At 48.9% G+C, this 72,089-nt stretch overlaps 1 protein-coding gene across 1 annotated transcript; it reads left to right on the top strand.

Annotated features, from left to right (window-relative positions):
- The first annotated feature begins 66,872 nt into the window (after positions 1 to 66,872).
- Positions 66,873 to 71,042, top strand: LOC147666150 (uncharacterized). The gene has a single exon (XM_086949267.1). It carries the CDS (start codon positions 66,975 to 66,977, stop codon positions 68,541 to 68,543), a length of 1,569 nt encoding a protein of 522 aa, XP_086805393.1. The 5' UTR covers positions 66,873 to 66,974; the 3' UTR covers positions 68,544 to 71,042.
- The last annotated feature ends 1,047 nt before the right edge of the window (positions 71,043 to 72,089 follow it).

Here is a 72,089-nt window from a genome sequence, read left to right as displayed (position 1 = left end):
GCTTCTTACACTTCCCAAGTCCAGACTCTGCATCAGGCAGAAGAAGCCAGCTCATACGCCAGGCACCAAAGATGGCTTCTGATGGAGGGTGGTGGTACCAGGCCCATTGCCTACGTGTACTCTGTATCCCAGGGAGGCTGCCATGAGTTCATCTGTTTCTTACACTTCACAAGTCCAGACTCTGTATCCCAGGGAGGCTGCCATGAGTTCATCTGCTTCTTACACTTCACAAGTCCAGACTCTGCATCAGGCAGAAGAAGCCAGCTCATACACCAGGCACCAAGGATGGCTTCTGATGGAGGGTGGTGGTACCAGGCCCATTGCCTACGTGTACTCTGTATCCCAGGGAGGCTGCCATGAGTTCATCTGCTTCCTACACTTCCCAAGTCCAGACTCTGCATCAGGCAGAAGAAGCCAGCTCATACACCAGGCACCAAAGATGGCTTCTGATGGAGGGTGGTGGTACCAGGCCCATTGCCTACGTGTACTCTGTATCCCAGGGAGGCTGCCATGAGTTCATCTGCTTCTTACACTTCCCAAGTCCAGACTCTGCATCAGGCAGAAGAAGCCAGCTCATACACCAGGCACCAAAGATGGCTTCTGATGGAGGGTGGTGGTACCAGGCCCATTGCCTACGTGTACTCTGTATCCCAGGGAGGCTGCCATGAGTTCATCTGCTTCCTACACTTCCCAAGTCCAGACTCTGCATCAGGCAGAAGAAGCCAGCTCATACGCCAGGCACCAAAGATGGCTTCTGATGGAGGGTGGTGGTACCAGGCCCATTGCCTACGTGTACTCTGTATCCCAGGGAGGCTGCCATGAGTTCATCTGCTTCTTACACTTCACAAGTCCAGACTCTGCATCATGCAGAAGAAGCCAGCTCATACGCCAGGCACCAAAGATGGCTTCTGATGGAGGGTGGTGGTACCAGGCCCATTGCCTACGTGTACTCTGTATCCCAGGGAGGCTGCCATGAGTTCATCTGCTTCTTACACTTCCCGAGTCCAGACTCTGCATCAAGCAGAAGAAGCCAGCTCATACGCCAGGCACCAAAGATGGCTTCTGATGGAGGGTGGTGGTACCAGGCCCATTGCCTACGTGTACTCTGTATCCCAGGGAGGCTGCCATGAGTTCATCTGCTTCTTACACTTCCCAAGTCCAGACTCTGCATCAGGCAGAAGAAGCCAGCTCATACGCCAGGCACCAAAGATGGCTTCTGATGGAGGGTGGTGGTACCAGGCCCATTGCCTACGTGTACTCTGTATCCCAGGGAGGCTGCCATGAGTTCATCTGCTTCTTACACTTCCCAAGTCCAGACTCTGCATCAAGCAGAAGAAGCCAGCTCATACGCCAGGCACCAAAGATGGCTTCTGATGGAGGGTGGTGGTACCAGGCCCATTGCCTACGTGTACTCTGTATCCCAGGGAGGCTGCCATGAGTTCATCTGCTTCTTACACTTCCCAAGTCCAGACTCTGCATCAAGCAGAAGAAGCCAGCTCATACGCCAGGCACCAAAGATGGCTTCTGATGGAGGGTGGTGGTACCAGGCCCATTGCCTACGTGTACTCTGTATCCCAGGGAGGCTGCCATGAGTTCATCTGCTTCTTACACTTCCCAAGTCCAGACTCTGCATCAGGCAGAAGAAGCCAGCTCATACGCCAGGCACCAAAGATGGCTTCTGATGGAGGGTGGTGGTACCAGGCCCATTGCCTACGTGTACTCTGTATCCCAGGGAGGCTGCCATGAGTTCATCTGCTTCTTACACTTCCCAAGTCCAGACTCTGCATCAAGCAGAAGAAGCCAGCTCATACGCCAGGCACCAAAGATGGCTTCTGATGGAGGGTGGTGGTACCAGGCCCATTGCCTACGTGTACTCTGTATCCCAGGGAGGCTGCCATGAGTTCATCTGCTTCTTACACTTCACAAGTCCAGACTCTGCATCAGGCAGAAGAAGCCAGCTCACACACCAGGCACCAAAGATGGCTTCTGATGGAGGGTGGTGGTACCAGGCCCATTGCCTACGTGTACTCTGTATCCCAGGGAGGCTGCCATGAGTTCATCTGCTTCCTACACTTCCCAAGTCCAGACTCTGCATCAGGCAGAAGAAGCCAGCGCATACGCCAGGCACCAAAGATGGCTTCTGATGGAGGGTGGTGGTACCAGGCCCATTGCCTACGTGTACTCTGTATCCCAGGGAGGCTGCCATGAGTTCATCTGCTTCTTACACTTCCCAAGTCCAGACTCTGCATCAAGCAGAAGAAGCCAGCTCATACGCCAGGCACCAAAGATGGCTTCTGATGGAGGGTGGTGGTACCAGGCCCATTGCCTACGTGTACTCTGTATCCCAGGGAGGCTGCCATGAGTTCATCTGCTTCTTACACTTCCCAAGTCCAGACTCTGCATCAGGCAGAAGAAGCTAGCTCATACACCAGGCACTAAAGATGGCTTCTGATGGAGGGTGGTGGTACCAGGCCCATTGCCTACGTGTACTCTGTATCCCAGGGAGGCTGCCATGAGTTCATCTGCTTCTTACACTTCCCAAGTCCAGACTCTGCATCAGGCAGAAGAAGCTAGCTCATACACCAGGCACCAAAGATGGCTTCTGATGGAGGGTGGTGGTACCAGGCCCATTGCCTACGTGTACTCTGTATCCCAGGGAGGCTGCCATGAGTTCATCTGCTTCTTACACTTCCCAAGTCCAGACTCTGCATCAGGCAGAAGAAGCCAGCTCATACGCCAGGCACCAAAGATGGCTTCCTATGGAGGGTGGTGGTACCAGGCCCATTGCCTACGTGTACCCTGTATCCCAGGGAGGCTGCCATGAGTTCATCTGCTTCTTACACTTCCCAAGTCCAGACTCTGCATCAGGCAGAAGAAGCCAGCTCATACACCAGGCACCAAAGATGGCTTCTGATGGAGGGTGGTGGTACCAGGCCCATTGCCTACGTGTACTCTGTATCCCAGGGAGGCTGCCATGAGTTCATCTGCTTCTTACACTTCCCAAGTCCAGACTCTGCATCAAGCAGAAGAAGCCAGCTCATACACCAGGCACCAAGGATGGCTTCTGATGGAGGGTGGTGGTACCAAGCCCATTGCCTACGTGTACTCTGTATCCCAGGGAGGCTGCCATGAGTTCATCTGTTTCTTACACTTCCCAAGTCCAGTCTCTGCATCAGGCAGAAGAAGCCAGCTCATACACCAGGCACCAAGGATGGCTTCCGATGGAGGGTGGTGGTACCAGGCCCATTGCCTACGTGTACTCTGTATCCCAGGGAGGCTGCCATGAGTTCATCTGCTTCTTACACTTCCCAAGTCCAGACTCTGCATCAGGCAGAAGAAGCCAGCTCATACACCAGGCACCAAAGATGGCTTCTGATGGAGGGTGGTGGTACCAGGCCCATTGCCTACGTGTACTCTGTATCCCAGGGAGGCTGCCATGAGTTCATCTGTTCTTACACTTCCCAAGTCCAGACTCTGCATCAAGCTGAAGAAGCCAGCTCATACACCAGGCACCAAAGATGGCTTCTGATGGAGGGTGGTGGCACCAGGCCCATTGCCTACGTGTACTCTGTATCCCAGGGAGGCTGCCATGAGTTCATCTGTTTCTTACACTTCCCAAGTCCAGTCTCTGCATCAGGCAGAAGAAGCCAGCTCATACACCAGGCACCAAGGATGGCTTCCGATGGAGGGTGGTGGTACCAGGCCCATTGCCTACGTGTACTCTGTATCCCAGGGAGGCTGCCATGAGTTCATCTGCTTCTTACACTTCCCAAGTCCAGACTCTGCATCAGGCAGAAGAAGCCAGCTCATACGCCAGGCACCAAAGATGGCTTCTGATGGAGGGTGGTGGTACCAGGCCCATTGCCTACGTGTACTCTGTATCCCAGGGAGGCTGCCATGAGTTCATCTGCTTCTTACACTTCACAAGTCCAGACTCTGCATCAGGCAGAAGAAGCCAGCGCATACGCCAGGCACCAAAGATGGCTTCTGATGGAGGGTGGTGGTACCAGGCCCATTGCCTACGTGTACTCTGTATCCCAGGGAGGCTGCCATGAGTTCATCTGCTTCTTACACTTCCCAAGTCCAGACTCTGCATCAAGCAGAAGAAGCCAGCGCATACGCCAGGCACCAAAGATGGCTTCTGATGGAGGGTGGTGGTACCAGGCCCATTGCCTACGTGTACTCTGTATCCCAGGGAGGCTGCCATGAGTTCATCTGTTTCTTACACTTCCCAAGTCCAGACTCTGCATCAGGCAGAAGAAGCCAGCTCATACACCAGGCACCAAAGATGGCTTCTGATGGAGGGTGGTGGTACCAAGCCCATTGCCTACGTGTACTCTGTATCCCACGGAGGCTGCCATGAGTTCATCTGCTTCTTACACTTCCCAAGTCCAGACTCTGCATCAAGCAGAAGAAGCCAGCTCATACACCAGGCACCAAAGATGGCTTCTGATGGAGGGTGGTGGTACCAGGCCCATTGCCTACGTGTACTCTGTATCCCAGGGAGGCTGGCATGAGTTCATCTGCTTCTTACACTTCACAAGTCCAGACTCTGCATCAAGCAGAAGAAGCCAGCTCATACACCAGGCACCAAAGATGGCTTCTGATGGAGGGTGGTGGTACCAGGCCCATTGCCTACGTGTACTCTGTATCCAAGGGAGGCTGCCATGAGTTCATCTGCTTCTTACACTTCCCAAGTCCAGACTCTGCATCAAGCAGAAGAAGCCAGCTCATACACCAGGCACCAAAGATGGCTTCTGATGGAGGGTGGTGGTACCAGGCCCATTGCCTACGTGTACTCTGTATCCCAGGGAGGCTGCCATGAGTTCATCTGTTTCTTACACTTCCCAAGTCCAGACTCTGCATCAAGCAGAAGAAGCCAGCTCATACACCAGGCACCAAAGATGGCTTCTGATGGAGGGTGGTGGTACCAGGCCCATTGCCTACGTGTACTCTGTATCCCAGGGAGGCTGCCATGAGTTCATCTGCTTCTTACACTTCCCAAGTCCAGACTATGCATCAAGCAGAAGAAGCAGCTCATACACCAGGCACCAAAGATGGCTTCTGATGGAGGGTGGTGGTACCAGGCCCATTGCCTACGTGTACCCTGTATCCCAGGGAGGCTGCCATGAGTTAATCTGCTTCTTATACTTCACAAGCCCAGACTCTGCATGCCAGGTACTTGTAAAACTTTGAAAATGTTTCTACTGACAACTGCTAAGCTGCTGTGGTATTACTGCGTCCGAGGTGCGACCAATGGTCTCATAGCTTCTTGGCAGCTGAGCACTGTAAATCATACTTGAAAAATTGTGTCCCGACCAGGGAGAACCTTTGACAGAAATCCTGCGAAATGCATCCTCTGACAGTGAAATATTTCACAGCTTCACCTGTAGAAAAAACACACAGACCAGAACCGTCATTAGTAAGGCTGTGACATACATGTTTTCTCCATTTAGGAAAGAATTGATTAATGGAGAAAAGTCACCAAAATCGCAGATTAGCAACTAATAGAGACTCTGCTAATTGTTAAAGGCAACCTGGACAAGATTCTAGGGCCTGGGTTTCTATCGGCCTGACACATAAGTTATAATTTCAACTTTACACTGCCAGAAATGAATGCCAATCACCCACATTAGTTTATGGAGATTATCTAAGGAGTCTTTTCATTTTTTCACTGTTTTTTTTTAGAATACCTGTTTAACCTTTTCTTTTACAATAAAGGTGGAACACTTTACATGTTTATGCTACTGATTTACAATGCCCAGAAATGCTCAGTTGTTTTTCTGCAAATGTTGTAATCATCTGTACCGTACCACATTTATACAGAAAATTGTGTATCTCTATAAGCTACCTTTCCTGGTGTGCCTGAATAATGGGGCATAATCCTTAAAATACCACTTCACCTTGGTGATGAGACCATCAGTGTGAGTTCACCCAGAGAATCCATCCTTGTGCCTCCAGTGTTGTGAAGTGGGAATCATATGATCCATCTTCCTTCCTGCAGGGGATACAGCAGCAACAGTGCACTCCTGTGGTTCCAAGAAGGAATATGGGGGAGACTGACTGGACTATGCCACCCTAGACAACTTCCAGAGTGTGCCCTATATTTATGGAATTATCTGGAAGATCCTCAACAATAGCTGGGACACACACACACATGTCCACTATGCAGGTATTGCTTCTTTTCTTGTTGCTGTTGCCGCTGTCACCACTGGTGAATTATAGACCCTGCCATGGTGAGTATGCAGCTCGTTGTGCTCGCATCGAACTCAGGACATGACAAGCGTGAACCGCTGTAGTTAGGAACTCTGGATCATAACCACCCTGATCACCTGCCTTTTACTAAATTCCACGGCACCTCAATATCTCAGAGGGTGTTATTCTTGTGTGATGGGTTCCCTTAGGATACATTGTATGATGGACATTTAATCTCACCCAAAAGGTAAGAATTGAAGGGACTGAGGCCCACATGCATCAAGCATTTTTGTAGTCGCAAACGGTGCGATTCCTTAAAATCGGCCGTTTGCGAATGCAAAAGTGCTTTTTGGGATGCATGAAGCAATTTTAGAAATCGTAACATTTTTGCGAGTTCTAAAATTGCGGGTGCTTTTAAGAAGTCGCAGATGTGCGATTTCTTAAAAGCAATGCATCATTACTTTTAGAAGTGCAAATTCGCAATTAGGGTGCCAAATTTACCGAGTGGTTGAACCACTCGGTAAATTTGGAAAAAGTGTTTAAAATGCTGAAAATGTTTTTTTTTCAGAATTCGTGTTTCACACACACATGTCCTTAGGACATGTGTGTGTGAAACATGATGCGAAAAATACATTTCAGGGGTGCATGGGGTGGTCCTTTGGACCCCCCCCTGCACCCATGAAATGTTCTAAGTGCCACTCGCAATTTGCTGATGCCTTCCCATTCACTCCTATGGGCCTTTTGGCCCATAGGAATCAATGGGAATTGCGAAAATTAACTTAGGAATTCGGTATTCATTTGGGATTCGGTAAAAATTGCGATTTTTACCGAAAAACAAATGAATACCGAAAATAATGATGCATCGCATTTTGCACTTCTTAATTTGCGATTCCTTATTTTTCGCAAATTAGGAAGTGCAAAATGTAACAATGATGCATGTGGGCCTATAAGTGTTACATTGTTTGTCTTCTACTTTAGCAAATTCTCACCTCTTCCACCATTAGGCAGGACGATTACAAATAGTATGAACAGCAATCCTCTGAATTAACATTAATTAGGTGGGACGGAGTTTTGCTGCTGACCTAGATGGCCCTACTCTGTATGGATCCGGATAACTCTGGCAACAGCAGGGCCTTTCCTCCTGTACCCAGCCATGAGGCCTGGCAGACATTTGGGCAAGCTGTGAGTCACATCACTGGCGCCCATGCCCTCCTCAGCCAATGTGGCCCTCAGACCTTGAAGCTCTGGAGCTCACTAGTGCCCCTTCCCTGCACTCAGCTCTGGATGGAGCCTGCTGCCAGTGGGGCATCTGCATCTGCATCTGCTGCCAGTGGGGCATCTGCATCTGCTGCCAGTGGGGCATCTGCATCTGCATCTGCTGCCAGTGGGGCATCTGCATCTGCTGCCAGTGGGGCATATGCATCTGCATCTGCTGCCAGTGGGGCATCTGCATCTGCATCTGCTGCCAGTGGGGCATCTGCATCTGCATCTGCTGCCAGTAGGGCATCTGCATCTGCTGCCAGTGGGGCATCTGCATCTGCATCTGCTGCCAGTGGGGCATCTGCATCTGCTGCCAGTGGGGCATCTGCATCTGCATCTGCTGCCAGTGGGGCATCTGCATCTGCTGCCAGTGGGGCATCTGCATCTGCTGCCAGTGGGGCATCTGCATCTGCATCTGCTGCCAGTGGGGCATCTGCATCTGCTGCCAGTGGGGCATCTGCATCTGCTGCCAGTGGGGCATCTGCATCTGCTGCCCGTGGGGCATCTGCATCTGCTGCCAGTGGGGCATCTGCATCTGCATCTGCTGCCAGTGGGGCATCTGCATCTGCTGCCAGTGGGGCATCTGCATCTGCATCTGCTGCCGGTGGGGCATCTGCATCTGCTGCCAGTGGGGCATCTGCATCTGCATCTGCTGCCAGTGGGGCATCTGCATCTGCATCTGCTGCCAGTGGGGCATCTGCATCTGCATCTGCTGCCGGTGGGGCATCTGCATCTGCATCTGCTGCCGGTGGGGCATCTGCATCTGCTGCCAGTGGGGCATCTGCATCTGCATCTGCTGCCAGTGGGGCATCTGCATCTGCATCTGCTGCCAGTGGGGCATCTGCATCTGCTGCCAGTGGGGCATCTGCATCTGCTGCCAGTGGGGCATCTGCATCTGCATCTGCTGCCAGTGGGGCATCTGCATCTGCATCTGCTGCCAGTGGGGCATCTGCATCTGCATCTGCTGCCAGTGGGGCATCTGCATCTGCATCTGCTGCCAGTGCCTCCAGCTCCTGCCCCCGCGGCTCGCAAAGGATGCCCGGTGGAGGTCTGCGAGTTACGCGCTGAGGGTCTGGGCCTTTTGGCTCCAGCACTGTCTACTACAGGTGAGCTATAGAATGCCATTCAATTCATAAACTTTATTCAGCTGGTACAATAACAGCCATAAGAGTGCATAAAGCATATGATAAACACTGTATAAAAATGGGTCCAAGTAACAGACATGATAATGTTTTAACATCTCTAATACAAGTCAAGGGATTTGCTAATACATAACAATTATCCTCAAACTAATGACCTTCAGGATTAAAAGAGCAACAGTAAACCACACAGAAGGGTCACTTAATGCTTCATAGGGACATTTAATGTTCTTGGCAACAATTTTGGGTTTCAGATAAAAATGCCTATAGCTTAGAAAAAATAGCAAAACAGCAAAAACTGCAACATGCTCTGTTTACTCGACTATCACACGGGCAAAAGATCATATCTCAGGGACAGGACTTCACATCAGGAAAAACCAGCAAGGGATGCCCTGCACCGGACCTGAGTCTGGTCAGAAGTGGGCGGGGCATAGCTTGCAGATTTCTGTTACTCGGAACTGCAAAGTAGCAAAAAACGTTATTCGTTTATGCCGGTTGAAATGATTTTTAGCACCTGGTGCATAATGCACAGCTCAAGAGGACACTGCTCTTTCTGCTGCTCGAGGAGAGTTTCTCCTCGAATGGCAGCTTCCTCGAAGCGGAATGTTTCTGAACGCGAGCAGCCGTGAGCATCTTCGGCTGCCTGCAGCGCTCTAGCGTCGGACGTTACTTGCTTGCCAACTTTGCAGTTTTTCACAACTCTGTGTGATGAGAGGCACCCCCCCGCGCCTAGAGGAGGGGGGCCTTTAGTGGGAATTCCGGGCCTGGAGGAGAGGTTTCGTTTCCCAAGGTCTAGTCATGGGGAGGGTCGCAAGTAACGTGAGGCGCCAGGGAGGGGGTCTGCGATCCCTCCCTCTAAATTGTTAAAAGTGCGGCTCCCGAGGGAGTAGCCCTCTTTGTCTCTCGCCTCTGGGGGTTGCCGAAAGGCTCAGCCGGAGCAACAGTTGGATAGGCCCGGCAGTGCTGGCGATTCGCAAGGTGAGAGGCCGCGTAGCGTTGCAGGGGTCATAAGGCCTAGCCTCCTCATTGGTGGGTGAATGAATGTATCTTATTTTGTTTAATTGAGGCAGCACTGCACCGAACATTAATGGCTTGTTATTCTCTTCCCTTATATGATCGTGGGAGGAGCACCACGCACACATGGCGGCAACATGCTCTCAAGATGGCACCTAGCGGGAACTTTTGGATGGCCGAGACATTGGTAGCAGCAGACATGGGAAGGATTCCTTCTCCCGTGGGGTATCTGGTTCGTATGGTATAGGAAATTGGGATAAAAAATAAATAAATAAAACAGGGCTAGTTATAGCCTGGCCTGTGCTGAGCCATGCAGTCCCTCTACGTGCACACCAATGAGGCGGAAACACAAAAGCGTTCTTTCTAGTACATCGAAGTTCCGGCCCCCATGGGCAAAAATAGGACTGGGGTGGTTGGTCTGCCACTTTAAGTAACACCATCAGACAATGCTGGGGAGGTAGATCCAGCGGAGTCTTGTTTACAGTTGTATTATGGCTTGCAGGGCTGAGTGCCCCGGCGGTAATAAGATCAGCCGTTGGTCACTGACGTTTTCAGTTATTCGGTCCTAATGCTGCTGCCAGTGGCAATGGTGGCTAAATTGCTACAGGGTAAGTAGGTCCCGCCAGTGTCGTATGGGTCAGTTCGGTACCAGCCTACATACCTATGCTTACGTCTAACATTGGCTGCACCAATGACTACTATTTTAGTGGGTACATGATAAGGCTAATCATCAGGTAAAAAATAATAATAATAATTTCTACAACTACTGCTTGCCTGGGACAAAGGCAGCACAATGTTTTTATTGCTGGGCACTTGGGTTCAATAAAAGTAATAAGCTTAAGAGACTGGATAAGTGTCACCAGTCCAATGTAATACACTGGTATTAGCAGGCAGAGGGAAGTATCCAGCGAAACCTATGCAGAGCCACTTACCTGGGGACAAAGTAGCAGGAGGTGGTGTGTCAGTTGGATTAGACAACTGGTCAGCCTCTCTAGAGGCGGCTTGGTAGGGGTGCCGATAAGGTACCGTATTCATAGGCTTCATCTCTGGTGCGGAGTAATTACACATCAAGCGGTATATTATCATGAGTAAGCCAGCCTGGGATACCATAGAGTGACCATCTTGCCATTTGGCCTTAACTGTGTATAGACAAGCACCGGCTCCCCATAGGGAGCAGCCTCCATCAGCAGGAGGAAGCTGTACATCAAAGGAAATATCTTCAATTCACGCAGAACATTAAATGGCAGGGCGTGAGTGAGGAATCCCTGCAGAAGCGACACCTTAGAGCTTGTTGGGCTCTGGGTGTGCGAGTGAGGCGCTCACCTGCTGTTGGCTCTGGACTTTCTGTCCTCACTTGTGATGCTCGGTGGATGTTCTTCGGGTGTTATGCTGGGCTCTGGCCACACTGGCTAGTTCAGATGTGCTGGTGATTCACTCGGGCGGAAAGCATGATCCCGTGGGGCAGAAGGGGAGTGAAGGAGGCCTTATTCTCTCTACTTACATAGATCAGGAGAGTATTACCCGATGCTACCATAAGTTGGTCGGAGGTGCTCACTCGGAGAGTCTGGGGTGGTGACATTCCATCAGCCGCAGAGTGAACACGTCGGTAAAAAAGATGATTAGGGAGGTAGGGAACTTGTTGAGGGGGTCACAGATAAGTGTTATCAGGCATAGCCTGCTGCAGCCAGTGAATTCGAATGAGCACCGGGCAGGAGGGATGCATCTGTCCAGGGCAGGGTTGGAAGTGTTTTTGTGCAAACTATCCTGATGGCCATTGCTGTACACCTGGGAAGATTAGCAGGGCCTTAGCGAGGAAGGAGCTATTGGAAGGGGGGAGGGCAAGAGCGCCAGTGGGGCTTCTTGCCCTGTGGCGGGGTCCCAGATAAGAGAAAAGGCCGGGGGACTCCTTTTGGGTGAAAAATGGATGACTCTGCAGCAGGGAGGCAGTCATGGCGGCTCTGGGCTGGCGGGAGAGGGGGCCGTCCTGCTGGTGGTCCTAGACTCTCTGGCCCTACCCTAGTAGCCGTTGCTGCTGGTACAACATGCCTCCAGAGATGCTGAATTGTAGATACATGGTAACCTGTGGCGCATATGTATGTAGCGCATCATTTATGTGTGAATTAAATAAAATGGTCAATGTTGGAACTTTTAACAACAATAAAAAGGGTGTTTTGGTCAAATAATAAAGCTAAGCAGTGGACACCATTCATTTGTAAGTGTCTTTCTGGAGGAAGGGTGATCAAAGGGTGAAAGTGAATGGCACGTGATATCCCCACTATTAACAAAGCTCGGAATGCAGAAACGTCTACAAACTTGACGAACAGAGGGCAGTTCGCCGCCCAGGCCTAGCCCAAAGAAAATGGTACTGTATGTCGGGAACACAGGATAAACATACTTTGCAACCCTCTACTAAATCAAGTGACATACAAACAACAACCATAGATTTCATAATTTGAGGGCCCATTCCCCATCCCTGTCTATGCCGACAAAAGGTTCCTTCAATAGTCGTCTTAATAAGTGACAGGACTTTGGCGGGGTCTGGCCATATGGGCAAGTTAAACGACAAACCAAAAGAAGAATTCATCCATGCTAGCCGAGGGATATGCGAACAACAAACCAAGAGAAGAATTCATCTATGCTAGCCGAGGGATATGCGAACAACAAACCAAGAGAAGAATTCATCCATGCTAGCCGAGGGATATGCGAACAACAAACCAAGAGAAGAATTCATCCATGCTAGCCGAGGAATATGCGAACAACAAACCAAAAGAAGGATTCATCCATGCTAGCCGAGGGATATGCGAACAACAAACCAAGAGAAGAGTTCATCCATGCTAGCCGAGGGATATGCGAACAACAAACCAAGAGAAGAGTTCATCTATGCTAGCCGAGGGATATGCGAACAACAAACCAAGAGAAGAATTCATCTATGCTAGCCGAGGGATATGCGAACAACAAACCAAGAGAAGAATTCATCTATGCTAGCCGAGGAATATGCGAACAACAAACCAAAAGAAGGATTCATCCATGCTAGCCGAGGGATATGCGAACAACAAACCAAGAGAAGAGTTCATCTATGCTAGCCGAGGGATATGCGAACAACAAACCAAGAGAAGAGTTCATCTATGCTAGCCGAGGGATATGCGAACAACAAACCAAGAGAAGAATTCATCCATGCTAGCCGAGGGATATGCGAACAACAAACCAAAAGAAGCATTCATCCATGCTAGCCGAGGGATATGCGAACAACAAACCAAGAGAAGCATTCATCCATGCTAGCCGAGGGTTATGCGAACAACAAACAAAGAGAAGAATTCATCCATGCTAGCCGAGGGATATGCGAACAACAAACCAAGAGAAGAATTCATCCATGCTAGCCGAGGGATATGCGAACAACAAACCAAGAGAAGAATTCATCCATGCTAGCCGAGGGATATGCGAACAACAAACCAAGAGAAGCATTCATCCATGCTAGCCGAGGGATATGCGAACAACAAACAAAGAGAAGAATTCATCCATGCTAGCCGAGGGATATGCGAACAACAAACCAAGAGAAGAATTCATCCATGCTAGCCGAGGGATATGTGATACATGATCCTGATTTAAGCAGTCAAGGATAATAGATTTGGAAACACTGGTTTCTTCTTTTGCCCATATAGAAAACCATAATACCGAAGGCCTTGACAAGAGTATGTCCTCCAAGTACTGCAGACCGACCTCCTGATAATCATTTTAAACAAACTATTTCCTCGGTTACAGTGGTGTACTAAAAGCAACGCCTTAGGCCAGTCCCCTAGGAAGCAAAAGCCATCCCTCTAGCATGATATATCCCCATCATTTCTCTAATGTGTCGGCTCCCTAGCTTAGATGAGAACCTAAAATGCTATTAGAGTTTCTGGTAATTATGTCTTTGGCATTTAATATCTGTTGTGCCCAAGAGCCATTACCAGTAAATAGAACCTCCAACTAGCAAAAATGATGTAAGTTAACAATCGGGTATTATCAATAAAAATAATCTACTTTGTCTGGGTTTTGGCCCACAGATTACTGTAAAAGTTCCAGATTTGTTGATCACCATATTTTTAGAAGATATAAACCCTCCAAAGGCTCTCATCAATTTCTGTAGACCAACGGAGTCCTGGACAGCAAGGCAGCGTCATCAGCATATAACAACACTGGTGTAGGACGCCCAGCCACATAAGGAACATCAGCTTGCAATGACTGCAAAGACTTACCCCCCCCCTGATAAAAAGAGTGAACAGTAAAGAGGCCAAAACACAGCTGTGACTAATGCCCCGCCCCACTTGGAAAGTAGGCGAGCAGTCACCCTGTGAACAAAACTGAACTTTTCTGGATACATTCATGTAAAAACTCGTAAGGAAACCTATGTTTGGCTTGGAAGCCCCAAGGGAGATCGACCATTACCAAAGGATGGTACGGTTAATGAAATCAAATGTACTACTTGGCTCTGCAGAACAAAGATACAAGATAATCAGCTTTGGGATATTTCCGTATCAACAGGTCCAGATTGACGTGTTGCCCGATGGTTCCTAGGCCTTTTCTGAAGCAAAGCTGGGCTGGGATAACATAGAATATTCCTGTGAGCATTCCTGCAACCTCTTCAGTAGGATCCTGCTCAACATGTTCACCAAAGTGTCCAGGAGCCAAATAGGACAATAGTTTTTGGGGCCTTTTTTATGACCATTGGTACGATAATAGAAGTACCCCAGGAGGGCGGTAATATCTTGACAGGAGCTACAATAAATTTTCTTGGAAGAATAGGCCCATGTAATTTAGCTGGAGATTTAAAAGCATCTATTGTCCCACAGCACTAGCAGCCAGGCCAAAAGGACCTTGATCCAATATATGTATAACCTCTCGACCTTCTAAATCAGTGTCCAGATTACTCTGTTTACAAATTCCAGAAAGATGTGCAACCCTGGCCTCACAAGAAACCAAAGAACAGAACTCAGGAATAATATATATATATTTTTAAACAGAGCATTGAACGTATCCCAAAATATTGTATTATTATTAGTTTCTGAAGCTAAGCTCAGTTTTAACCACGCCTGGTCCTGGAGTATTTTGTTCTTTTTGGAAAGAGTGTCGTTGTACTGTCTGCAAAAAGACTTAAATAACCATAATATCCGGGGTCAGCTTCTTAGGGCTTGTTCACAGACACCGGGAAGCCAGGGTCCAAGCATGACAGAACAATCCCCTACTACTCCCCCATTACCAAATGGTGAACAGGTCAGAAGTAACTTAAGAGAACGGCTTATATGATTAAAACTATCCTCAGACATGAGGGATAGTAGGCAATTCTGGGAGGTAATAAATCGCCCCTTCCTCAATAGTGAGGAAAAAGGCAACATGGTTACTCACATAATGGGGGGAACCTGGGAAGTCCATTATGCAAAACTTTTCAACCCAAAAGGTGTTTGTTTGATAATTAATGGCGAGGGGTATAGTGATCCTTACTCTGAATCAGCTTCATTATTTAGTCTTTCACTTTCTCTTTCTGAAGTCGAGGAGGCCTTAAGGAAAGGTATTTCGTTAAAGGCCCCAGGTCCAGATGCAGTTCCACTAGACTTTTTTAAATATAATGTTGAGGTGTGGGCACCATTGTTACTTAATGTTTTTGGAGCGGTTGTGGTAGGGCGCATCCCTATATCTTGGAAAGAGGCGGTAGTCGTACCGATTTTTAAAAAGGGTGATAAAAGTGACCCGGTCTGTTATAGGCCAATCTCATTAATAGATGCATCCTGTAAGCTTATGGGAAGGGTAATATTGGCGCTCCTGGAAACATGGGCCGAATCATCTGGTATTATTGTAGGCTCACAGTATGGGTTTAGGAGAGGTAAGGGGACTACAGAGCAGTGTCTAAATTTGGCTCTAATAATGGGTAAGTACATGAAGGTGAGGGGTGCCTCTGTTCACCTGGCCTTCATGGACTTATCCAGTGCCTTTGACTCTGTATGTAGGGACAAGTTATGGCGGATGATGGAGGCCATGGGGTTTGAGGAGCCTCTGGTTACTCTGCTCCGTAGGTTGCATGCTGCTACCACTGTGACGATTAGATTTGGCCCGGGGGGTGAGAAGACAAAATCCATCCCCTCAACTGAAGGGGTTCGCCAGGGCTGTAGGTGGAGGCTCTGGAGGTTGAGGTATGGGTATTGCCCCTCTCAATGTCCAGACATGAAGGTGGAGGCTCTGTAGGGCGAGCGCGGTTCCCGCCCTCTTGATCTCCAGACATTAAGGTGGTGGCTCTGTGGGGCAAGCGTGGGTCCTGCCCCATCACTCTGCAGACATGAAGTTGGAGGCTCTGCAGGTCAAGCTTGGGTCTTGCCCCTCTCGATCTCCAGACCGGAAGGTGGAGGATCTGCAGAGTGGGGTGCGGTTCCTGTCCCTCAATTCTCGGTACATAAAGGTGGAGGCTCTGGAGGGTGAGGCATGTGTCCCGCCCCCTCAATCTCTGGACATGAAGGTGGAGGCTCTGCAGGGTGAGGTGCGGGTCCCGCCCCTCAATCTGCAGACATGAAGGTGGAGGCTCTGCAGGGCGAGCGCGGGTCATGCCCTTCTCAATTGCCACACATGAGGATCTGGAGGTCGAGGTATGGGTATTTCCCCTCTTGATGTCCAGACATGAAGGTGGAGGCTCTGCAGGGCGAGCACGGGTCCTGCCCTTTCAATCTACAGACATGAAGGTGGAGGCTCTGCAGGGTGAGGTGTGAGTGCCACTCCCTCTTGATCGACCAGACATGAAGGTGGAGGCTCTGCAGGGTGGGGTGCGGGTCCTGACCCTCCATTCTCCATATATGAAGGTTGAGGCTCTGGAGGGTGAGCTGTGGGTCGTGTCTCTCTCAATCTCCGGAGATGAAGGTGGAGGCTCTGCAGGGTGAGGAGTGGGTCCCACCCCCTCAATCTCCGGATATGAAGGAGAAGTGTGGCTCACTGGTTAGAGCAGGCAGACCCTGAAGCAGAGGTCAGACCCGGGACCAGGGTTCAATTCCCGACGCGGCAGGGTCTTGAGCTCAAATGTCCACGGACTCGATAATTCTCACTTCGGTGCCTGACCTAATCATGGGTTCACACTCTGCAACTCTGGGCATTAAGCTTGCTTAATCTCCACAATGGCCCCCCGCGGCCGGATGCCTGGCTTTCACCTTGGGGATGCCCTGTAGGAGCTATCTCACAGGGAAAAGCCAGGACGGGTTCCCAAGGCAAGCGCTTAGAGACCCCTGGGTGATAAGCGCTATATAAATCCAATATACAATACAATACAATACAATATACAATACAATGAAGGTGGAGGATTTGGAGGGGTGGTGCGGTCTCTGCCCCTAAATCTGCAGACATGAAGGTGGAGGTTCTGCAGGGGGAGGCCCGGGTCATGCCATTCTCAATTGCCAGACATGAAGGTGGAGGCTCTGGAGGTTGAGGTACGGCTTTAGCCCCTCTCGATGTCCAGACATGAAGGTGGAGGCTCTGCAGTGTGGGGTGCGGGTCCTGACGCTCCATTCTTCGGATATGAAGGTGGAGGCTCTGGAGGCCGAGAGAAGGTCCTGCCCCTCTCAAACTCCAGACATGAAGGAGGAGGCTCTGCAGGGCCAGGTGTGGGTCCTGACACTCCATTCTCTGGATATGAAGGTGGAGGCTCTGGAGGGTGAGCTGCAGGTCCGGCCACTCTCAATCTCCAGATATGAAGGATGAGGCTCTAGAGGGTGAAGCGTGATTCCCAGCCCTCTCAATCACCGGACATAAGGGTGGAGGCTCTGGAGGGTGAGGCACTTGTCCCACCCGCTCAATCTCTGGAGATGAAGGTGGAGGCTCTGCAGGGTGAGGTGTGGATCCCGCCACCTCAATCTGCAGACATCAACGAGGAGGCACTGCAGGGCGAGCACGGGTCCTGCACCTCTCGATTTCCAGACATTAATGTAGAGGCTCTGCAGGGCGAGCACAGGTCCTGCCCCTCTCAATCTTCAGGCATAAATGTGGAGGCTCTGGAGAGCGAGATACGTTTCCTGCCCCTCTCGATCTCCAGTCCTTCCAATTGGGAAAGAATGTTCCCCCTGAGAGGCAGATGAAGGGGGTGGCACAAGGAGAGGCGCAGACGGTCCCTGTACCACACCCTTCTGACTAGTCATGGGTAGTAAGAATGGCTTCAGACCAATCATGGTGAATATTCCTGAGAACTGGAGGAATTAATGATATGGGAAGAAAGGTGTAGTGCAGCGTAAAATTCCACCTCAACCGAAATGTGTCCCCCAACATTTCCCATAGTGTAAACTGGAGGGCACAGAATTGTGGGCAATGGGCGTTATCACACGTTGCAAATTTGTCAACCTGAGGAGGACCCACAGGGCTAACACGTTCTGCACCAGAATCCAAAAGGAGATGGCGCTCGTGGTCGGCAAGATGATGCCAAGTCAGGCTGAGAGCTGACCAGATGGTTGGCACCTAGCCAGGTCCCAAGCTGGTGCACGTAGAAGCCAGAGACTGGCACGTTTGCGCCGCTGGAACTTCCCTTTTTTGATGATCCAGTGGCGCAATGTGTCACTGCATATTTATAAGGCCACGTAAAGCCACTTTACTTGACTTTTCATGGCCTTATAAATATGTGCTCCTTTCACGCAGAACACTACATGAAACGGGCGTTCCATGGGTGTTGCTGAGGGTGTTCCCACACTACACTCATGGAACCTGACGCATTCCCAGATTTACGAGAGATTGTGAACCTGGGAATACATCAGAATCTAACGCCAACCCAGGGGTGGCCTCAGGGAGGTGCAACAAGGAGAATTTCAGCTCGTGCTTTCCTTTTCTATTTGAGCTGCATTCTGCAGCACACATAGAAAAAGGAAATCGCCTCTTGTGATTTACTTTGTGCAGGAAGGTCTCCCTTCCTGCTCAAAATCAATCAGCCCCGCAACGCAGGCACCCTTGCATTGCACCATGGCGAAAGGCTGCCTGTATTAGCGCACGGCAGCCCATTGTGCGCCTGCACTGGGGAAAAGGACAGGAATGCGCTGTACTACATAGATAAGGCACATTCCTGCCCTTTTGTTCTGACGTCGAGCAGTGCAGCAAGATTCCTTGTGGTGCGGCCCTACCCAAAACTTTATAAATGAGGCCCAGAGACTGTGGGCTTCTCGACTGAGGAGGAGAGACCTCCAGCAGTAAGGCGTTCGATTGACTGAATCCAGTCAAGCGTGAACTAGAAAAAGAAGAGTTCACATTCTTTGGCCACATTTACACCGACACTAGATGTTTGGAAGAAAGAGCCAGACAACCTGTAGGATCATGAGACCACCATGCGCCAGACCAGATTACCCCCCCACCCGTAGGATCATGAGACCACCATAGCGTTTGAGCAAGAAGCAACAGCTAAGACGCAGACATTAGCTGTATCAGAAGTCCAAGGAGATGGGTCGAGGAGATGTAGTCATGGAGTGACTACATCTCTTCTCTTCTAACATTCTCTTTTTTGCGTTTTCTTTCCTTTAATTCTTCTCTTTCCTGTCTGTTTTCTTCGTTCTCCACCCCGCCCGGTTGCCCTAAATTCTTTCATCTATCAACCAAGGGGTAAGTTGTTGATTTGAGCTTAATTTCAGCCGGTGGTCGCATGTGGGGCTCATCAGCACTCTCTTTTTGAGGGCCGGCACTTATTTTTCTTCATCAGACTTTGACACATAACAAGGGTGTGAAAAACACACAAGGGTAAGAACGAGGAAGAGAAAGATGAAAACAAGTGACAAAGGGGAAAAGCAGGGACCTACAGAAGTGAGATAAAGGAGCCAAGGGCGTCGGGGTGGATTAAAGAGCCATGAGGTGGAATCAAGAGTGAGATAAAGGAGCCGAGAGTGGCTGGGGGTGCTTAAAGAGCCATGAGGTGGAATCAAGAGTGATATAAAGGAACAGAGAGTGTCTGGGGGTGGAATCAAAAGTGAGATAAAGGAGCCAAGAGTGTCTGGGAGTGGATTAAAGAGCCACGAGGTGGAATCAAGAGTGAGATAAAGTAGCCAAGAGTGTCTGGAGGCGGATTGAAGAGCCACAAGGTGGAATCAAGAGTGAGATAAAGGAGCCGAGAGTGTCTGGGGGTGGATTAAAGAGCCACAAGGTGGAATCAAGAGTGAGATAAAGGAGCCGTGAGTGTCTGGGGTGGACGGGAGAGCCACGAGGTGGAATCACGAATGAGATAAAGGAGCCGAGAGTGTCTGGGGTGGATTAAAGAGCCATGAGGTGGAATCAACATGAGATAAAGGAGCCGAGAGTGGCTGGTGGTGGATTAAAGAGCCATAAATCAAGAGTGAGATAAAGGAGCGACCCTTGACCCTGATCCAGGCAGGTAACTCCCCACGCCGCACAGCTCTACCTGTCTGTGCCCATGTCCCTGATCTCACTGCTGCCGCGAGTTTAAGGTCCTCCTCCACCCGCAGGCTCACACCTGCGCCTCATCCCTGGTGGCCCAGTGGTGAGCCGTAAGTATCTGTGTGCTCGCTCTGTTCCTTTTTGCCTGTTATTTGTCTGCTGTTGTGTTACTTTTTGTGGTATCTGTTACTCACTGTTATAATACTTTTTTGTATTCTGCTGCTGTATTATTTTGTGCCCACTGTTGTATTACTTTTTGTGGTATCTGTTACTCACTGTTATATTACTTTTTTGTATTCTGCTGCTGTATTATTTTGTGCCCACTGTTGTATTCTTTTTCTTTGTTTTCTTTGCTTCCGCCCATTTTTCGCTCTGTAGCCCTCCAGCATTCCAGCCTTCCTCTCCCCTTCCTGCTGCTGCCTCCCCTGTGGCCCCTACCCCCACTTGCCCATTTTTCCCGTTCCCGTTTCCCAGCTGCCCACCCTCCCACCTCCCCTTCTAATGAATGGCCGCCGTGCCAAAAGCGCGCCAAATGCAAACATGCCTGCGCTCGTCTGCGCCTGGACCTCGCCCAGCGCCAGACCCTCTGGCCCCCCCAAATGCCACGATGCCTGCCGCCACTACCACACCAGCACCCTCCCCGCACTCAACGCTGGTCGATCATACACCTGCTTCCTGGCCACCCAGAAGCGCACCCGAGTACCCTTCTCCTGATGGAGCTGCAGCTTCACCAGCCTCCAAGCCGCCACCTCGCCCACCGAGGTAGGACGCCACCACCTCAGATGCATACTACCCAACACCCGCTCTGCCCACAAGCACGCCATCGAACTCTGGGACCTACCCGACTCATCCTTCCCGGACGACGACTTCCTGATGGAGACCTAATTTTCTATTCAACACCTTCCCTCGTGTCCATGGGGACTGGAGTTTGAATAGAAAATTAAACTTTTCACTATCCAGCACCTCTAAGCGCTATGCGTTGTAATGGATTGCGTTGTAAAAACCACGCTGTAAAGGCATGCATGGTAAAAGCATGCGTTGTAACGTCATACATACGTGGCTAGGGAGTCGCAGAGGTGTTGCGATGGCAGGATGTCGTTTGAGTTGGGGTTGGAGAGTTCCTTCATGATGTTGTAGAGTTCTTTGCTATTGGGGTCAATGTGGAAGTGCTGGTGTTCGGCGGCGCTGAGAGTGTCGTCGGTGCTGGTCAAGATTCTGAGGGTGTTCCTGTGGACGATGGTGGATGTATGACGTTACAACGCATGCTTTTACCACGCATGCCTTTACAAAGCGGTTTTTACATCGCAATCTATTACAACGCATAGCGCTTAGAGGTGCTGGATAGTGAAAAGTTTAATTTTCTATTCCAACTCCAGTCCCCGTGGACACTAAGGAAGGTGTTGAATAGAAAATTAAACTTATTCCCTATCCTAGAGCGCCCACAGCGCAATGCGTTGTAATGGATTGCGGTGTAAAAACCACGTTGTAAAGGCATGCGTGGTAAAAGCATGCGTTGTAACGTCATACATCCGTGGCTAGGGAGTCGCAGAGGTGTTGCGATGGCAGGATGTCATTTGAGTTGGGGTTGGAGAGTTCCTTCATGATGTTGTAGAGTTCTTTGCTATTGGGGTCGATGTGGAAGTGCTGGTGTTCGGCGGCGCTGAGAGTGTCGTTGGTGCTGGTCAAGATTCTGAGGGTGTTCCTGTGGACGATGGTGGATGTATGACGTTACAACGCATGCTTTTACCATGCATGCCTTTACAACGCCGTTTTTACATCGCAATCCATTACAACGCATAGCGCTTAGAGGTGCTGGATAGTAAAAAGTTAAATTTTCTATTCCAACTCCAGTCCCCGTGGACACTAGGGAAGGTGTTGGATAGAAAATTAAACGTATTCCCTATCCTAGAGCGCCCCCCAGCGCAATGCGTTGTAATGGTTTGCGTTGTAATGGTAATGCGTTGTAAAAGTTTCGTTGTAAAGGGTGTATACCTTAGCCACCTTCTTCCACTGTAAGATCGCAGACATCCATGACAGCTTGAACAACCAGGCCCCCCCGACAGCCACCGACACCTCAGACTCACCGCCCCCAGCCACACCAACCCCCTGCTCTCCTGTACCCATGTCAATGACAACACCATCAAAATAATGAACACCAACCACTCCGGCATACCATCAGACCCCTGCCGGCACCACATCTTCAACAAAGCAAGCTCCACCATCGCACCCCATCTCCGCAAGATCATAAACAATTCTTTTGAGACCGCCACTTTCCCGGAGAGCTGGAAGGCCGCAGAGACCAACGCCCTTCTCAAGAAACCCAAGGCGAACCCTAAGGACCTCAAATACTTCCGGCCCATCTCCCTACTCCTGTACTGGCGAAAGTCATCGTGAAGATTGTCAACAGGCAACTGACCCTTTTCCTCGAGGAGAACAACATCCCAATCCGGATTCCACCGCAAACACAGCACCAACACTGCCCTCATTGCTGCAACCGATGACATCAGGAACCTTCTGGACAACTGAGAAACCGCAGCCCTCATCCTCCAGGACCTTTTGGCAGCCTTTAACACTGTCTGCCACCACACCCTAGGCACACGCCTCCACAACACAGTGATCCGCGACTAAGCCATAGACTGGACCATCTCCTCCCACACTGGCAGAACACAGAGTGTCCGCCTCCCTCCGTTACAATCTAAAGCCACCAAGATCATATGAAGGCGTTCCCAAAGGATCATCCCTCAGCCCGGCACTCTTCAACTTCTACATGGCACCGCTCACCCACATTGCCCGATCGCATGAACTCAATATCAGCTCATATGTCAACAACACCCAGCTGATCCTCTCCCTTACCAAGGGCCCCACCACCGCTAAAACCAACCTCCACGAAGGAATGAATACCATCGCCGAATGGATGAAGAACAGCCGCCTGAAACTGAATTCAGACAAGACTGCACCCCGTCCACCTGGGACGACTCCTGAATGCCGGCCAAACTGGGAGCTGCACCGACTCCCACCGACCACGTACGCAATCTGGGGTCCATTCTGGACTCATCGCTGTGAAGGACCCAGCAGGTCAAAGCTGTATCCTCCTCCTGCTTCAACACCCTCTGCATGCTCCACAAGATCTATAGATGGATCCCCACCGGAACCAAAGGACAGTCACCCAGGCCCTCGTCACCAACAGGCAGGACTACGCCAACGCCTTCTAAGCAGGAACCTCGGCCAAACTCCAGAAACTACTACAACGCATACAGAATGCCTCTGCACACCTCAGCCTCGACATCCCCTGCCACAGAAACATCACATCCCACTTGAGAGTCCAGCACTGGCTCCCCGTCAAGAGGATATCCTTCACGCTCCTCACCCACGCACACAAGGCACTCCAAAACACTGGACCAGACGACTCAGCTTCTACACCCCGAACCGCCAGCTTTCCTTTGTGGGTGATATACCCTCTCCATCAGACACATCCACTGAGTGAGAGACCCCTGTGTGGGTGAAATACCCCCTCTGTCCTCAGACCCCATCCACTGAGTGAGAGACCACTGTGTGGGTGAAATACCCCTTCTGTCCTCAGACCCCATCCACTGAGTGAGAGACCCCTGTGTGGGTGATATACCCCCTCCGTCCTCAGACCCCATCCACTGAATCAGAGACCCAGTGTGTGGGTGAAATACCCCCTCTGTCCTCAGACCCCATCCACTGAGTGAGAGACCCCTGTGTGGGTGAAATACCCCCCCCCCCATCCTCAGACCCCATCCACTGAGTGAGAGACCCCTGTGTGGGTGATATACCCCCTCCGTCCTCAGACCCCATCCACTGAATCAGAGACCCAGTGTGTGGGTGAAATACCCCCTCTGTCCTCAGACCCCATCCACTGAGTGAGAGACCCCTGTGTTGCTGAAATACCCCCTCTGTCCATCAGACCCCATCCACTGAGTGAGAGACCCCTATGTGGGCGCAATACCCCCTCCATCAGACCCCATCCACTGAGTGAGAGACCCCTGTGTGGGTGAAATACCCCCTCCATCAGACCCCCTCCACTGAGTGAGAGACCCCTCTGTGGGTCACACCTGAGGGTTCAGTCTCATGACTTTATTGTGACTACATCCTGCTTCTTTCCTTGTTTTATGAGTGAGGCTCTGAAGGGGGTGATGGACAAGAAATCAACAGGGAAATGCAAACCCTGATGTGGGGCAAAGCAGCGGGAGAGAGTTGATTGTCGGAGGTAGTCATTGCGGCGAGGTCCGGCCCGTACAATTGCTGCTCCTCGAGAGGTATCCGTTTTCTTCAAAGTGTACTTTACATTTTATTGATAGCGCTAGCGCGCTGCCAGTGCTGCCGTTCCTAATACTTTCAGTGACAGTTTGTGACCTGAGTTGTTTGCACTAAATAGTAAAAGGTTGTGCTGCTTATTCGCAGCGAAACCCTCTTCTATGCAGTCCCGGCTATGTTTTTGCTTACTGGAGAGGCATCGTTCAATAAGAATGGAAAATATCTTCATTTTGTAGCGTTCCTTAAAAAGTAAAAATGTCTTTAATTGCAAATTGTCCTTGATTTATGTGTGGTACGACGTTCCCGTTGTGCGCTCTCTATCATCACGTAACTAGCATGGGTGGCAGTTTTTTTTTTTTTTACAAGACATGCGAATACATTGCAGGTGTCTTATTCCATTGTTGTAAAGACAGAGGCCTCATTTGTCACAATTGTCTAAGCTATTCAGCTTAGTTGTGCCAATGTAGCTTTGTTTTTAGACTGAATTAATCTATTTAGTAAACAGGTTCTCTTGGTTTCTTCTAGCAAACTTAATTCAGCGCAGCTCACGTGTTCAGTTTCTATGTTGTAGCTCTCCGTGACAGCAACTCTGAAAACAAATGTGTGAAGGGCCTTCTGTTCATCTGGGCAGTGTGCGGGCTCTGTATTCGCATCATAATGTTATGCAATTATTTCATAACCTGTTGCAGAGGCCTGCTTGGGAATTGTTTACAAGTGATACGAGTGTATTTAATACCGAACCTCTCTTGTTTTGCACATACTCCGGTTCTTAGCTACATGACTGCGTTTTTGTCAAAACTATTGCATTTTATTTTCCATGGGATGTTTCTTTAGTACATTGTGGCGTCTTGAGGTCACCTAAAAGTGATCATGGGAGTTCTGTACTTTGTTTTCATGTTACACCTGACCTAGCGCTGTCATCCGTACTGGAGTGTGCACGTGCCTTGCTCTCCACATGCGGCCTAAGCAGAATATTGCTTGTAAGACCTGAACTCTTCTGTTTTTATAAATGCCAAAACAAAAACCTTGTTTGAAACGCAGTATGAAGACGGAAAAGGGAGAAGTGGTCTCTTGAAAAAAAAAACATGCTTGGATGAGTTACAGTTCACATTTAATGCTTCTAAAAATGATTTCTTAATTACCATGATTGATCATCTGTGTGCAATTTATATCCCTTGAAGTTTTAAAACATATGCTTACAAAACGCCCTGGTGTAGCCACACTCAGGGCGGAGCATAAGGGAAGGGGAAAAATAATAAAATATTGAGAAATGACAAGACACAACACAAATGTAACAAACAGAGTGATAGAACAGTGAATATCACCCTGTGACTGGGAACGGTGATAAGACAAAGTGCAGTTAATGGGAAAGTCCTTTAAAACTGGTTTGTGGATACCAATGAAACCTTTACTTATAGGTTCCACAACCAGGATTAAAAAGAATGAGGATGGGTCGTGTTAGAAGAGAAGACTAGGTTCTCAAAACATTATTAGTTTTTCCCCTTCCCCTATGCTCCGGCCTGAGTGTGGCTACACCAGGGAGTTTTGTAAGCAGACCCGATGATGAAGCATGTCACACACTTTTGTGCGTGGGTGAGAGCAGTTTTCAAAACAGATTTATTTTTTCTGTCTCGTGTTGTTACACGTGTACTCTAATCTCTCCACCCCTTCTAGTGTGTATACTTTGCCTTAGGGGGTTTGGGGTAGTGTAGTTGTATAATTTCTTTGACCCTCTCCCCTTCTTTGTGAATAGTGAGTTTTAAAACATATGCCTTTTGTAGCAGGCCCCCTTCCAGTAACATTCATCTTAGAAAGGGGCTGTAGGTTAGTAAGTTTGCAATTCAGGGGCTATGTAGAAGCTTGAACGTCTTTCAAGGCTTATTACTGTTTTAAAGGGCGTAGTAATTTCTGATATTTCGCTTTGTCCATGGACTTATGTGTTTGGTTTTATTTCAGGGGGAAAACGTCTCTGTCACTGAGAGCTGCAGTCATGCTGCTGTCTCCGGTTAGTGCCCTTCCTTCCATTTCTGCTGCTTTGTTGCCGTTTTAAGACCTTGTTAGAGTTTCTTGTTGCTGAAAGGGGGGTAATTTCTGATATTTATCTGTTTCCCTAATCTTTATTACTTGTTTTTGCTTGCCGCAAGTCAGTGTCACTCATAGTCATTGAAATGTCACTCATAATTTCACTGAAATTATGAAAATGTCACACATAGCAGTCTGAAACCTTGGCAGCTATGGTTTGAGAATTCATGGCCCTGTAAAATATAAATATTCACCCCCAGGAACAGGAACATTAGAAACGCTGCTCAGCCTCATTGCAGCAGCTGTGTCTACATTGCACACTTTGAATGAAATACAAGTCCTCATTTAAATTTACTCCTGAATGTCATGTCTGTTCCTTTGCAGGCGCCAATGATTGTTTCCCATACAAGACCCTGTCATGGACTGTGAGTGTCCACACCTCTGTGACATTTAAAAACCGAGGTCTTTACAGTCACCAAAGCTTGTTTCCCTGCTGGAGCCTGGAGGCGGCGGTTCCGTCAGCGGCCACCAGAGGGCGCTCCTCGCCTGCTGATAAAAGCCACTGAGCTGCACATTGTACGAAAGGGAGAAGGGGTTCCTCTTCCGGGTCAGCGGCGGCAGAGACAGCACCAGCAGCGGTGGTGACATCACTTTCTGTCTCTCCTCGTGTGCTGCAGAAGAGGAAGGAGCCCTGTCTGGTGGGCAGTTACCTTCATCTACAGACCCTCACAGACCCCAGATCTGCCCCTGCCGCCCCCTCAGACCCCAGATCTGCCCCCCTCCCCCACCCCCAGGAGGAGGAGAGAGCCTGGACAGGTTTCTGCTCAGGTAGGAGAGCTGCCAACTCACTTGGCTGCAATTTAGTAATCCATGGATCATGTTTTGGGGTGCAGAGGAGGTGAGGCCTGTCCAGGGGCGCAGAGGAGGAGAGGCCTGTCCAGGGGTGCAGAGGAGGAGAGCCCTGTCCAGGGGTGCAGAGGAGGAGAGGCCTGTCCAGGGGTGCAGAGGAGGTGAGGCCTGTCCAGGGGTGCAGAGGAGGTGAGGCCTGCCCAGGGGTGCAGAGGAGGAGAGGCCTGTCCAGGGATGCAGAGGATGTGAGGCCTGCCCAGGGGTGCAGAGGAGGTGAGGCCTGTCCTGGGGGGTACAGCGGAGGTGAGGCTTGTCCAAAGGGTGCAAAGGAGGTGAGGCATGTCCTTTTTAGGGGGGTTGCAAAGAAGGTGACACCTGTCCAAGTGGTACAGTGGAGCTGAAGCCTCCCCAAGGGGAGGATAGGAGGTGGCCTGTCCAGGGGGAGTAGAGGAGGTGAGGCCTGTCCAGGGGTGCAGAGGCGATGAGGACTGCAAATCTGATGCAGAAGAGTTGAGGCCTGTTCCGCGTGGGTGCAGAGGAGTTGTGGCCTGTCCAGGGGTGCAGAGGAGGTGATGCCTGTCATGAGGGGTGCAGAGGAGATGCCTGTCCAGGGGGAGCAGAAGAGGTGAGGCCTGTCCTGGGCATGCAGAGGAGGTGAGGCCTGTCCCGGTGCATGCAGAGGAGGTGAGGCCTGTCCCAGGGTGCAGAGGAGGTGAGGCCTGTCCTGAGGGGTGCAGGGGAGATGCCTGTCCAGGGGGAGCAGAGGAGGCAAGGCCTGTCCAGAGGAGGGGCAGAGGAGGAGAGGCCTGTCCAGGGGTGAAGAGTAGGAGAGGCCTGTCCAGGGGAGCAGAGGAGGTGAGGCCTGTCCAGGGGAGCAGTGTCTCTCTTCGGGGCCTATGCATCGCGCCCTGAGGCTCAGGCGGAGTCAGAGGCTCTGTATGGGGTGGAAGGAACTCTGGGCTCCTCTGTCCTTAATGAGAATCCTTCACCGAGAGGCCTGTCCAGAGGAGGGGCAGAGGAGGAGAGGCCTGTCCAGAGGAAGAAGAGGAAGGGAGGCCTGTCCAGGGGTGCAGAGGAGGAGAGGCCTGTCCAGGGGTGCAGAGGAGGAGAGACCTGTCCAGGGGTACAGAGGAGCTAAGGCCTGTCCAGAGGTGCAGAGGAGGTGAGGCCTGTCCAGGGATGCAAAGGAGGAGAGGCCTGTCCAGGGGTGCAGGGGAGGTGAGGCCTGTCCAGGGGTGCAGAGAAGATGAGGTCCGTCCAGGGGTGCAGAGGAGGTGAGGCCTGTCCAGAGGTGCAGAGGAGTAGAGGCCTGTCCAGGGGTCAGAGGAGGAGAGGCTTGTCCAGGGGTATAGAGGAGGAGAGGCCTGTTCAAAGGTGCAGAGGAGGAGAGGCCTGTCCAGGGGTACAGAGGAGCTGAGGCCTGTCCAGGGGTGCAGAGGAGGCGAGGCCTGTCCAGGGGTGCAAAGGAGGTGAGACCTGGCCAGGGGTGCAGAGGAAGAGAGGCCTGTCCAGGGGTGCAGAGGAGGAGAGGCCTGTCCAGGGGTGCAGAGGAGGTGAGGCCTGTCCAGGGGTGCAAAGGAGGTGAGACCTGGCCAGGGGTGCAGAGGAAGAGAGGCCTGTCCAGGGGTCAGAGGAGGAGAGGCCTATCCAGGGGTGCAGAGGAGGAGAGGCCTGTTCAAAGGTGCAGAGATGGGGAGGCCTGTCCAGGAGTGCAGAGGAAGAGAGGCCTGTCCAGGGGTGCAGAGGAGGTTAGGCCTGTCCAGAGGCCTGCCCAGGGGTGCAGAGGAGGAGAGGCCTGTCCAGGGATGCAGAGGATGTGAGGCCTGCCCAGGGGTGCAGAGGAGGTGAGGCCTGTCCTGGGGGGTACAGCGGAGGTGAGGCTTGTCCAAAGGGTGCAAAGGAGGTGAGGCATGTCCTTTTTAGGGGGGTTGCAAAGAAGGTGACGCCTGTCCAAGTGGTACAGTGGAGCTGAAGCCTCCCCAAGGGGAGGATAGGAGGTGGCCTGTCCAGGGGGAGTAGAGGAGGTGAGGCCTGTCCAGGGGTGCAGAGGCGATGAGGACTGCAAATCTGATGCAGAAGAGTTGAGGCCTGTTCCGCGTGGGTGCAGAGGAGTTGTGGCCTGTCCAGGGGTGCAGAGGAGGTGATGCCTGTCATGAGGGGTGCAGAGGAGATGCCTGTCCAGGGGGAGCAGAAGAGGTGAGGCCTGTCCTGGGCATGCAGAGGAGGTGAGGCCTGTCCCGGTGCATGCAGAGGAGGTGAGGCCTGTCCCAGGGTGCAGAGGAGGTGAGGCCTGTCCTGAGGGGTGCAGGGGAGATGCCTGTCCAGGGGGAGCAGAGGAGGCAAGGCCTGTCCAGAGGAGGGGCAGAGGAGGAGAGGCCTGTCCAGGGGTGAAGAGTAGGAGAGGCCTGTCCAGGGGAGCAGAGGAGGTGAGGCCTGTCCAGGGGAGCAGTGTCTCTCTTCGGGGCCTATGCATCGCGCCCTGAGGCTCAGGCGGAGTCAGAGGCTCTGTATGGGGTGGAAGGAACTCTGGGCTCCTCTGTCCTTAATGAGAATCCTTCACCGAGAGGCCTGTCCAGAGGAGGGGCAGAGGAGGAGAGGCCTGTCCAGAGGAAGAAGAGGAAGGGAGGCCTGTCCAGGGGTGCAGAGGAGGAGAGGCCTGTCCAGGGGTGCAGAGGAGGAGAGACCTGTCCAGGGGTACAGAGGAGCTAAGGCCTGTCCAGAGGTGCAGAGGAGGTGAGGCCTGTCCAGGGATGCAAAGGAGGAGAGGCCTGTCCAGGGGTGCAGAGGAGGTGAGGCCTGTCCAGGGGTGCAGAGAAGATGAGGTCCGTCCAGGGGTGCAGAGGAGGTGAGGCCTGTCCAGAGGTGCAGAGGAGTAGAGGCCTGTCCAGGGGTCAGAGGAGGAGAGGCTTGTCCAGGGGTATAGAGGAGGAGAGGCCTGTTCAAAGGTGCAGAGGAGGAGAGGCCTGTCCAGGGGTACAGAGGAGCTGAGGCCTGTCCAGGGGTGCAGAGGAGGTGAGGCCTGTCCAGGGGTGCAAAGGAGGTGAGACCTGGCCAGGGGTGCAGAGGAAGAGAGGCCTGTCCAGGGGTGCAGAGGAGGAGAGGCCTGTCCAGGGGTGCAGAGGAGGTGAGGCCTGTCCAGGGGTGCAAAGGAGGTGAGACCTGGCCAGGGGTGCAGAGGAAGAGAGGCCTGTCCAGGGGTCAGAGGAGGAGAGGCCTATCCAGGGGTGCAGAGGAGGAGAGGCCTGTTCAAAGGTGCAGAGATGGGGAGGCCTGTCCAGGAGTGCAGAGGAAGAGAGGCCTGTCCAGGGGTGCAGAGGAGGTTAGGCCTGTCCAGAGAACTGTGCAGGGGTGCAGAGGAGGAGAGGCCTGTCCAGAGGTCAGAGGAGGAGAGGCCTGTCCAGGGGTACAGAGGAGGAGAGGCCTGTCCAAAGGTGCAGAGGAGGGGAGGCCTGTCCAGGGGTGCAGAGGAGGAGAGGCCTGTCCAGGGGTACAGAGGAGGGGAGGCCTGTCCATGGAAGCAGTGTCTCTCTGGGGCCTGTGCATAGCGCCCGAGGCTCAGAGTGGAGTCTGAGGCGCTGAATGGGGTGGAATGAACTCTGGGCTCCTCTGTCCTTAATGAGAATCCTTCACCGAGAGGCCTGTCCAAGGGTGCAGAGGAGGTGAGACCAGTCCAGGGTTTAGAGGAGGTGAGGCCTGTCCAGGGGGCAGAGGCGGAGAGGCCTGTCCAGGGGTACAGAGGAGGCGAGGCTTGTCAAGGGGGAGGAGAGGAGGTGAGGCCTGTCCAGGGGTGGGGAGGAGGTGAGGCCTGTCCAGGGGTGCAGAGGAGGTGAGGCCTGTCCAGGGGTGCAGAGGAGGTGAGGTCTGTCCAGTGGTACAGAGGAGGAGAGGCCTTTCCAGGGGTGCAGAGGAGGAGAGGCCTGTCAAGGGGTGCAGAGGAGGTGAGGCTTGTCCAGGGGGAGGAGAGGAGGTGAGGCCTGTCGAGGGGTGCCGAGGAGGTGAGGCCTGTCCGGGGGTGCAGAGGAGGAGAGGCCTGTCCGGGGGTGCAGAGGAGAGGCCTGTCCAGCGGTGCAGAGGAGCTGAGGCCGGTCCAGGGGTGCAGAGGAGGCGAGTCTTGTCCAGGGGAGGAGAGGAGGTGAAGCCTGTCCAGTGGTGCAGAGGAGGGGAGGCCTGTCCAGGGGTGCAGAGGAGGTGAGTCCTGTCCAGGGGTGTAGGCATAGAGGCTTGTCCTTGCTTGTCATCTGGGTTCTGTGCGTTTAGACAACATAGACTACAGGATTGGTGTTGGACTGATTCTGGACACCTCTATCTGGTATGTTGGCGTGTATACCAGCTAGCTCACAGTACCAATGAAAACTCATCTTACCAAGGAGGGAAGAGTTTCTGGCAACTATCAAACATGACAACTCTGATCCTCTCAGATAGATACACAGAATAAACGGTTGGGATGTTTTCAATATGTATTTTATGAACAGTCATTATTCTAGTGTAAAATAGATGTGCTGAGACAATCAATAGACAGTAGAGGTTATACATAACTAGAAGCACTAGAAACGTAAAAGGATGATAGATTTCTACCATTCTGCTAAAATAATGAATACATACCAGCATATAAAATACATTACAGTAAAATGCGTACTCCTACGATGCAATCCTAGCTAGATGTACCTAAGTGTACCAAGCATGTATGTAGGTGTTAAGCCAAGAATCCTCCTAGGATAAGTCAAACCCCATTACCTGAATTGAGAGAGTGTGGGACCCCCGTTCTGGTCTCAAACTGGACAACCCGCAAGGGATGTTCAGACCACATGTCTGCATGCAGAAACCTCAGCGTCTCGCGGCAGTGTGTCGGCATGAAAGTCCTGATCTCCTCTCTATTAACTCAGTAAGATGTGCTGTATTTATACAAAAATTATCTAGTGTTTTTTTGTCCCTTGTATTAGCCATTTTTGGATTTGAGCATGACGTAGGGGATGAACCTTGTACATAGATATCATGCAGGTGGTGTAGCTTCTACCTGGTTTCCAAGATCCCTCATGAATATTCATTCATACTGTACCATTGATGAAGTTATAGGAGGCTATTGTTCAGGGGAAAACCCTCCTGCTGCACCCAGGACTTGAACTAGGTAAAGGTTCAATCCTAAAAGGTGAAAGTATATGATATTACCCGGAACTATATATGGGTACCTACATGGAACATAACAGGTTCTCACCAGGACACGGTTCACATCCTGGTCCTCACAAGGCCCTGGTCCACCAGGCCCCAGGCCCCAGGTCATGTCCTGGTCCACCAGGCCCGGCTCACGACCTGGTCCACCAGGCCCGGCTTAAGTCCTGGTCCTCACAAGGCCCTGGTTCACGTCCTGGTCCACCAGACCCCGGCTCACGTCCTGGTCCTCGCAAGGCCCTGGCTCACGTACTGGTCCACCAGGCTCTAGCTCACATTCTGGTCCTCACAAGGCCCTGGCTCACATTCTGGTCCTCAGAAGGCCCCAGCTCATGTCTAGGTCCAGACAAGGCCCCGGCTCACATCCTGGTCCCCACCAGGACCTGGCTCACGTCCTGGTCCTCACTAGACCCTGGCTCACGTCCTGGTCCTCACAAGGCCCTGGCTCACGTCCTGGTCCTCACAAGGCCCGAGCTCACGTCCTCGTCTTCACAAGGCCCCCGGCTCACGTCCAGGTCCTCACAAGGCCCCCGGCTCACGTTCTGGTCCACACAAGGCCCTGGCTCACGTCCTCATCTTCACAAGGCCCCCGGCTCATGTTCTGGTCCACACAAGGCCCTGGCTCACGTTCTGGTCCTCACAAGGCCCTGGCTCACGTCCTGGTCCTCACAAGACCCTGGCTCATGTTCTGGTCCTCACAAGGTCCTGACTCACACCCTGGTCCGCACAAGGCCCTGGCTCACATTCTGGTCCTCACAAGGTCCTGACTCACGTTCTGGTCCTCACAATGCCCCGACTCACGTCCTGGTCATCACAAGGCCCCGGCTCATGTCCTGGTCCATACCAGGCACTTATCACATCCTCATCCTCACTAGACTCCGGCTTATGTCCAGGTCCTCCCCAGGCCAAGCAGAAGTTGGAGATCAATTTGTTGTTGGCCCACAATGCCACCTCAAACAGGAAGCACCATATGCAAATCAGCTTTAGACTCCTTCCAATAGAAGCAGTCCAGCCTCAAGAGCCAATCCAGATCATTTCTGAACCGGAACTCAACCAACCCAAGACCGGTTTCAGCCTATCTTGGCCTTGACTGTATGGTGCGGCTTGATTCCAGCGGTGCAGCGAGCACTGAACCCACATCTGGGTCCTGACTGTAGGGTGCGGCTTCATTCCAGTGGTGCAGCGAGCACAGGACCCACATCTGGGTCCTGACTGTAGGGTGCGGCTTGATTCCAGCATTGCGAGCACAGGACCCACATCTGGGCACACCTGGCATATTTATGAATACGGAAAATGATGGATGGAACGTTTGAGTTCATCTCTGCCACTGGTAATTACTCTGGGACACATCCAAGCCCAACCTTCTTGTTCTTGCCCTCCGTTGCACCTCAGCATGCAGCCGATTTAAGATCCACAAAGGCAGCATAAAGGCCACCCTTGTTCAAGACCACAGTCTTCCAGTAGAGCATAATAAAACGAAATACCTGATCAATGGTACTAGTACACGCCCTAAAGCCTGCCTGTAGAAGAGATAAGCTATCTGTCTCTCCCACTCATTCCTGCAGTTTGTTCAAAACTAGATGTAGAATTATCTTTTGGAGTGAGTCTCTCAGGCTGATAAGCCTGTAGTTGCCTGGCAGGGATTTATCCCCCTTTTAAAAAATGGGGATAATCTCCGCCCCTTTCCACGAATCAGTAACTGGGGCACCCTGCGCAATTGCGTTAGCCACCATCGCGTTGTAGTGGCACCATTTAGATTTTTCATACAGAAATATGTCCGGCAGAATGCCATCTGGGCCCGGTGCTTTACCTCCTGTTACTGCCCCAGGGCCAGACTACCTTCAGCATCTTCAAAAACTGTGCCTGTGTAGTACCCGCACGAGGGCTTCTCTTCCGTCCCTTCCCCTGAGCTACGTGCATATGGAGGCTAAAAGTGGGTGACCCAATGCTCCTGTGAAACGTGGTTTTGCGGCTGGGTTGGCAGACCACCCCTGTCCCACTTAGCTATGTTCCAAAACTGTTTGGGATTTTTGTTTACGCACGCTAATTTGAGTTCCTGCCATCTATCCTCATCCCAGGATTTTTCTGCCTTAACTTGTGCTCTTCGGTACTTATACCTTAGTTGCCGTACAGCACTGGGATTTCACTCTTTAATTGCAGCTCCTATTTGTCTATGCACCTCTTTACATTCCATATTGAACCACTGTGGGCCTTTCCTAGGATAGACTCCCTTGGCCTTATGGCATCTAATGAAATAAGTGCGTAGCTTGGCAAAAAAGCTAACATGGGTACCGATCACCGGGTCAAGATCATCTGAGTTTAGCATGCATACTTCCAACTCTGAAATCGCCCCTTCAACGTCTAGGGATATTGAAGCTAAAGCTTCGGGGTGCTTGAGTATTTTTGCCAATTTTAGGCGTCTTATGTCGTTTGATGGAACCACATCCTTGTGAGCAAATTACTCTCTGATCGCGTGTGTTCCCGTTGTGGTAACAAATCAAGAGTTGCACACAGGGGGTTGTGGTCACTCTCTGGCCGCTCTCTTACTGCCATATCCCTTAAGGGATGCCATAGTCACAGATTGATTAATAAGTAGTCTATGCGACTAGCTCAATTGCCATTGTTGAAAGTATTTCCTCCATGCCTATCGGATGTGGATCTGACATTCGCCACCTGTGGTCCCTTCTCTAGATAAGTGGCATTGATTTGGATTGCCACGTCAGACCATTTTTTAATTGGTGGCAGTTCTAACTTTAAGATCCCCTTTTGCTCATCAGCATCTGCAATAAAATCACAATATTGTATTATATTGTATTGTAATTGCATTTGTATAGCGCTTACTACCCCTGACGAGGTGTCGAAGTGCTTTTTCGGCGAGTAGCAAGCTACTCCGGGACCTATTAAGGATTAGTGTAGAATTAGTATAGTGAAACATGCAACTACACTTTAAGTGGTGGATAGGTTCGTCCGTTATTTGGATTCGGAAGGATAGCAGAAGGATAGAAGAGGAAAGAAGGTTTGTATTTATATAGAGCTTCTAACCCCTGATGGGGGTGTTGAAGCGCTTTTTTTGGTGGATAGCATGCTATTCCGGAAACCCATAAAGGATTAGTGGTGAATTAGTATGGTGAAACATGAAAGTAATTTGAGTGGTGGATATTAGTCAGTTATTTGGAGTGTGAAGGATAGCGGAGGGATAGAAGGGAAAGAAAGGGTTGCATACATATAGTGCCTGTTACCCCTGATGGGGTGTTAAAGTGCTTTTCTGGCGAGTAGCAGGCTACTCAGGAACCCATAAAGGATTAGTGTTGAAAATTAGTATAGTGAAATATGAAGTAATTTGAGTGGTGGATATGTTAGTCAGTTATTTGGATTGAGAAGGGTTGGGGAGAGGTAAAAAAGGAAAAAAGGTTTGCATTTATATAGCGCTTGTAAGCCTGATGAGGTGTTGAAACGCTTTGATGGCCAGTAGCACGCTACTCTGGAACCCATAAAGGATTAGTGGTGAATTAATATGGTGGAATATGGAATTAGAGAAGTGAACATGTTAGTCTGTTATTTTGATTGAAAAGGTTAGTGGAGAGATAGAAGAGTGAAGGGTTTCTTTTTTTAGGTCATAGCAGTAGGAGGAGGCTTTTGGATGAGTAAAAAGTGTTTTTGGAGGGGAAGAGTCAGAGGGGAGAGTTTAGAAAGGTTTCTTTTGGGGGATCGGTATAGTAAAAGAGGTGTCTGTTGATACAAGGTGGGATAGAGTAGAAGAGAGGATTATTTTGTGAAACATCGTAGTGGTATGGGGTTTGGGATAAAAGAGAGTGGGTGTAGAGGATATATTGATAGATGTATAGGGTGAGACATAGGGTAGTGAATTGGAAAGAGTAGTAGAAAGAAGTTTGAAATGAGTCAGAAAGTTGGGCTAGAAGATATTTTGAGAGAAGTATAGGCTGAGAAATAGGGTAGTGCATTGAAAATGCTAAATTAGAAGAAAGTGATAAATGTATAGATACATAAGTAAATTGAAAGTATATAGATGCATAAAGGAGGTAAGTATGTGCAGATTAAAGATATTGATAGAGGTACAGGATGAGAAATAGGGTAGTGCATTGGATATGCTTTTTAAGGAGAAAAGTAACAGACACATAGATCCAAGTACATGGAGGTGCATAGATGCACAATGGAAGCAAGTACATGCAGACCAAAGATGATTTTTGTCTTTTTTGTTGTTTTATAACATAAGAATTGTGCATGTTTATGCAAAGCAATACACAAAGATAGGCACATATCTATAGTGAAAATAAATGTATATATACAGAATGACAAATACGTAGGGTGGGTATTAATGAATGGCCAGCATTCCTGGCACTGGTCCCGGCCAGTCTCTAACAGGTTTAAACAGGCACTCACCCATGTCCTCTTCATCCTTAGCTCCGACTCCCAAGCGGCGATGCCCTAAGCCTTGGTTGTTTATGACCCTAGTAGTCAGGTGACCCCTTCAGCCATTGGGAACCCTAGCCCAAACACTATCTAATCACAACACTAACCCTAAACCCTAGAACCAATTGGAACCAATTGGAACCAGGACCTTACAGCCAATCATGACCCGAGTCCAAGCACCCAATCAGTTTAGAAAACCCTGATCTCTACGTCCAATAGAGGCCCTAGCCCTACCAGTAGTCTCAACCCTAGTTCAAGCAACAAATGGCACAGGAAGCCCTAGTTCCTATTTTCAATAGAAAGCCTAACCCTACTCTTAGTCCCACACCTAGTCCAGGAACCAATCACACCAGAAGCTCTAATAGCTACTTCCAATTAAAGGCCTAACCCTAGCCCTAGTCCCACCCTAGTCCCAACAAACAATAACACAGGAAGCCCTAGTCCCTACTTCCAATAGAAATCCTAACCCTAGCCCCAACCCTACATTGATTGAATCACAGACCTAGAAACCAATCAGAACCCTCAAATACCCAACCAATGAAGACACTAACCCTAATCCAATAGAAACATCAGATACAACCACCAATCAGTGTCCAATGTATCAAACATTATCAGACTATATTAGGTCCCAGATACCTCAGACAAGGTTTGCTGAGTTAGAAGCTGCTCCTCTATTCTGAAATCTCCTAGGAGACAGACAGGCTCAATCCACACTTTGGACTTCTGCAGGTAAGGCCCTAACAAACTTGTCCTCTAACAACACTATTTGTATAAAACTGGACTCCCTCTCCTGGCCAAAAAACAAAGTGCACAGTCCCTATTAAACACAGTTTAAACATCTTACGGCAGATTACTGCTGTCTCATGGGGGAAGGGGGGCTGGTTTCACTTACTTGTTATCACAAAATGGTTACTGGGGGTCCACTGCTTAACATACACGTCTTAGCACAGAGCAAAGGAGACATTTGGAGGGAAAAACTGATAGTCGCGGGGAATGAGAGGGAAAAACTACAGAGTTTGGACTGCAAATCTCACAATTCAACAGGTTAAATGCTTCCAGTCACAGGCAGGAAAAACCACAAGCATTGAGGGACACCTGGTTCACAAGCACCCTCACAGACATTCTGGATCTGCCTATGTCGAGCGGATCGGTCACAAGATACTAAAGAACACTACAAGATGACATGCCAAAAATTATTTTGATGGTGAGGGGGAAATGAGGAAGGGACTCTAGTTGTAATTCACAGATACAAGTGGGACACTGCCCTCAAACATGTTATGATTTCACTGCATTAATGGCACATTCAAAATGATACACATGACTGACCCCGGAAAGACAAACATGTGGCAAAAACATGCTTTGGCATGGGCTATGTTCTTCTATACAGTATGGTCATGTCCACGGCTAATGAAGTACTGGGAGAACACATCTGACAGCTAAATAAACGTAGCTTTCAAACAAAACGAAATCCTGCCTTTTTTATTCGGGAACTTGTATTCTGTGCCCTAATATAAGAGGGTATAACTTTTATGTGATAAATATACTTTGTTTTGGGGTATCGGAAACGCACAATCTGTTGATTACTCATCTGAAGCAAAACACAAGCCGTTGAATGAATTACATTATTTATTTAACTTGACTCCCCAAGCCAAGAGAGAAATACACTGCACTCCCAAGTCCAATTGAAAAGAAATCCCATTCAGTATTATTATGAAATAAAGAAAGGGAAACACCTAAACACATGTGCATTATATGTTGTTTTAATTATCAAATGAATGGAAGGAGGCTGTTTGCAGGGTGGGTGTTTTTGTTGTTGTTATTAATAATCAGTCTCGGCTGGTTTAAAATCATATGCAGACCCTGTGCTCTATTGTTCGCCCCCCTTTCAGAGACCATGCTTCTTCCATTGTCTGGCCTAGGGTTGTTGTCTAAACAACACAAATATCCATGGGTCTGATAAGCAAGATAAATGTAAGAAACTAGCAACAGGACTAATCGGGTTTCTACAACTCAGTGAAGGAAAATTCTATTAAAAGTACGGATTCCCATAACTCACTAGTGGTGACATGCTTCATCATCTGTGTCTCCTTCTAATGCCACACTAGTGGCACTAAGGGCTGCAACCCTTGCTTCAGGAAAGGGGAGCTCGTAGATGTTTTGACCTATTTTGATAAAACACGCTGTATTTGGACCTCTAGATGCGAGTACTCGATTATGTGGGAATCGTGAATGCAGTGCAGTAGTGTGTATGTGATGTGAGTTAAAATTACCAATGGGAAGCAAAATTATTTATTCGTGCCTCTCAGAGATCAAGACATAAAAACAGTGCAAAACGGCAGTCTTAAACAAGTAACTGTCTAGATGTGAAGGGTCAACATGTTTCAGCAATTAATGGATAACGTGTCCTATGCCTTCGTCAGGACCTTAAGTATTGCTACTGCAAGTGAGTGTTATAAATACACAATATATAATGTGTGTAAAGAGTTGGAACTGATACAACCTCTTTATCTGTAAATAAAGATAACAGTTCCTCTGTAAATGACGATTTCCCGTTTTTTGAGAGGATAAGACCTCTCCTCACCTGGCCACTGATCAGGACATAGGAGGCACCGCTCTCTCCGTCAGTATCTCTGGCGGTTCCAAAAGCCCCAGACGGCTTTTGGAACCGCCAGAGGTACTGACGGAGAGCAGTAGCAATACTTAAGGTCCTGATGAAGCCATAGGATAAGTTATCCATTAATTGGGCAATGGTGCCCGCTTGTTTGCATTTGCAGCGGGCCCTGCACGCTCCCACTGCAAGAACAGCCCCCGCCCCACACAGCACTTGCAGGACACGCATGCTGTGTGGGGCGGCAGCCGCTCCCAAAGTGAGATCCTGCATGGCGCTGCAAATACAAACGAGCGGCGTCTCACGAATGCTGTGTGGGCTGCATTTCAAATAAGCGACAGGCGTTATTAAAGTGGAAGGGCGCATGGCACGCTGCTGCAAATACAAAGAAGAAGGGCGCCAATGCTGTGCACTTTGTCGTGCCTGCTTTAGTAAGACTTGAATTAATATTTGAGAAGTTGGCCTGGCATATGCTGTCCACTATTCTAGTGGGCACCTTGCACCAGTCCAAACAACCCTTATTGATGATAGGTTCCATGCAACCTTTATTGAAAGCTATCCTTGTGGTAACTATGGAGCAGCCTTCAGGCTATGTATTGGAGGAATGTGAAGCAGCTTGTTTTACCAGTCTATAATCTCGTGAATGACCAAATGAAAGGAGAACCACTCAAGGAATATATATAAAATATATGTATTTATTCTTAACACATCTCTCTAGTCCCTTTATGAGGCTAGAGGCAAAAGTACATACAGAAAACGTAATAGCACACAGTAAATTACCACAATATATGCTGAGCCCTAGGGGCGTACCAAACCATATATCAATAAAGTCGTATAAGAACCACGACTTTGATAGACACAAGGACTAGAACCTGTAGAAGTGCTGGGGCCACCAGGAACCACCCAAGTGTCTGAACACAGCCGCAGATTTATTTATTTATTTATTTATTTTGCATACTTATATAGCGCTGTTCTGTCACCCAGAGGGCATCCTGGCGCTTTGACTCAGTAGGCCGAACCACCAATGCGGAGCTTAGGCTACTCTAGGGAACAAATGAGTTTTCAGCCCTTTTTTAAAAGCTGGGAATTCACCCTGACTCCTTAACAAGAGCGGGAGAGAGTTCCAGAGTCTGGCGGCCGCAAAACTAAACGACCGCCCTCCCATCCTTACCCTCTGGACTCTGGGGACCGACACCAGACACGCAGAAGAGGAGCGAAGGCTCCGAGATGTAGAGTACCAGGAGAAAAGATTCTGTAACAAAACTGGGCCCTGCCCATGTATAGCTCTGAAAACCAGACAGGATGCTTTAAAAAGGATCCGCTGATGAACCGGCAGCTAGTGTAAATCCTGTAGTGCCAAGGTAGATGAGGCAGTGCGCAGTCGAGAAAGTGCCAGCTTGGCTGTCATATTCTGGACCCGCTGCAGCCTGCCCACCAGCGTTCTAGGCGCCTCCAGGAGCAGTGCTTTGCAGTAGTCCAATCTGCTTAGGATCAAACCCCGCCCTACCTCTGGCCTAGCCTGTGCTGGGAGTAGTAGTAGGACCTTCCGCAACATCCGAAGCAACATCATACAAGTGGCTACGGTTTTGTTAACGAAAAGGTCCAGGTGCAGCAGTCACTGTCCCAGAAAAAGAAGGAGGCCAGAAATCATCCGGAAGAGCACGCGGTACACGGTCATTGGAGCAGTACAGCACCTCCGTCTTAGATCCATTAAACTGGAGGGGGTTGAAACACAACCAGTTCGATGTGGCAGTCAGGCAGCGGTGGAAAGTCTCTAAAGAGACAGCGTCTTTGCCCTCCAAGGAAAAGACCAGTTGGGTATCGCCGGCGTAATTAAACACCGAGATACCGAAAGATTTTATCAATTGGATCAAAGGATGGAGGTATAGATTGAATAATATGGGGCTGATGGCCGAGCCCTGCGGTACCCCCTGCCCAACTTTCCGCACGTCCGACTTAAAAGGTGGCAAAGCCACTACCTGCTGTCTGTTGTTAAGGTAAGAGACTAACCAGTCCCTTGCCAACCCCGTAACTCTGATCTCCTCCAGTCTCTTAATGAGGGTGGAGTGGCTGACCGTGTCGAACGCGGCCGACATGTCGACCAGCACTAAAAAGGCTGCCCGTCCTGTGTCGACCCGCGAACGAAGATTGTCTAACACGGCCACCAGCGCCGATTCCGTCCTGTGCGCTGGCCGAAACCCAAACTGGGCCACATCCAGCCAGGTGTCATCCTCTAGGAAACTGGATAGAGAGCGGGTAATCAACTTCTCCAAGATCTTAACCGGAAAAGGAAGCAGGGAAATAGGCCTATAATTTGACAAACAGGTCGGGTCAAGTGTGGGTTTTTTCAGGAGGGGGGAAACCACCGCCAGCTTCCAGCTCTCCGGGACAGTCGCAGTAGCAAGCGACTGCTGACAGTTGGAGTACAGAGGGTGGAAGAGTTCGTCCTGGAATAATTTCCAGAATTTATGCGGAAGAGGATCCAGCGGCGAGCCTGATGATACAGTCTGTGCCAGTTTACAGAACTCCTTAAAAGATGGCAAAGAGAAACAACTCAGCTGAGGATGATTGGGAGGTTCGTCCAGGGTTCCCAGACTGAGAGGAAGACAGTTCCGCCGGGGATGGCTGGGAGATTCCTCCGAGACCTCCCAACTAGAGGGAGGGCAACTCAGCAGGAGACCATTGGATGGTACTCCCGGCGCAGCTGGGCCAGGAGGAAAATCATTCAGTTGGAAAGAGCTGAAAGGCTCCTCCGGAGCTCCCAGGCTGAGAGGCCAACAGCTCTGTCAGGGTCGACTGGAAGGCTCTTCGGGAGCTCCTACACCGAGAGAAAAACAGCTCGGCGGGGGTCGACTGGAAGATTCGTCCGGAGCTCCCGGACTAAAAGAGGGACGGCTCAGCTGGGGTCGGCTGGAGGAGCTCCCAGGCCGAGGTGCAAGCGGCTCGGCCGGGGTCGACTGGAGGACTCCTCCGGAGCTCCCAGGCCGAGGTGCAAGCAGCTCGGCCGGGGTCGACTGGAGGATTCTTCCGGAGCTCCCAGGCCGGAATGCAAGCGACTAGGCCGGGGTCGACTGGAAGGTTCTTCCGGAACTCCCAAGGTAGACTGACTAGGTAGACTGTCCAAAGGGGTCAACAGAGACAAAGCCTCCCCAGCAAGTCCACTCAGAATCGTGGCGATCTTATCCTCAAAGGCGGCTGCCAGGGAATCACACAAGGCCTGTGAGATTGGAATAGTATTCATGGCACCAGCCGGATGGGAAAGATCATTCACAATCTTAAATAGGGACTGAGACTTATTAGTCACCTGGTTTAACGTATCCTCCAAATATACTGCTTTGGCACACTTAATCTGTGCTTTGTATTCCTGTAGTGTCAATCTAAAAGTAGTTATTGCAGCCTCCAGATAGTGCCTCCTCCACACCCTTTCTGCCCGCCTGCATCTCAACCTCAGCTGCAAGAGGTCAGGAGTGAACCAAGGCATGGCGCGGTTCTGTCTATTCCTTGAGCAGCGCAATGGGGCCACCTTATCCAGGGAGTCGGAAATCTGCCGACATAAACTGGCGTAGCTTTCATCGACATTGTTTCCAAGTGCAAAACCTTCAGGGAGAAGGGTGGGCAGGACTGAAGATTTTAAAAGTCTAGACCAAGATCTACCCATTTTGATATTGCTCTGCCCTGTATCACTCGGACTGCAGGTAGGCAAAGATGGAATGAAACAAGCGCATGATCCGTCCAGCATTCAATCAATCAATCAATCAATCAGAGCATTTATATAGCGCGCTACTCACCCGGAGGGTCTCAAGGCGCGGCGGGGGGGGTCCGCTACTGCTCGAACAGCCAGGTCTTGAGCTGCTTCCTGAAGGCGAGGTGGTCTTGGGTCAGGCGGAGGCGGGTCGGAAGGGAGTTCCAAGTCTTGGCGGCCAGGTAGGACCTTCCTCCTGTGGTGGCTCTTCGGATGCGGGGGACGGCGGCGAGGGCGTGGCTGGTCGATCGAAGCTGGCGTTTGGGAGCGTAGAAGTTGAGGCGGCTGTTGAGGTATCCTGGGCCTTGGTTGTGTAGGGCTTTGTGTGCGTGGGTGAGGAGCCGGAAGGTGATTCTCTTGTTGACCGGGAGCCAGTGCAGGTCTCTCAGGTGTCCGGAGATGTGGCTGCGGCGGGGGATGTCCAGGATGAGTCGTGCTGAGGTGTTCTGGATCCGCTGGAGTCTCTTCTGGAGTTTGGCGGTGGTTCCGGCGTAGAGGGAGTTGCCGTAGTCCAGACGGCTGGTGACGAGGGCCTGGGTGACTGTCTTCCTGGTCTCGGAAGGGATCCATCAGAAGTTCTTGCGTAGCATGCGCAGGATGTTGAAGCACGACGAGGAGACGGCGTTGACTTGTCTGCTCATGGAGAGGGAGGAGTCCAGGATGAAGCCCAGGTTGCGTGCGTGGTCTGTTGGTTTGGGTGCACTGCCCAGGGCGGGGGGCCACCAGGAGTCGTCCCAGGTGGAGGGTGAGGATCTTAGGATGAGGACTTCCGTCTTGTCCGAGTTCAGTTTCAGGCGGCTGTTCGACATCCATTTGGCTACGTCTGTCATCCCTTCGTGCAGGTTGGCTCTGGCGGTGGTGGGGTCGTTGGTGAGGGAGAGGATCAGCTGGGTGTCGTCGGCGTAGGAGATGATGTTGAGGTTGTGCTGGCGTGCGATGGCTGCGAGGGGGCTCATGTAGACGTTGAAGAGTGTTGGGCTGAGCGAGGAGCCTTGAGGAACGCCGCAGATGACTTCGGTGGCCTCCGATCTGAACGGGGGGAGGCAGACTCTCTGTGTCCTTCCGGCGAGGAAGGAGATGATCCACTCCGGTGCCTTCTCCTGGATTCCGACGTTGCTGAGGCGCTGTACTAGGGTACGGTGGCAGACGGTGTCGAAGGCCGCGGAGAGGTCCAGGAGGATGAGGGCCGCCGTTTCTCCGTTGTCGAGCAGGGCTCGGATGTCATCGGTAGCTGCGATCAGGGCGGTCTCGGTGCTGTGGTTGGCCCGGAAGCCAGACTGCGAGAGGTCGAGGGAACCGTTCGTCTCGAGGAAGGCGGCCAGTTGCTTGTTGACGGTCTTCTCTATGACTTTAGCCAGAAACGGGAGCAGCGAGATGGGGCGGTAGTTCTTAAGGTCGGTGGGGTCGGCTGATGGTTTCTTGAGTAGAGCGCTGAGTTCGGCGTGCTTCCAGCTCTCCGGGAAGGTGGCGGTGTCGAAGGAGGTGTTGATGACGTCCCGCAGGTGGGGTGCGATGACAGTGTCGGCCTTGTTGAAGACGTGGTGAGGGCAGGGGTCTGTCGGAGATCCGGAGTGGATGGAGTTCATCGTGCGGGTGGTGTCTTCGATGCTGATCGGGGTCCAGGCGCGGAGGGTGGTGGTGGGGGACGGTGGTTCTGTCGTTGCGTGCGTCAGTTGAGTGCTGAAGCTGTTGTGGATGTCCGCGATCTTGTTGTGGAAGTAGGAGGCGAGGGAGTTGCAGAGATCTTGCGAAGGGGTGATGTCGTTGTTTCCGGCGTTTGGGTTGGAGAGCTCTTTCACGATGTTGAAGAGTTCCTTGCTGTTGTGTGCGTTGTTGTCTAGTCGTTCCTTGAATGCGGTTTTCTTGGTGGCGTGGATCAGTTGGTGGTGTTTTCGGGTGGCGAGCTTGAGGGCAGTCATGTTGTCCGGTGTTGGGTCTCTGCGCCAGGTTTTCTCGAGTGCTCTGCAGTTCTTCTTGGAGCTCTTGAGTTCGTCGTTAAACCATGGGGCTTTCTTGCTGCCGGGTCTGCTCGGTGGGGTCTTCAGAGGGGCGAGGTCGTCTGCGCAGTCGCTGATCCATTTCGTGAGGTTGGTGGCCGCTTGGCTGGGGTTCGTTGTGCTGGTGGGAGGCTTCTTGCTCAGGGAAGTCGCGAGCTGGTCGGCTGTGATCTTGTTCCAGCTTCTGCGGGGAACCTGTTGCATTGAGGCATGATGTCATTCACCACTACATGCTGGGCGTCAGCAAACACCAGGTCCAGAGCATGGCCTTTCTGGTGGTGGGTCGCAGAGAGAACCAGCTGCTGCAGCTGAATATTATTACAGGCCTGGCAGAGGTCATGGTCGGCAGAGTCTAAAGGCCCGTTTGGCCATAGGTTAAAATCTCCCAGAACTAGCAGTCTATTGTGGGAGTTAGAAAGATCATAAATAAGATCAATAAAATCCGGTAGAGTAGAAGGGGCATTGCCTGGTGGTCTATAGCAAAGCACCCCTGAATATAGCGTTTTCTCCTGCCCTTTAAGGGAGAAGCCCATAAGCTCAAAGCCCGGCACCTCCTTGATCTGTAGCTGCGAAAGAGCTAGAGTTTCCCGAAAAATGAAGCCTATACCACCACCTCTGTTCTTCAAGAGAGGAGTGTGCCTGATTGTATAGCCCTGGGGGCACGCCAGACCCAATTCTACCTCACAGTCCGCCCGAGTCCATGTTTCCGTGAGGAAAAGCACATCGAGTCCACAGGACTCAATAAGAAAAACAATCTCCATATGGTGCTTACAGAGGGACCGGACGTTAAGTAGTCCACATAACAGCTGCTCTGGTTTGACCGAAGGAGCAGCCTGCTGGGGTCTAAGCTGCAAAAGATCTGTCCTGGAGAATACTATGCGTGGGCTAGTCGAAGAGACAGAGTGTTCGACCCTACGCGCGCCCGTAGCGCGAACAGGCGCAAACGGGCTTACCTCTGGCGCACCTCCGGCGCGCCTACGTCGCGCCCGCTGCGCGCCAATGCTGCGCGCTAAGGGGGTGGCCATCTTATGTACCGAAGTATCGCAAAATTCCTGTGAGGGCAAGCCACTGGCCCCTCACTCAAGATGGCGCCTAAAGATGGTATTGACCTTCGTGAACCCAACCCAATATGGCGGCCAAAAGCGGCGAGTTCCTGATGAGCCCCCAGCTATCCCTCTATCCCAGCAAGGGTGCCAAATAATTAATATGCGGGTAAGTCCTAGCTGAAGAGCCACACACACAAGAAGAGAGCGACGGCGTTCTAGCGCTAACAGCGCAAGCGCGGAACAAAATAGTGCAAAAACAGATTTAAGCCTAACAAGTTATTTAAAATATTTAAAACAGCAGGTAATAGCGGCGTGCGTCGCGCGTCGCGTAGCAGGCAAATAAGTCTACCTGACTACGGGGAGGCGGCTCGCTTAAGTAGGCTCCTCCTCCAATACAAAAGTCCTGTGAGGGCTAGCCACTGGCCCCTCACACAAGATGGCGCCTAAAGATGGTATTGACCTTCGTGAGCCCAACCCAATATGGCGGCCAAAAGCGGCGAGTTCCTGATGAGCCCCCAGCTATCCCTCTATCCCAGCAAGGGTGCCAAACAGTTAATATGCGGGTAAGTCCTAGCTGAAGAGCCCCACACACAAGAAGAGAGCAACAACGTTCTAGCGCTAACAGCGCAAGCCCGAAACAAAATAGTGCAAAAACAGATTTAAGCCTAACAAGTTATTTAAAATATTTAAAATAGCAGGTAATAGCGGCGTGCGTCGCGCGTCGCGTAGCAGGCAAATAAGTCTACCTGACTACGGGGAGGCGGCTCGCTTAAGTAGGCTCCTCCTCCAATACAAAAGTCCTGTGAGGGCAAGCCACTGGCCCCTCACACAAGAAGGCGCCTAAAGATGGTATTGACCTTCGTGAGCCCAACCCAATATGGCGGCCAAAAGCGGCGAGTTCCTGATGAGCCCCCCAGCTATCCCTCTATCCCAGCAAGTGCGGGTGCCAAACAATTAATATGCGGGTAAGTCCTAGCTGAAGAGCCCCACACACAAGAAGAGAGCAACGGCGTTCTAGCGCTAACAGCGCAAGCACGAAACAAAATAGTGCAAAAACAGATTTAAGCCTAACAAGTTATTTAAAATATTTAAAACAGCAGGTAATAGCGGCGTGCGTCGCGCGTCGCGTAGCAGGCAAATAAGTCTACCTGACTACGGGGAGGCGGCTCGCTTAAGTAGGCTCCTCCTCCAATACAAAAGTCCTGTGAGGGCTAGCCACTGGCCCCTCACACAAGATGGCGCCTAAAGATGGTATTGACCTTCGTGAGCCCAACCCAATATGGCGGCCAAAAGCGGCGAGTTCCTGATGAGCCCCCAGCTATCCCTCTATCCCAGCAAGGGTGCCAAACAGTTAATATGCGGGTAAGTCCTAGCTGAAGAGCCCCACACACAAGAAGAGAGCAACAACGTTCTAGCGCTAACAGCGCAAGCGCGAAACAAAATAGTGCAAAAACAGATTTAAGCCTAACAAGTTATTTAAAATATTTAAAATAGCAGGTAATAGCGGCGTGCGTCGCGCGTCGCGTAGCAGGCAAATAAGTCTACCTGACTACGGGGAGGCGGCTCGCTTAAGTAGGCTCCTCCTCCAATACAAAAGTCCTGTGAGGGCAAGCCACTGGCCCCTCACACAAGAAGGCGCCTAAAGATGGTATTGACCTTCGTGAGCCCAACCCAATATGGCGGCCAAAAGCGGCGAGTTCCTGATGAGCCCCCCAGCTATCCCTCTATCCCAGCAAGTGCGGGTGCCAAACAATTAATATGCGGGTAAGTCCTAGCTGAAGAGCCCCACACACAAGAAGAGAGCAACGGCGTTCTAGCGCTAACAGCGCAAGCACGAAACAAAATAGTGCAAAAACAGATTTAAGCCTAACAAGTTATTTAAAATATTTAAAACAGCAGGTAATAGCGGCGCGTAGCAGGCAAATAAGTCTGATCACCGTTAAACTTCAAATGGGAATGTCGCGGTTGGAAATTTAAAGAAAATGGACACTTAGAGGAGGACTTTGAGCAAACCCCTTTAGACTTAAGGGGTTCTAGAGCCAACACCCACAGGAGCAATATAGTACTCGAGTTACCTCACCCAGGGAAGCCGGGTGCATAGGTGTCTTTTGGTGTTGGGAATCGTCGCTGTTTCCAATGGCGATCTGCTGCAAAGTGCTACTGCTGTCAGAGTGGAAAGTGTCCACAGTGATCCAAGTCTGGATCGAAGATGAGAAGAACCTGAAAGAAGAGGGGACAGAGTCTGGGTCACTTGCCAGTGACCAGGGACACGATAGGCAGATGCCCACCGATGTCGGGTGATTTCAGGTGAAGGAGGTGAAGATTGACTCTTCAGCCACAAGGACCAGGAGGCGTCGACGACAACCAGGAGCTAGATACGAGCTGACCCACGAAGTATGTAGAGTGCTGCAGTATCGGTGCCTGGATTGGACCCAACAAGCCTTGGCAACAGCAACCCACGCAGAAAAGAGAAAGATGCTTCAGTGTGGGCCAGCAAGGTCCGAGGGACTCACCACTTGGTGGGGAGTCAGGGCACATCTAAAGCAAGAGGTGTCGAGAAGTCAATGCACTTGCAAATGTGCAGGGTGTCCAGGAGTTCTAGTTCCACGTCACTCACGAGGGCTGTGGGTTTCAGCTTTGCTGGGGACTCGGGTCAGCCTCTGAGAAGTCTGGAAATCCTCTTCCTGGGCTGCAGATACTTCAGAGTCCGTCTGGAGCTTGGGAGATATAGACCGGCAAATGCTTTGTTGGTGCCTGCCAAGCAGAGGAGTTACTCCTTGACCCCAAGGGAGATTTCTTTAGTCCTCTAGTCTTGAGTAGAGCGTCAAAGTTCCAGGATTCAGTTGCAGAGTTTCCTCCAGGGATATCTAAAGTCCTGTTGCCAGGGGTTCCTTACTTATACCTAAGAATGGGGTTGGACTAACTCTGGGGACCCACCTATGGGAGGGTTTGGAAAGAGGGATGGCTACACCCATTTCCTTTGTCCAGTTTCGTGCCAGAGCAGGGGCTGGTAGCCCCTGCAACTGGTTTGAGCTGGACTATGCACAGGGACACCAAATGTGCCCCCAGTGCAGACTTCAAGCACTCCGGGAGTGTAACCACCCAGCCCTAATCCACCAAGGCCTGTCTGGGAGGTGGTTACGCCTCCCTGTGACAGGAAACCTATTGTCCAGGCCTCCCCTGCCGGAGTTTCGGTCAGCAGCAGTAGGCCAGACTTGTGTCTGTGGCTGCAGCATCCATTTTGTGATGCCATAGCTCTTTAAACTGGTTACCGGGTAGACCGGTGTGTAAATGTCTCTCCCTCAAGAAGGGTGGAATTCTACCCCCGCCGCCAGGACTGGCGGGGAGTAAGATTCCAAAGTGTTTGACACCAAACACAACATGTTTCCGTGCAGCCATCCCAAAGTTAGCATTTACCGCGAGGATATAATGCAGAGTATATGGTCAGGCTGCATCTCAGGGCAGCCCCAGAGAATGGTTCCGAAAGCTGCAGAGGGGCTCTGCTCATGCATGGGCACCCTCTCACATGAAACCAAGCACCCTGCCTTCAAGATTGATAAGGCCTGCCATAGGGGTGACTGATAGGTCTCTGTGTAGTGATTTAAAGTAGATATACGTAACCTATATCTCAGTAAGGGGTGCATGTCATTTTGGAAGGCTTCCGAGGGGTGGCATAATACATGCTGCAGCCCCTGGTAGGCCTCTGGGGTACCTATGCCCTTAGTACCTAGTGTACCATGTACTAGGGACTCAAAAGGGTATCCCAGTAACCAAACTGGAGTATATCCATAGTACATGGAATCAATTTTAGGGAGAAGGCAGATAGGCTGGGGTCCTGAATTGCAGGATCACAGCCAAACTAAGTCGAAAACCAGCAAAACACCAGGAAAAAAGTGGGGGCAACCATGCAGTCAGATGACACCTTCCTACAATAATGTTCAAGAGTGAGGGGCTCACTCTTGAACCAGGACGCCCCTTCGCTGGGGCAGCTGTTGCGCCTAATAAATGTTATTAACATAACATAACATAACATAACAAAGTCACAATAAAATCCCCCGCAATCAGAATGTTTGAACCACGGTAGATCTAATAAGTTGTCTAAAGCCGCTATAACTTTAGACTTCTTCCCCTTTGAGCCCCTGGCATAAACGTTAGAAACGTCCACAGCCCCTTGTTGGCCCCACTTCAACCTGATCGCAACAATATCATTACTCTGTGTTTCAAGGCCCCAATATTAAAACCGCCAGCTTGGCGCACCCAGATAACCAATTCACCTGAGGGTCGACCCTTACCCCCACATGTTGCAGGGGTATAGTAATTTAAGCAACCTAAGCAGTATAGGGGGTCTATTTCCCAGGTTTCTTGAAAACAACAGACATCAAACTGATCAATAAAAGCAAACCAATCAGGGGAGACGGTCTTCGTCTTCAATCCTGCTACATTCCAGGATAACATGGATGTCCCATGGGTAGCAGGTGAACGTAGCCGCTGTCCGCTTGTAACATCAATAAGTACATCATTTGGGCCCGATTCTCTTACAGGTTAGGAGGGCGCTTCCCGAGAGGCAGTAGCCTCACGTCCTGGATGAAGACAAGGGAGTTGAGTACCAGCTAAGGGTAAGAGAGGGGATTCCTTAATCATATGGGGAGCAAAAAGACCATCTAGTTTGTTCTGGGTATTACAAAGCAGTCAATCATTAGCCTCAAGAAAGAAAAAAACTCTTAACCTCGAAAGTGTATTTTCTAGTGTTTAGTGGCACGTACTTGTTCTGTAAGAACCGTCTGAATGGGATCAAGGAACAATCTGGGGGAAAGTACGATATTCCAGGGAAAGAAGATTTTCTGCAACATTAATCTCATTCAGTGTAAGCTCGATACAATCTAGTGATTAGGTTCGGGAGGTAAACCTGGAAGCCTTTGAGATGTCTTCGCGAATTACAGAGCGACTCTAACATGGCGTATCCAGTGTATGACCTTGCTGGTCAGGGAATGATTATTTTCATGGCCCTTGCTTGGGTCATATTTGGGTACGTTAATCATGTAAATTTTGGGAGGAAAATGGATATTAGACAGCGCAGGTAGTCGTGCGTTATGGTTTTGTGTAAAGCGCTGTGATGGGGGTGGTTCGGTGGGTCCAGTGACCAGTGGGTGTGCCAACTTTGGGGGTACACTACTGCAATTTGCATGTATTGGGCATGACTAGGGGCTATAGGGCGCTCGGTCCTGGAGGGTGCTGGAACCACTATACGTGGCATGGCTGCGGGGGCTAGCTTGCAAAAAGATGCCAACTTGGGAGCTTTACCTACAGTGGGTATCTCCCGCTCTGGATAAACCACCTGATGAGATGTAGAGTCAGTGGGGAAGGGGCCTTATTCAATATCTGATTTACCAGGGAAGTAAGACCCTTAATTATGGTTCTCATATCCTTGACCTCTAGTCTGAGAGTATTAATGAGGTGTATTTCTTGGGGAACATTGGTAGATCTACAATCTGGTTCTAGGATACATGTCTCGGGATGCTGTGTTTGATGAGGTGGTTGACACCTAGGCCCCGTTTCGGTGTCCTCCTCCAGCAACTCAACCAGTGGTAGAAACCTATTAGTGTACGGGATTTCCGACTCTGTCTTCTGTAGGTCACTCCCAGATGACTTATTTGAGGATTGGCTATCACTTCCAGCATCTAGGTTTCCCTCACAGCCTATGTCTGGGCACCCTTTTTAGGTCAAGCCTAGAGCATCCCATGCGCTGCTCTAGGAAAACGACATTTTGGAATTGCTGTGGACTTTTCTCGCCCTTGTGCGTGAGAAAAGGCCTACGGCTTTCGGTCACGAGCGGCGGCACGCAGTGTCCCATCTGTTTTGTGTCACTTTTCACACCAGCGCACGCGCACCACTCGCAATAGACTCGCACCAGCAATGTCTGGTAAGTGAGACCTAAAAAGGAAAGTGCCCCACTTCAAACATCTACAACTTTCACTTTTCTGTACTTTAAATCCATTAAAATTGTATATTTGAAGTGTAGGGATACATTGTAAGGGAGTATTTGGTTGATACCGATTTTTACTTTATTAGTGGGTTTTTATTCCGTACTAAATAAATAGCTGAACCTTTTGAAATGTAATTCACTAAAAGGGCTACCTAAGCCAGAGTCTCGTAAGAAAACAAACACAACAGGACAGTGTCTGAAGTGCTGATGGAAGAGGCTATCCGTCCCTTCTGTCAATGGAAATGGGGCAGGACAGTGAGTCGGCGTTCATCCTCTGGTGGCCAATCATTCTTTTACTAATTTTCCCTTATCACTTTGGCTGGTGGAGGGTGATTTTTGCTTGCCCTTTCCTCCTGTCCTGCTTGCTGGATTGACAAACTTGGAAGTGATTGTCCGGGCATCATTAGGCCATCAAGTATTCCAGAGCTTCTTCCTCTGATGTTGCCCATAAGCCAAGAGCATGGAATGAGATCAGGCCCTGGTGGCAGCCAATGTGCTTCATTCCTTTCTCTTTTTAGCTAAAATTCTGGTGCCAGTCACACCCTTTGTTTTCGTCCTAGAGTTTGACTTAAGGTGTTTCTTATTCACTATTTTCAAAGTCAGTAGAGTGTGACAGAAAATGTTGCTTCAAGCACGCCTTCACAGCTTGTTTGATCATCAGAGTAATATGCACCATTATTTTCAGGGATATCTCATGTTGTTCCCTACTTAAATTAAAGTATCAAACAGTGATGGGCAAAGGGTAATAAATGTTGGAGTTATCTTACTGGGTCACCCCGGTTTTGGGACGGACGCTGTTGGGTTTTTTTTGTTTTGTTTTTTTAAAAACCTTTATTGAGATATGCAAGTTGTTACATGCGCAGGCCCACAACCACAGGGGCCGGCTGCAAACGAATCAAAGAAACCAGGATTCAGACAAAAATCAATTAAAAAAGGATAAGCAGTACGACTACCACACGTGGTCATGGGCACCTCAGGGCAACAGGATACATTAGGTTTTCTTTTTTTAATTATAAAGAAGAAGTAGCGGCGGCTATCTCTAAGGCATCACACCATTCAGTTTGAGAAAGAAGAGATGAGGGGGACATACCCCGCAAAGCAATCAAAATCAGGTGAGAACCCACACAGCCATGCGAACAATACGGTCGCCGAGGCAGCCACAGGGCAACAGGCATTACGGCAGCAAGCAATGTAGCAGAGCACCATCCCATAAACCCACCCTCTAATGACAGAAAGGCATAGGCAAGTGGAGACGCCTGATAGAAAAAGGAGAGGAGGTAAAAGAAACCGCCAACCCTACTGGAGAGACAGAGTACCCTCCCAAGAACAGACAGAAAAGAAAAAAGGACCATAGAACAAAACAAACTAAAACAACAAATCCCCCCCCACACCCACCACCCTGCACACATGTAATGGCTACGGCTAACCCCACTAACAGCGTGCCTGTCGCCCAGAAACTGCCCCACAGAAGGGAAAAATATAAAATGGAGGAGGAGAGCGACAAACACACTCCCGGACACCCATACCCTCCACCATTGGCGACCTCCCCAAAGCATATCAACCAACCATTAGAAGCAAGAAACAAGTGTCCAACTGGGGAGGACATCAGCCAAGACCACCCATCTCCCGGTGAAGCCCAGGCGAGTTCAAATCCGCATTAAGACACATATCGCCCAAGTGACAGCAATTACGAGGGAAAAAATACAACAGTCCGTTCGAAGCAATGGTGACGTGTCAAAGCAGGATACCAGATGAAGTCAGCCCTGGCCAGTGCGACTCCGCATAGAGCCCCATGTTCTCCGAATCACTATAGGCAGGAGACAGTCAAAATGTCTGCGGAGGTGCGGGGCAGCTAAATCCGAACAAAGACCAGGCACAAAATGGCGGAGGAATACAAAGACACTGAACCTGGAAGAAGGGAAAGAATGGAGACAAATTGCACACACAAATTGCAACAGCAGCAATGTTGTTTACTTAATTGAATGCACCTGCAAAAAACAATATGTAGGAATGACCACCCGCAAGATCAAGCAACGAATCTGCGAACACCGCAGCACCATTCGCTGTAAAAAAAAGTGCAACCAGACTGACTGACCACTTTCTAGAGAAAAATCACACGCCAAACGACATGATATGGACTATCATTGAACAATTACCTACTGGGCCAAACCTACAGAAACGTCTGTATGAAAAAGAACAAAGATGGGTGTACAGACTGTCCACACATATCAATGGTCTCAACGATAACATACAATGGGCTAATGTCCTGTAAAACACTCCCTTCCCAGATGTTTACAACATGCCTTTACACTCCAGGCACTTCAGGACTGTTAATTCTTAGCCCTCTTAGCAGCCGCTTATTAACTTCCCTTGTCTGATATAGGCTTTTGTTCTGCTACGTCTGTTTTTCCTCACATGAAAAACTTGCGAAAAGCTTTACTATCTTGAACTGAGACACGTCATGTGCTTTATTGACTGTGCCTCCTCAAATGAGAGTCTCTCAGAAGTAATAAGCATCACCCCCCAGATCGCCTCTGAATCATTTACTTGTGGCGCTACTTCCCCCTGTACTAAATTCAATCCAACGCATACATCGGAGTACAAACGTCACCCCCTAGATCTCCTCGGAATCATTTACTTGTGGCGCTACTCCCCCTATACTAATGCATACACCGGAGTACGAGCGTCCTCCTGGTGACGTAACTATGGCAACTCAAAATTCGGCACCCGCGAGGCTTCCGTAGTAAACGCCTGAGCTTCGGCGTGGCGTCATCACGCCAGGCCGGCCACGCCCATCACATCCTCGATGGCGGCCGCCTTATCACCGGCCCCGTCTTCAGTCCTATTACGGGCGCGTGGAGGGACTCCATAGGTGCATTGCCTTGTTAGACCTGCGGAAACTGTAAGTAGAGACCCTCCGCACCTCCAGGCAACATGAAACCCTATGCCTCTTGACTCGAGTTTTTCGAGTGCCTTTAATCCCTTGATCAGGCACTCAGCATTTTTCTACGCCTTATCTTGCAGAATATGTCTTCAAATACAGGCCTTCCCTCCCTTATCCCGTGCTGCCCAATGACCCCTCATTAGGAGTAAGCCTTTCTACTTTGTGTTTGATGTTGTGTTTGTTCGGTATTGTCATGTGTTGAATCAAGAGACAATTATCACACTTCGCTATGTCCTTCACCTATAATGACATGATTGTTGCATAGTCACGCACCTATAGATTTCGGATGCGTGTGAATGACTAATTAATCTCAGATTACTACCACAAAGCACACTACGATTGATAGGTGTGTTAGGAAGACATTGAGGCTTTTCTGCGCCAATAATTGATTACGATATTTTTTGAGCTGCACTGTGCACCCCAGGAATAATGCACTATAATAGTCCGCATGAACTCAGTATGGGATGATTCATGAAGCACAAAGACAGGAGACTCCGTCACTTCACTACGTTGCAGGCTTGTAACGAGTTTTATTGTGATTATTACCTTTCTCTCTCCACAGGTCTTTTTAGGATAACCACCACCGGGTTATACCTTTATTTGTTTGTTTTTTCTGCGTGGTACCACGAATTTTGTTACCTAGGCACAAAGGAATGTCGGCACGGCAGGGTGTTAGTGTACCCTGACCACCCGTTTCTTTGATTTGGTCCTGAAGAAAAAACGGTAATTCCCATTACGGTTTGAAACATGTAGACCCACCACATATTCTCCAGATACATTTGGTCATAAACATACCTGTTATTGTATCTACACCCACATTTTATTATTGTCCAGTAGTCTTAAGAATAAAGTTTTTTCCAATAAGTCATACCAGGACAATTTTTAACTCACCTACTTTTTTCTTTTTCACACCCATCACTCACATACCAGCTCCACTGTAGTTCAGGTGTTGTAGCACACCTTGATGGCACTCGGTCATCGAGGTGGCCCCGATGATGAAGCATGTCACCGACCAGGTCGGTGAGTGAGGGGTTATTAATAACCAAAGAAGGACTTTTCTTCTTTTTGATATTGAATCATCCCGCCGGAATCGCTCTTTGAGCACCTTTTCTGGTGGTACTCCTTATTTTGTTAATTAAGATACAAAATGGCGGAGTCCACAGAGCCAGCAGGGCAAAACGGAAAGGAAATGCCGACTTCTCAAATAGTCTTGGAAGGACTTTTTACTGCGATCAGGACCATAGGCAGCGAAGGTCCGCCGGGCAGGGAGCACGTAGGGAAAACCATTGGTAGTTGCGGGTGTAGCATAAATCGGGCCAAAAGAATCTTAAATGAGCCAAGGCAGGCCGCCGCTCGGGAACCTCAGAACGATGGGTCAAGTCCTCCACCGGTATCAATGGATGCAGGTCACATGTCACAGGGTCGTCGTCCGGTCCCAGGCAAATGTTTTCCAGCTTTACCGCGAGGCGGAAATACGTGACGGTAAGCTGGATATGGAGCGCCCCTATGGCGGCCATGATGGACCCCAACAATGGTGCGCCATCCGTCCCCTCCATCCCCCGGGCCACAGGGACGAAGCAGGACTCGAGCCCCGGACTCACTTCGGAGGCTCTAGGCACACACAGAGCAGATGTAAACTGCGGGCGCTCTCACCACCGGCAAACACTACACCCTCTTCGGCCGCGGGGGACAGCCCTTCGACCCCGTCACCCCAGCAAGGTCTCCGGGCGGCGTCCCCGGACCGTGGTTCAGGATGATCGCCGTCCGTCACGATAACATATCTTCGTCGCCTATTAAAGACTGGATTGCGATGCAAAGTCTCAAAATCCGAAGTCGGAGGACCGGACTAGACCCCGGACTCACAGCCGCTGTCGATCTACTGCAACCCGGGTGGGCCGGAAATCGAGGTCCCGGCGGCAGCCCTGGAATAGGCCAAGAACAAAACACGACAGAACTCTGTCACCCAAGCAGTTAGGAAGACCGGGTTTGCACTTACGGTGTCAGGCAGACTTCACACACCCAGGCTCCCGGTGGTGGTACAGGATGAATAGCAGGATATACGAGCCGCCGGCGGAGGTCGACGGAGCCGGGAGCTTATGCGGCCATCTTGGATCGTTGCGTAGCTCCTCCTCGACGCTGTTGGTTTTAAAACAATCCACTGGTACCCTGTCAACCATTAACCAGTGGATGTGCGTTGACCTTTGAAACCATGTACGCATGCGCTGCTCTAGGAAAATGACCTCTTGGAATCGCTCTGGAAGCGTGTGAAAAGGCCTACGGCTTGCGGTTACGAGCAGCGGCACGCAGTGTGCCATCTGTTTTGTGTCAGATTTCACACGAGTGCGCGCACCACTCGCGGGACGCTGCAGCTTCTAAAAGTTCTGAGTTTGCTCCTGAAACTGACGCTCAAGGGGCAATCTTTCTTACCCTGGTTTCACCCTTTCTTCCACCCTGTTCCTTAAACCTGCTCTTCTGTGTTCCTTATAATGTTCTATTATCTCTTCCCATCTCTTGTCCTTTATTCGAACTAAGCCCCCCCTCTCTCTAGTTCTCACGTTTACTAATTAGACGCATTTGGTTTTAATTCACTGTAAATCGAGTCAAATGATTCGATTCAGTCACTGTGCCGCAGAAGGAGTCACACACCAGAGTTAGTATTCTGTAAGAACACAGTCAGTTCAGTAAATGAAATAAACCCAACAACACAGAGAATTGGTCACCCCATCCAACAGACGAGAGGCTGCGCACAATGCTCGCACAAGTGAAATGCACTCATTGTCTGACATATTTAGCACTGAACCTCCCTGATTGGCTTTGGTTCAATATTTATGTACTTATGTGGTATCTGTAGAGCGCAAACCTACCCTAAAGGCAGCTGAGCACTATACACGGGCAAAGGTAAAGGAAAATCCATGAGTGATCGGAGGGGTGACTGGGTTCAGGGAACAGAACAGAAGTCTATTGTTATTGCATTGTGATGTAGTGTTATTTTTTAAGGTGACTTGTGTTCTGCACTATGCTAAACTCGAGCAGAATTAAGGGTGTTGTCCCCAGATCCTGGGTGCATGCATAGATGGAGTCCGCTTTGGGGTATCACGATAGATACCACATAATTACATTGCACTAAATGCAACATACACTCCAAATAATAGCACTTAGTGCAACATGATTACATGCCACATAAATACACGCCACATAATTACACTCTACTGAATAAAACACACTCCACACAATACCACTCAGTGCCACATAATTATATGCTACATAATTACATTGCACTAAATGCAACATACACTCCAAATACCACTCAGTGCCACATAATTACACACCACATAATCACACTCTACTGAATGCAACATACACTCCACACAATACCACTCAGTGCCACATAATTATATGCTACATAATAACACTTCACTCAATGCAACATACACTCCAAATAATACCATTCAGTGCCACTTAATTACGCACAACATACTTACACTCCACTCAATGCAACATAAATACACTCCACATAATACCACACAGTGCCACATAATTATTTGATACATAATTACACTGCACTCAATGCAACATATACTCCAAATAATACCACTCGGTGCCACATAATTACTCTACTGAATAAAATATACACTCCCCATAATACCACTCAGTGCCACATAATTACACGCCACTTAATTACACTCTACTCTATGCAACATTAATACACTCCACATAATACCACACAGTGCCACATACTTATATGCTACACATTAAATTTCACTCAGTGCAACATATGCTTCAAATAATACCACTCAGTGCCACATAATTATACACCACATAATTACACTACTGAATGCAACATGCCCTCCAAACAATACCACTCAGTGCCACATAGTTATATGCTACATAATTACACTGCACTCAATGCAACATACACTCCAATTAATGCCACAAAATTACACTCCACTGAATACAACATACACTCCCCATAATTCCACTCAGTGCCACATAATTACACGCCCATAATTACACTACTCAATGCAACATAAATACACTCCACATACCACTCAGTACCACATAATTACAAGCCACATAATTGCACTCTACTCAATGCAACATAAATACACTCCACATATTACCACTCAGTGCCACATAATTAAACACCACATAATAACACTCTACTCAATGCAACATAAATACACTCCATATAATACCACTCAGTGCCACATAATTAACCAACATAATAACACTCTACTCAATGCAACATAAATACATTCCATATAATACCACTCAGTGCCAGATAACTACACGCCATATAATTGCACTGTACTCAATGCATCATAAATACACTCCACATAAATGCACTCTATACCACATACCACCAATTAGCATAAATACACTCCACACCATGACACAATTTTCCTAAGCATAATTTCACTCAACACCACAGTTCCAGGCCACACATTTAAACTCCACATTTCCAAAACACACTGCTTAATTACACACCAAAGAACATGTTTCAACTCCACAATCCACAACATACCTCCAATCCACACCATATATTGTCACCTCCTGAGCACCAGTCATCATTCACCACCACCATTTTGTATCAGTGCATCACCTAATCATCACGTCAGTCTGCCCTGGAATCTGTTGATTCTCCCCTAGTGTCCGTCCGCTGCTCGTGTTCTAATTAAATTACTGTTTTCCAACCTGCACTCCCCCGTTATTTATGTCCTGCTTTCCCATAATAAAAAAATTATAACAAACAAGCATGAGAACAGGCAGGAAAATGTTGCCAGCCGTGCAAGTACAAAAAAAATAGAAGACATTTTTTATGTTAAAATCTTTTTTATCAGGTTTTTCAGTTGTATATAATGTTGTCTTCGTTTGTATAAACTTAACAAAAATGCTTAACACTTTTTATTATAACTTTTCAACAAAATTCACAGCAGCCACAACGCTGTACAACATAGCCAAAAGTTCTGGCTAAACACATAAGGTCCCAAAGGCGAGACCCATTGGCTATCACAAAGCTTGTTTTAGGGGGTTATGAAACATAGCTGGAATAGCTAATTGGCGGGCCGTAGTAGGGTTGTTTAAACTAGCTGGTTGGGTAGAGCGTTGTGGGGATTTAGTATTTGCTACATGGGTGGTTGTATCTGTCACTAATATGTCCTCGCACTCGCTAATGCGGGTGTCTATCCTATCCAGTACACAATTACTCCCTGCATGTTTCTGTATCTTCCTAGCCTTTTTCCCTTTACTATCCCTCCCGCCCCTCCCCCACTGCCCTCCATAGTTTTCCCTTTCCCCATGCTACCTCTATAGTGCAAGTTAAGTCTAAAGCAACCTGTTTACACAATCAGCAATGAACAGGCCTCTTGGCCCCGTGGACAATGAGAACCAGCAGGCCACCCGTATACCGGCCCCACAAACCCCTCAGGAGAGAGAGCGTAATTATTTAGAATCAAAGAGAGTAGTTTGGGCAATGCTGGGAGATAACCGCGTTAACAGTACCTTGACTAGTCCACAACAGTTCTTGAATGTCCAGCGAATCTGAGAAGGCAAGATGCCTAATGCCAGTGGAAAGGGGGGTAGCCCTGCCCTGCCTCTTCCTGGCAATGAGGGCAAGGACGGGACAGCCCTTGGTCCGGGCTTCGCCCGCGCGGGTCCCGCACTGTGGGGGGAGAGGCAGCGCTATAAGCGCCGTGACATCAAGGGATGCTGGGGCAGGCAGTCCTCACACTGAGGTTGAGCGCCTGGATAGGCTGATGGCACTAGCAGCGTTTCCGACGTGGACCCTGGAACTCCTGTGCCACCAGGGTGCTGCGCAGAGCTTGTGGTGTCCCTTGCTGGTGATAAGATAGCTTGCTCCCCTAATGCCTGGCCTGTGTTATTGCATTGTTTGCATCAGATTCACCTAGTGCCTGGCTCGTGTTATTACATTGTTTGCCTCGGATTCTCCTAATGCCTGGCCTGTGATATTGCATTGTTTGCATCAGATTCTCCTCGAGCCTGGCCTGTGTTATTGCATTGTTTGCCTCGGATTCACCTAGTGCCCAGCCTGTGTTATTATATTGTTTGCATCAGATTCTCCTTGTGCCTGGCCTGTGTTATTGCATTGTTTGCGTCGGATTCTCCTTGTGCCTGGCCTGTATTATTACATTGTTTGCGTCGGATTCTCCTAATGCCTGGCCTGTGATATTGCATTATTTGAGTCCCGTTTTCCTAGTACCTGGCCTGTGTTATTGCACTGATTGTGTCATATTCTTGCAATGCCTGGCCTGTGTTATTGCATTGTTTGCATCACTTTTTTCTAGTACCTGGTCTGTGTTATTGCACTGTATGTGCGGCTTTTGGTATGTTATTATTCCAATAGTTGCAGCTTTTCTAACAAACATGGTACCTTTTATCTCAATCAAGTGCATCTGACTGCAAGGACACTTCCTGCAGTAACAATCTACTTCCTATTTATGTGGCAACAGACAGCACAACATGTCTGCAAGAGATGTTGTAAGGTCAGAAACAGTACATAGGTAAGTAGGTATGATGGAAAACAAACTATTGGGTAACATTTTAAACGAAGAAGCTGCTGTGATAGACGGCAAAACATCCATGTCAAAACATCAGCATTAGGACAATAGTACATGGAACAATAATGGTAGATATATTTACACTTCTGTGCAGTGCGTGTCACTTAATGTTCTTTTCTTCCACTCTCATGAGATGGTTTTACAAGGCAAATCTGAGCTCACTGAGTGTGGAGCTTGCACGAATCTCAGAGATGGGCCGGTCCAAAGACGGTAACAGAGAAGGTTGAAAGATCTGAGTCTTCATCCTGGTAGATGGACTGGTGATCCCTGAGGGGTTGTAGTTAGTCTGTGTGTTGCCACGGCTGTCCAGGGAGTGTAAGAAAATTTCAGCAATTTGTGGAGGGCCCTCTTTTGCGTGAGAACCACCCAGCTTCGTGCAATACAGACTTGAGGGTTTGTGTCTGCGCAGGATGAGTTACATTCTGATAGTAAAATGGAGGACCATGTCCAAAGGGGATAGATGTTACCAAGAATTAACATCTTCAGTTACGACAGATAGAGAAAGTCAATGTACCTCGGGGTGCTTCAAAAGCTTTCTGCACTCTGCTGGTGCAGGTAGGATGTTTATTCTGTAGTTGGCATTTGCCAGGGGATGTTCAGATACAGTGGGTTAATTAAACCATGCAGCAGCACTTGTAGCGTGGACTCTTGGAGTCTTGTAGTATGTGTTAGATGCGGAAGAACTGTCTTAATGTTCTACGGAGCTCAGAAAATCCAGACTCTCCTTCATCTCAGAGCTCGAGCTATGTTGCTTGACCAGTTGAACTCCAATAAAGAAGAGGACCCGGACCAGTTTTACCTCTACTGACCTTTGAACTAATCATTGAGGAAAGAAGCCCTTGCCTGGAAGGAAGATCCGCACAAGGCGCAGCTGACAAAAGTCCTGCCTAGAAAGGAAGATCTGCACAAGGCACCGCTGGCAGAAGTTCTGCCTGGCTGTGACCTCAAATCAATGAGAGACCCACAAACCACAAGATCCTTCAAGCCCTGCTAGCCACACTGGACACCATGTACACCAAATGCCTGATTTAGATTTCAGCTAATGGTTTATTCCATCACAAAGGTGACAGGTATCCTGCCCGCCCCATTAAAAATGCATTACATCCTGTGGCAATAATAATAAGGCAGACAGGATATGTGTCACGTTTTGATTAGGCCTTTGTGTAGTTCGCAGAGTTTTACTCCGCGCAACTCCAGAAAGCACCAGGAAAACTCTGCCGTACTCGCTTACTTCCGCTAGTGGCAGAGTTTGTTAAGCTGCGCTGCTCTCACTGATTTTTAGTGCCAGGAGTTTGTCCCGTACTGTAAAATCAGCACAAACAGCACTTCCCTTTGTGCCAGAGGGCGCTGCTGCCTCTGCCTCTCTAATTGACATTCTAATCGAGTGGCAGCTTCATCAACGAGAATGACAGAGTTCTACCCTCGAGTGGTCGCGACCTACCGTGACCTCCCGCATTGAGAACTATTACCAGCAGGAGGTCTAGCACGTTATATTTTCTCACAAGCGCTCTCCACCTTACCGTTGGCCACCAGGGTGTTGCACAGAGCTTGTTGTGTCCCTTGCTGGTGATAAGATAGCTTGCTCCCCTAGTGCCTGGCCTGTGTTATTGTATTTTTTGCATCAGATTCACCTAGTGCCTGGCCGGTGTTATTACATTGTTTGCGTCGGATTCTCCTAATGCCTGGCCTGTGATATTGCATTGTTTGCGTTCCGTGAAAAAAACTCTGTTCTGCATCACGAGCTACGCCGGCAGAGTGAAATTCTTCACCAACTCCTAGTTTTGAGGCAATAATCTGTTGGAAAAACTCTAAACTAGGCCCTAAGTCGGCAATAAGTGTTGTAGAAGAAGTGAGATCCATGGCCTTGTGACTATCAGGCCGTTATCTGACTTCTTATCAATCAATCAATCAATCATGACATTTGTATAGCGCGCTACTCACCCGGAAGGGTCTCAGGGTGCTGGGGGAGGGTACTTTACTGCACGAACAGCCAGGTCTTGAGTTGCTTCCTGAAGGAAAGATGGTCCTGGGTCAGCCGAAGGTGGATGGGGAGGGAGTTCCAAGTCTTGGCTGCCAGGTAGGAGAAGGATCTTCCTCCGGCGGTGGCTCTGTAGATGCGTGGTACGGCAGCGAGGGCGAGGCTGGTCGATCGTAGCTGGCGGGTGGGCGTGTAGAAGGTCAGGCGGTCGTTGAGGTACTTGGAGCCCAGGTCCTGGAGAGCCTTGTGTGCGTGGGTGAGGAGCCTGAACGTGGTCCTCTTGCTGATGGGGAGCCAGTGCAGGTCTCTCAGGTGGCCGAAGATGTGGCTGTGTCTAGGGATGTCCAGGACGAGTCATGCGGAGGCGTTCTGGATGCGTTGGAGTCTTTTCTGCAGTTTGGCTGTGGTTCCGGCGTAGAGGGTGTTCCCGTAGTCCAGTCGGCTGGTGACGAGTGCCTGGGTGACGGTCTTCCTGGTCTCGGTGGGTTATGAGCCCCACAGAGTGAGTGCGCAGTCAGAGGGCAGTAGGGGGGTCTAGGACAAGAAATTAGTAAACTTGAATATGAGAAATATGGAAAGGTAGAAATGTGGAATCACCTGTGGATAACTGACAACTCCTCCCGCTCTGCCAAATGGCGATCCAGTCACAAAGTGGCATCCTGAACCCCAAACGGACAATATCATGCCAGATCCCATGTAATGGTGGAAGAGGGGGAAAAAAGAGTAATATGCACACATCTGATGCGGGGATATGTCCGGTAAATTATTGGTTGTGATGGATTCTCAAGAAGTACTAAATGACTGATATTGTTGATTATTAAATTTTATGAATCAACGTTTGTTTGCCTTATCTGTGCGTATAATGTAAAGGACAGGCCCCTCTCTCTGTTTTAAACAAAAGCCCCGGAAGGAGCTGTATCTTACAGAACTTTATTTACTTTAGGAAGAACTAAAAACTTGCTTTTTAAAGTTGTCTTTCAGGGCCAGAACCAGGCTCTGTAAGCTGTGTTAGTTTCAGGGAGATGGACAGATGCTATGGCGATAGGAAACCCCCCTCTACTCACAATAATCTTCCAATCTCCCAGGTTAGAAGAAACCAGAAATGCTTGAACCAAGGGAGCTGCTGAAAGTGTCAGAGGTGACTTATGAAAAGCGAGTTAAAGACAGGAGTTGGCATTTGAGATGTTCTTAAGTGGATAGGAAAGAAACAATAAGAAGTGTGTGACTGGAGTTACTTTTGTTGTATACTTCATAATGATTACTGAAAATTTTGCAGCCCAGCCTGATCATCTCTTTTTCTAAAATCTATTGTTGTTTCAAAGAAATCTTGACCATATGCGTCTATCTTAAGCAAAACCTCAAGCACTTGGGTGCTCCGTGAGCGCCTTTACTTTGCTAAGGTACTCTGTGAACACTGGTGAATCACCTTCTTTTCAGACAGTAATAAGATATCACCTGATCAACAGAACTTTTAGTAAAATATCTGTGTGTGATGAAATGTTCCTTGCTAAGTTTCAAAGGCGGTAAAGAAGAAGGGGAGATTTACTAAGATTTTGCTCCGTGTTTGTGTCACAAAAGTGGCACAAAACAGTGCAAAATCTTTTTTTCCTAATTCTCTTTCCAGCAAATAACGTAAAAGTAATATGAAGCATTGCATAGCACAGCTTCGCATTACCTTGCACCATGGGGACTTGCCAAGGGTGGTGCATGGGCGTTCCCGTGCAACCACCCATGGTTTCTCACGCTAAACCCAATTTACCAAATACAGTAGATTGGGTTTAGCATGAGAAAACTGCACCCTTCTAAACTAGGTGCAAGGAAGGAGAAATTCTTTAATTTCTCCTTCCTTTTATGACTTTGCATGCGTGCTGCACGGCGCAACATGCATACAAAGTGGGAAAAGCTTTCCCTCGTGTCTGGCATAGTAGTTAGTACAGCAAGGGTGTCCTTTCTGTACAAAACCTATGCTGGGCTCACACACACCCTAGAGCTCTTGTGCTAAGGTGTGTGCATGGAGCACGGCTGCTGTAATCAGTGCCGGCGCAAGGGAAAGGGAAGGAGAGAGCCATATCTTTGAAAATATGGTGCTCTCCTGCTCCCTCCCTGTCGCAGAATGCAGCCTCCAGCGGGGGGCTGCGCTGCATTGCGTGGAGATTTGGTAAATCTCCCCCAAAATGTATTTTACAACCAGTTAAATATTGTGAATTCTCATTCCATTATGTTTCAATTTAGTAATTTTAAATATCTTTACATCCAACAGAAAACAAACCTTGAATGTGTGAAATGACCATCAATAATGAAGCGAAGGCTGTAAATCTTCAATAATAGCAGAATTAATGAGCTTCAGTATTCAGGAAAACATCAGCGCAGTCGGCGACAGAGGAACCTGCACACAAACTGACAGATCCCGGATCAAGTATCAAGGGCAGTTCAGTGATTGTAAGAGTCTGAGCTGTGCACCTCCACGCCACAAGACGAAGAAATGACCTTAGGAAAATCAAGGCAACAACAGTAACAAACCGCCTCCTGTATAAACAAGTGTCAAATACCAACTTTGTTCATGGTATCGGTATGATGTGATTACCGCAGTGCTCTGTTTTCTAAAATGATGACAAGCCATCATTCCCTGCTCTAGGTGAATTGTAAATTCTTTCTGGCCAAACCACAGTAACCAGATACAAGCACAACAGAGCGGAGCTGGACAACTGACGGGTAAAGGAAAGAGGAGTTCTTATATCTACAATACAACAGACTGTCCCGATTTTCACCGGCCAAAAGGAAGATACATCTTTACCCGCAATCGTGCATAGCCATAATCTAATCTAAAGGCACAATCGCCTACAAAGACACCTTCTACGTATTAGGAGTGTGGCAAATATTTGGTGGCTATTGCATTTTATTGTTAAAACAGAAATCAAACGTGCATAATACTGCGCACATATGAAGTGTGTAAGAAAAAAACAAGTGCTTTATCATCCAGGTTGGCCCATCAGGAAATACAGTCATGGGATGTAGACAAATATATACCCGACCCAGAGACACTAACCAAGAAAGAAGAATCATACACATGCAGCAAGAGCTTTAGTTTGACATCACTACTCAAGCTTCATCAGCACACGTACACGGGGGAAAAACCATTCAAGTGCAGTGAATGTGTAAAGAGCTTTAGTAAATTATCAGAACTACAAAGACATCAGCGAACACACACAGGGGGAATAAACCATTCAAGAGCACTTAATGTGCAAAGTGCTTTAGTCACTTAACAAGCCTTCAAAGACATCAGCGAATACACACAGGGGAAAAGCCATTTCAATGCAGTGAATGTGTGAAGAGATTTAGTCGATTATCAGCCCGACAAAGTCATCAGCGAACACACATGGGGGAAAAACCCTATCATTGTAATGAATGTGACAGGAGTTATCGCTTCTCTTCAGCATTAAGGAATCATCAGCGAACACACACAGGGGAAAAACCATTCAAGTGCAATGAATGTGGGAAGAGCTTTAGACGATTATCAGACCTACAAAGTCATCAGCTAACACACACAGGGGAAAAACCATTCAACTGCAGTGAATGTGCAACATGCTTTAGTCACTTATCAAGCCTTCAAAGACATAATAAAACACACACAGGGGAAAAGCCATTCAACTGCAGTGAATGTGGGAAGAGCTTTAGTCAATTATCAGAGCTACAAAGTCATCAGCGAACACACACAGGGGAAAAGCCATTCAAGTGCAGTGAATGTGGAAAGTGCTTTAGTCAGTTATCAAACCTTCAAAGCCATCAGCGAACACACTCGGGGGAAAAACCGTTCAAGTGCACTGAATGTTCAAAGTGCTTTAGTGAGTTATCAAGCCTTCGAAGACATCAGCGAACACACACAGGGGAAAAGCCAATCAAGTGCAGTGAATGTGGAAAGTGCTTTAGTCAGTTATCAAACCTTCAAAGTCATCAGCGAATGCACACAGGGGAAAAACCATTCAAGTGCACTGAATGTGCAAAGTGCTTTAGTGAGTTATCAACCCTCCGAAGACATCAGCGAACACACACAGGGGAAAAGCCATTTAAATGCAGTGAATGTGTGAAGAGCTTTAGTCGATTATCACACCTACAAAGTCATCAGCGAACACACACGGGGGAAAAACCATTCAAGTGCAGTGAATGTGTGAAGAGCTTTAGTCGATTATCAAACCTACAAAGTCATCAGCGAACACACACGGGAGAAAAACCCTATTATTGTAGTGAATGTGACAATAGTTTTCGCGACTCTTCAGCATTAAGGTATCATCAGCGAACTCACACAGAAGAAAAACCATTCAAGTGCAATCAATGTGGGAAGAGCTTTAGTGAGTTATCACACCTTCAAAGTCATCAGCAAACACACACAGGGGAAAAACCATTCAAGTGCACTGAATGTGCAAAGTGCTTTAGTCAGTTATCAAGCCTTCAAAGACATCAGCGAACACACACAGGAGAAAAGCCATACGAGTGCAGTGAATGTGCAAAGTGCTTTAGTCAGTTATCACACCTTCAAAGTCATCAGCGAACACACACGGGGGAAAAACAATTCAAGTGCAATGAATGTGCAAAGTGCTTTAGTCATTTATCAAGCCTTCTAAGACATCAGCAAACACACACAGGGGAAAAGCCATTTAAGTGCAGTGAATGTGTGAAGAGCTTTAGTCAGTTATCACACCTTCAAAGTCATCAGCAAACACACACAGGGGAAAAACCATTCAAGTGCACTGAATGTGCAAAGTGCTTTAGTCAGTTATCAAACCTTCAAAGTCATAAGCGAACACACACAGGGGAAAAGCCATTTAAATGCAGTGAATGTGTGAAGAGCTTTAGTCGATTATCAAACCTACAAAGTCATCAGCGAACACACACAGGAGAAAAACCCTATCATTGCAGTGAATGTGACATTAGTTTTCACGACTCTTGAGCATTAAGGTATCATCAGGGAACTCAAACAGGAGAAAAACCATTCAAGTGCAATCAATGTGGGAAGAGCTTTAGTGAGTTATCAACCCTCCGAAGACATCAGCGAACACACACAGGGGAAAATCCATTTAAATGCAGTGAATGTACAAAGTGCTTTAGTCGATTATCAAAGGTACAAAGTCATCAGCGAACACACACAGGAGAAAAACCATTCAAGTGCACTGAATGTGCAAAGTGCTTTAGTGATTTATCAAGCCTTCAAAGACATCAGCGAACACACACAGGAGAAAAGCCATTCAAGTGCAGTGAATGTGCAAAGTGCTTTAGTCAATTATCACACCTTCAAAGTCATCAGCGAACACACACGGGGGAAAAACAATTCAAGTGTAATGAATGTGCAAAGTGCTTCAGTCATTTATCAAGCCTTCTAAGACATCAGCAAACACACACAGGGGAAACGCCATTTAAGTGCAGTGAATGTGTGAAGAGCTTTAGTCAGTTATTACACCTTCAAAGTCATCAGCGAACACACACAGGGGAAAAACCATTCAAGTGCAATGAATGTGAGAAGAGCTTTAGTCAAATATCAGAGCTACAACGCCATCAGCGAACACACAGGGAGAAAACATAGAAGGCACTGAAAGTGTGAAGGGCTTTTGTCAATTTTTGATCCCACACAGCCCTCAGTGAATACACTCCTTCATTTAACTCACATGAAAATAATCCTATAGATGCAGGGACTCTGGAATGAACTTAAGAACAGACAAAAATAATATTGGCCCATCAATCAATCAATCAATCATGCCATTTGTATAGCGCACTACTCACCCGGGAGGGTCTCAAGGCGCTTGGGGGGAGGGGTATGCTACTGCTCGAAGAGCCAGGTCTTGAGTTGTTTCCTGAAGGCGAGATGGTCCTGGGTCAGCCGAAGGTGGATGGGGAGGGAGTTCCAAGTCTTGGCAGCCAGGTAAGAGAAGGATCTTCCTCCGGCGGTGGCTCTTCGGATGCGTGGTACGGCTGCGAGGGCGAGGCTGGTGGACCGTAGCTTGCGGGTGGGCGTGTAGAAGGTCAGGCGGTCGTTGAGGTACTTGGGGCCCAGGTCGTGGAGAGACTTGTGTGCGGACATAGACAAGAGCAGAACAGTGCAGGTATTGTGAGAGGAATGGATTAAGGAAAAAGATAAAATTCTAATTATGTGGGACATTGAAATAGCAAATGATAGAAAACCCGACAAGCAGTAAAGACGAAAAACAGATAACAGTATTTGCAGAATTATAAAAGTGTTTGTTTCCAGTGATTGTTCACTTCTGTACACATAGTAAAGTGACATGATGCACCAGGATACACAGTGGGAGACAAGCACAATGTGGATTAAAAGAAAATAAACATTGTTGATTTTTATTTGGTGAAGACGAGATCCAAAGAAAAACATTCAATCGCACCTGACCACACTACCTGTAAAAGCAACACTGAACAATACTGGGACTAACAGCAGTATTTTCAGCTAACTTGTCGGATTAGTGATAAAACCTATAAACCCAACACACCCAGAGTGGACATGTTGTCAGGGCTCTGGAGATGGGAAACGTCATTGGTAAAATGCATGTATTACTATTAACAAATGCCACTGCAGCATATGTAATGAACTAAAGCGAAGCACAGGTGTTCAAGAAATAACCTATTTTTAGATATAAAAGAGCATATACCTTGACTGTTATCGGTTGATGGATCAGCTCGTGCCTCAGGCCTTATAATTAAGTGTGACCCGTTGTTCCTCTCCGACTTGGCTCTCCCTATTCATTTTGTGACTTGCCAAACTCTACTTTTTACCAGAATTGAGCCATTGTAAGCAGTAGACTCTGTTTGAAGAATGAAGCAAAATAGCGAAATCCCACATCAAAAGCATATATGTGCCGGGACAATCCGTTGCACTCCCAGCAACTTGTCTTCCACACAAGATTGTCCCTTGTCCACAAATGTTCTAAATGATTCGTCATATGAATTCCAGAAGTGGCAGTGACATTCATGAGAGAAATGGAAGGAGGGGGAACGGCACGTTATTTGTACTCACCTAAAAATAGAAGAAGCAGCCAAATACATGTCAATGTGTGACATCACCAGAGAAACGGGCTGAACCCCTGTGAATTTATATATTTATTTTTAATACCTATAGACCCATGTCATGCCAATAAACATTGCACAAGTAAGGAAAATAGTGAAGGAGCCCATTATCATATGCAAAGCACAGTGACGTCACATGTAGTGACATCACTTCAAAAACAAAAAACAAGAAACATAAAATAATGTAAAAATACGTTTTTGGTTTCAGTTTTTATACATCATGTGTTTTTCCCATATTAGTTTGTAACTAAACTCGAAAATGACTGAAAGTGTAAATATTTTTAAACAGATATGTGGAACTTGGAATTTACATTTTTAAACAGTTTTCAGTGAATAAATAAAATGTGCATTAATTTGCGGTTGTTTCCTGATGTTATTCTTTATCCAGCCCCAAAGTATTTCACATTTACAATGTATTAAGCAATAGAATGGCTAATTTTGTCAAGTTCTCTGTTCCTCTCTTGCGCCACTCACACAAACACTCAGAGGCCTGTGTCTGCAGTGCTGGGGCACAAAGTAACAATCATCAGTCGCAGGCTAAGGAGCTAGGTGGAACTGAGTCCCGTTTCTAGATAATAGTACGGGGACCCCTTCAAACTGTGGCTACCCCCGACTTGTGCCGTGCTGATAAAGCAATAGTGAATTTGAGTAATTTATGATGAATTGAAATGAGAGAAAGAGAAGAAGAGAGCGAGGTGCAGGATGTATTAAAGAAAATGAAAAAAGAGACACAAGACTTTACCCGTTTTCTGTGTACAAGCACTTTACGTAAACAAGTTGTGCTGTGCGTTGTGAACAGGTTGTCACCCCCTTTGTATGTAAATGAGCTACTGTGACCAGACACCCCAGGCTCCCATCTCTTCTAGCGCGGATGATAATCTGAGCACTGTAAGGTAATCACAAACTAGGGCTAAAACTTGATTGGGATACCAACAGGCTAGTGGGCGCTCCTTGCGTCTGAGTTTCAGTAACCTGTTACCTCCCCTTGGGTCAGACATCACATGTTCAATCCCATGGTAGCTGAATTGGTGTCCATCTGGATCTTCACTATTTTGGATATAATGGGCAGCAATGGGATACCTTGTGTCTCCATTTTTCCAAGCTCTGATGTGTTCCATAATTCTATCTCTGAGCCTACGTATAGTGCTGCCCACATAGATCTGTCCACATGTACAAGCTATCACGTAAATTACAAAGGTGGTCTCACAGTTAATATAAGTGTCAATCTTGTAAGATTCAGATCCATTATAACTGAAACTCTGTACTTTCTTTCTGGCCCATCTGCAGCAATTACAGCGTCCACATTTATGAAATCCTGTTAATGTCTTCCTGGGCCAAAATGTACTGGTCCTAACTGGGTAACTAGGGCTTAAGTCATTTGCCAAAGTTTTTCCTTTCTTAAAAGTTATGGATGGTCTCTCTCCAA

Source organism: Lissotriton vulgaris, unplaced genomic scaffold, assembly GCF_964263255.1.
Source record: "Lissotriton vulgaris unplaced genomic scaffold, aLisVul1.2 SCAFFOLD_2803, whole genome shotgun sequence".
NCBI lineage: Eukaryota > Metazoa > Chordata > Amphibia > Caudata > Salamandridae > Lissotriton > Lissotriton vulgaris.
The sequence above is the reverse complement of the archived record's forward strand: the minus strand, read 5'-3'. Positions and strand labels throughout refer to the sequence as shown.

Excerpts from the sequence above, each read along its gene's own strand:
- LOC147666150 (XM_086949267.1), top strand. The coding sequence starts at position 66,975 with ATGGGGGAAAAACCCTATCATTGTAATGAATGTGACAGGAGTTATCGC.